The sequence below is a fragment of the Mustela lutreola genome, chromosome 11, assembly GCF_030435805.1.
Source record: "Mustela lutreola isolate mMusLut2 chromosome 11, mMusLut2.pri, whole genome shotgun sequence".
In the NCBI taxonomy this organism is placed as follows: domain Eukaryota; kingdom Metazoa; phylum Chordata; class Mammalia; order Carnivora; family Mustelidae; genus Mustela; species Mustela lutreola.
Window position 1 is genome coordinate 93,509,924 of NC_081300.1, and position 54,982 is coordinate 93,564,905.

At 46.9% G+C, this 54,982-nt stretch overlaps 1 protein-coding gene and 1 long non-coding RNA gene across 2 annotated transcripts; both read right to left on the reverse strand.

The window, feature by feature from the left end:
• Positions 1-7,672: 7,672 nt before the first annotated feature.
• LOC131811586 (uncharacterized) lies at positions 7,673-14,580 on the reverse strand. The gene is made up of 2 exons (XR_009346000.1): positions 13,695-14,580; positions 7,673-10,454 (listed from the first exon to the last, which is right to left on the reverse strand). It is a non-coding gene; the product is annotated as an uncharacterized LOC131811586 (long non-coding RNA).
• A 3,880-nt stretch (positions 14,581-18,460) lies between these two features.
• ALDH2 (aldehyde dehydrogenase 2 family member) lies at positions 18,461-50,083 on the reverse strand. The gene is made up of 13 exons (XM_059140235.1): positions 49,876-50,083; positions 38,430-38,534; positions 36,592-36,732; positions 35,431-35,510; positions 32,987-33,098; positions 32,353-32,481; positions 31,784-31,897; positions 30,006-30,108; positions 29,282-29,466; positions 25,639-25,803; positions 23,921-24,078; positions 22,068-22,182; positions 18,461-18,891 (listed from the first exon to the last, which is right to left on the reverse strand). Exons 1-13 carry the CDS (start codon positions 49,999-50,001, stop codon positions 18,859-18,861), a joined length of 1,566 nt encoding a protein of 521 aa, XP_058996218.1. The 5' UTR covers positions 50,002-50,083; the 3' UTR covers positions 18,461-18,858.
• Between the last annotated feature and the right edge of the window lie 4,899 nt (positions 50,084-54,982).

Consider the following 54,982-nt stretch of genomic DNA (forward strand, 5'->3'; position numbering starts at 1 on the left):
GCAGAGTGTGCCCAGCTGGTCCTCTGTGTGGTCGAAAAGGATGAGTCAGGAGAATGCTGGGAGAGAAGAAGAGGAGGGGCCATGGAGAGCAAAGAACAAGAGAAAAGGAAACCCCTGGGCTAGGGGAAAGGGAGAGGATGTGTATTGGGGTAGGAAAGGACTGGACTGATAGTTTGAACCCCGTGTGACGTGTCACTTCCCCTTGTTCCTCTAAAAAGCTTCAGTAAGTTTTGCTTTCAGGCATATATTTGCTTTGGAGCAGATGTACACAGTTCTGAGTCCTGTTTCAAGATTAACACTGGGTGATACCAGAAGCTGCCCAGCAGGGCCCAGTCACATCTGAGTTTGTTATGTGATTTTTTTTTCCCCCTACAAAAATGGAAGTCTAACCCAAGAGAAATGAAAATATGTCTACCCAAACACTTGTGCGTGAGTGTTCCCAGCAGCATGATTCACAATAGCCAAAAAGTGGAAACAGAAGATGAATGGACAGACAAAATGTGACCTGTCCCTATGCTGAAATATTGGGCCATACAAAGGCAAGAAGTGCTGATGCACGCTACACTGTGCATGAATCTTGAAAACATTCCACTACCTGAAGGAAGCCAGACAGAAGAGGCCACATACTGTACGACTCTATTTATATGAAATGTCCAGGCAGGCAGATCTCTAGACACAAGGTAAATTAGTGATTGCCAGGGAGGAGGGGAATTGGGGGAATGAGGAGGGGGCAGTTGGGAGATGAAAGCCAAAGAAAGCCAATGGGTTTCTTTTTTGGATGATGAAAATGTTCTACAGTTGGCTGTGAAGATATGAACATACTAAAAATTTGAATTATGTGCTTTAAATAGTTGAATTGTATGTATGACCTACAGCAATCAAATTGTTCAAGTAAGGGATGGAGGGAGGGAAGGAAAGATGGGAGGAAGGAAGGAACCAAAGGGGAGCCAACCTTCCGTTCTTGTGATGAACCAGTGTCTGTCCAACTTCAGTAGACATACCAACCACTAGGACCTTGTTAAAATGATTCCTAGGTGTGGGGGTGGAACCTGGGGTTTTGCATTGCTTCGAAGCTGCCTGGTGATGCAATTGCTTTCACGTGGTCCTAGGTGGCTCTGGTGAGCGAGTGTAGACACCTCCACGGTGCCTGTCACTCAACAGCCCCCGCCTAGGTGATGGGCCTAACTACAAGCGAGTGCCGTATGATCTCATCCTCCAGCCACAGTTGACTGGCTCAGGAATAGGCATCTGACCCAAGCCGGGCCAACAGGAAGCTCCTGGCAATTGAGACTTAAACATTAAGCCAGTCACAGGTTGTAGTGTCCAGGCTGAGGCGGTCATTGTCTGTCCCATGAATATTGAAGTGGTGAAAGCCCTTCTGCGGAGCAAGGAGAAGGCTGTGGAGAGAAGCAGAAAGGAACAGTATTCCCAGCTTACTGCACTTCTTGTCCCACAGCCTTCTCCAAACATCTCCCTTTTGCTTAGAGTGGCACCTCGTCCCTCCAAATGCCATCAAATGGCCACTGTTTGGGTTTTTTTTTTTTTTTAATGGACATTTAAGTTGTTTGATTTTTCTGCTGTAGAAATAGCAATGACATGCTTTTCATACTTGTCCAGTTGTTTTATTGGGTACATTTTTAGCAGTGGATTCCTACTGGAGAAGTCGTACTAGGTTATATTCTCCCATAGCAGGAGAGCACACGCTGGTGGTGGTGGTGTTTGTTATTTCACCTAAACTTCTGTTCTTCAAATATATCACAATAAGATCTTACAGTCTGTGAATGGAAAATTTAAGCATTTGCTGAACTTGACTTGGCTCCAGTCCTTCAGCTTCTCAGAGTTGGAAGGAACCCTAGCAATCCTGTCCTGCATTTCCTCAGCACCCCTGCTTTGGAACACTTCCCTTGACCCGGTCTGAACCATCTCACACACAGCCTTTTCTGCCACTGGCTTCCCTCACTGTTTGCTAGTGGCCCAGGTCTCTCCTTTGGGAGCCACAGAAACACCATCGCTTTCCTGGGACAGATTTTCATATGTCTCACTTGGTAGCCTTGTTACTTACTGTGATAAAAAAAACAAAAACAAAAACATGTAAGGTAAAATTTACCATCATAACCATTTCTAAGTGTATAGTTGAGGGGATCTAAGTATATTCGCATTGGTGTACAATCAGTCTCCACAGCTTTCTCATCCCACAAAACTGCAACTCTGTGCTTATTAAACAATAGCTTCACTTGGTAGCCTCTTGAAGCCCAAATGGAAAAGTGGATTTGGAAAAGGCACACTTACTAAAGAATTGTAATACCTCACTTGACAGTCGTGATTTCCACTTTCCAGCTGAGAAACAAGACACAGAGGTTACTCAAATATACAGGTATAGGACACTTCCATGTAGCCTAAAAATAAACTGTCAGACTCTCCATTTTTATCACCACCATCATCATCATCGTCATCATCTACCATCACCAGATAATGTACAGAAGTGACTTCCTTTCCGCCACCCTGGCAATGGGATTAAAGAGAGGAGTCTCCTCCCTTTCCCTCTCCCTCTGCTGCTCCCCGCTTGTTCTCTCCCTCTTTCTCTGTAAAATAAATAAGTAAAATCTTTTAAAAAAAAAAAAAAAAAAAAGGAAAGGAAAGAAAGTAAGGAAAAAAGAAAAAAGGAAGCAAACACCAATCTTTCTGAAGGAATTTCTGGTCCCTCTTTTATTACGTGCGGTCCCCAAACCAGCGGTAGCAGCAGCATCTGGCACTTAGTAGGTACCCCTTAAATATTTTTTCTTGGGGCCACAAGATTGGGAGCCGGATTTATATTTCACTGATTTTTTTCTTACCATGTGTATTTCCTTTTGAAAAAAGGTTCATAAAATCAGTATGAATCAATATTAATAAATATCAGTCCCCTTTTATCCTTCATAAAATTGCTGAATGAGAGCTGGAAGTGACCATAGGGGTTACGCAGCTTGCCGGAGTTACCCCAGACAGCTCTGTGACTCTGGCTGCTGCTTTATTTTTTTTATTCGAGGGGAAATTCATAACCTAACATTGGCCATTTAAGGTAAACAATTCTTTGTCATTTGTAACATTCACAGTGATATGCAACTAGGTTTTTAAACATTACAGTTCCAAAACATTTTCATCATCCCAAAAGGAAACCCCACACCCATTAAGTAGTCACTCCCCAACCTCCAGCCTCTGTAACCACCAGTCTACTCTCCATCTCTATGGACTTGTCTATTCTGGACTTTTCATATACACGGAATCCTACACTATGTGGCCTTCTGTGTCTGGCTTCTTTCTCTCAGCCTCATATCTTTGCGGTTCGTCCATGTTGCATCATGTGTCAGTGCTTCCACCTCTTTTCATGGTTGAATATATTCCATTATGTGAATAGACCACATTCTGTTTATCCCTTTATCTGGTGATGGACATTTGGATTGTTTTCCACCCTTTGGCTACTACCAGTAGTACTGCTATGAACATTCGTGTAAAAGTTTTTGCTGGAGTCTCTCTGTTCAGTCATTTGGGGTATGTGACCCTGGCCTCTTGAGTCCCTCATTGCATTGCCTGCCAGACGTAACTAATGGACACTGTGTCCTAACACGGTCTTTTTTTTTTTTTTTTTTAAGATTTTATTTACTTATTTGATAGAGATCACAAGTAGGCAAAGAGGCAGGCAGAGAGAGAGAAGGAAGCAGGCTCCCCGCCGAGCAGAGAGCCCAATGCGGGGCTCTATCCCAGCACCCTGGGATCATGACCTGAGCTGAAGGCAGAGGCTTTAACCCACTGAGCCACCCAGGCGCCTAACACGGTCTTTGAAAGACCCCCACCAAGTAGGTCTATCAGCTCTTGGAGAAGATGGCGCTGTAGTTGTACCTATTGCCCACGAGGTGGCGGTGACACTTAAAACAAATTTTTTAAAAACTTCCTGGCCAAGCCAGTTCTCCAGGCTACCAGGAAATTTCCTTGTGTCCTTTATTCAACCAGAAGCCAAACGTTTCCTCTTGGATACTCAGCAAGACCAAAGGCAGAAACAGCAGCTTTACACCCAATACTCCTGTGACTGACCCATATACAAATACCCAGAGAGATTAGGTTGTTCATAACCTGAGAACTTTGTTTTTCGTCAGACAGCTACTTAGGGGATCTAATTGGTTCCTGTCCCTGAAAACACGAGGAGATTAGTAAGTGTCTAGGATGTCTAAGTCTCAACATTATATAATTTAGTTTTGGAATCTAGGTAAGATTTGGCAGGATGAGGTCCAGAGACGACAATCAAGAAAGAATTCTTTGAAGCAAAATGGGGTTTTCTTAAAGCACCGGGACAGGACCCCTGGACCGAAAGTGCTGCTGCCCCAGGATTGTGAGGAGTGACTGATGCTTTACTTGGGATTTGAGGGAGGTGAGGAAAAGGGAGATTTTCAAAAGAACTTGCATATGCTTAAGAGGATTTACAAGACACTGGAGATGTCACCATTGTCAAGTTAAGGTGGTTTTTCCCTCCAGCAAGGCATTAACATTAAGACAATTATGAGCTTCCTGGAGGAATGTTATACTCTGCCTCCCTCAAGCATTTGTCAATGGACTGCAGATTATAAGGGCATTTAATTTTTTTAAAAGATTTTATTTATTGTCACCAAGAGAGGGTGGACAAGCAGGGAGAGCAGCAGGAGAGGGAGAAGCAAGCTCCCCACCAAGCACAGAGCTCAATCCCAGCACCCTGGGATCATAACCTGAGCCCAAGGCAGACCCTTAACCGACTAAGCTACCCAGGTGCCCCAAAGGCATTTAATCTTATCTACATTTCCTTCTGGAAGTTAAGTTATTGATAAGAAGGATTTTTTTGTTTTTATAACTTTTTTTATTTATTTGAGGCAGGCAGAGGGGGAGCGGGAAGCAGGCTCCCCACAGAGCGGAGAGCCCCATGCTTGGCTCTATTGTTGGGTCCCCAATGTTGTGTCCCCCAATAATGAGTCAGTGATTAAAGGAGTGAGACTGATCAAAGTGAAGGTCAAGCAAAGCTTTATTTCACACCAAGCATAGAGAATCAAACCAGCCGGCCAGGGCCACGCCTCTCACAGACTAACTTTTATAGAGCAAAGGCCATGTGGTTGAGCCTGGCCACACACAGGTGGCCAATGACATTGCAACACACAGAGAAAACTGCAGTCATGCTAGGTCACACACGGGTGGCCAATTGTACTACAGTTCACCCCATAGTAGCTATTTGAATTAGCCTATCTCCTTAGTCAGAATGGGTGCCCAAAAGGCACCCCAAGGGCGGGGCCATTCTCCTTGGTAGCTAGGGAGACAGTATGCGAGCTCTACGGATTGGATGTCTCCATCCCTGCATTCGGGCTGTTATCTCTACCTGACCTGACCCACCCTTGTATTTGGGCTTTTTTACCTGGGACTGGTTTCCGGGACTTGCTTTTAAATAAGTTCCCCTGGGGGGACAGGGTCAGGGTAAGTTTTACTGCATAAACAACAAAATGGCTGTTGAACCGAGGTGGGCCCCTCTGGCTGAATAGGCCCTTACACTATTCTAGGACCCCAAGATTATGACCGCAGCCGAAGGCAGAGGCTCAACCCACTGAGCCACCCAGGCGCCCCAAGAAGGCTTTTTTCTTATAAATCACTTAAGATCTTGTAAACCGAGGGAGACTCATGTCTTACGGACTATAATCTCTATAAATTAACCCTTTGTTTTTCCTTCCCTTAGCTTTAGAACAGCCAGGATTGCCTAAGAAATGTCAACTCATGTCCCACCCAAAGTGGGGGAGAGGGTTATGGGATTTTAGCTCGTGTTTTTCCTTAGCTTGCCTTTTGCTCCCTCGTCATTATAGACGTCTTCTTAGCTAGCATTTCCTTGTTTTTCATTGGTTTAAAGAGTAGATGTTCTTAAATTTACAGTTAAATTTGATTCACAGGACCCCAGGAGGAAGAAACCTTACAGTTCTCTTTTTTTTTTCAACACATTCCTAAACGGGTTCTGGGCAAAATTGTTTTTGCCACACATGTGGACTGGGAACAAAATCAAGGAGTATGAGTCAGAACTCAGTGAGAGACACCAAAATAGCTAAGTAAACATTAGCTTTCCTTTCATCATTCCTAATACATTATTCCTTCTAAGCACTAAAACCAAACATTAAGTATTTAGTCCATGGAGGGTGATGTAAGCCCCCCACAGTATAATCCCACAATCTGGGGTTGTCTGTCATCCCATTGTGATGCTTCACTTGATGCACTCACTTGTTTCATTATCGCCACGGCTGAATACACGGTGGGGACAGGTCATGTGCCCAGCTCCCTCACTGCAGAAGCAGAGCCTAGCACGGAACCTGGCCTAGGAGATGTGTTACTGAAGACTTACTAGAACGAGGAATAGATGAATGAATGGGAAAAAATAAACCCAGCATTCTTTGTGAAAATGTTGCTGTAAGGAGATCCCCAACTCAAGGCTCCTTGATGAGGTTCTAGAACATAGGTGAGGTTTGGTGGGGTGAGGTCTGGATCCGATGACCAAGAAAGAATTCTTGAGACATCTTTGGTGCAAAATGGTGGTTTATTAAAGCACGGGGACAGGACCGGTGGGCAGGAAGAGCTGCTGCTCCGGGGATGTGAGGAGTTGTCTATATATACTTGTAAATTGGGGAGGGGATTAGGGATGATGTAAGTCTCTAAGGAATTTTGGAAGCAAGGTTTCTAGGACCTTGAGGGGCTAGCTATTGTCTGGGGGAAAATTTTTTTTTTTTTTAGATTTCATTTATTTATTTGACAGAGAGAAATCACAAGTAGATGGAGAGGCAGGCTGAGAGAGAGAGAGGGAAGCAGGCTCTCTGCTGAGCAGAGAGCCCGATGCGGGACTCGATCCCAGGACTCTGAGATCATGACCCGAGCCGAAGGCAGTGGCCCAACCCACTGAGCCACCCAGGCGCCCCTGTCTGGGGGAAAATTTATTCATTAACAAAACCTTCTCGTGAGACCCTTTAGATGTATGTCAGTGGGCCATATGCTTGGGAATGGTTGTTGATACTATCTTGGAGGCTTAGACATAAAGTTTCCAAAGGAATTGTTCAATTAGACTTACAGGAGCCTGGTTGGGGGTAGGGGGTCAGTCAGGCTAGGATTGTCCTTTGCCCTTAGCAAAGCCTTAAGGTGGGGATAGTTGAGTCCCTAGAGGAGAGTAACTCTGCCTGTTTTAAGGGCTTGTGAGTAGGTAAGGAAATTTAATAATTTTTCTTCTGCCTCTGTTTTCCACATCACTCCTCATGTACCTCCACCCATACTGGCTTGGGCGGGTCTTAAATCTTATAGGTAGAAAAGAAGTAGTGAAACAAAGGTTAGGAATTGTTTAATCCGAACTGCTGGAGGGACTTTCTTGGAACCGTGAGAACAAGTAATCCTGCTTCCCAAAGTAAGCTTTACCCAACAGTGGTGCTATAGGGATGATTTCAGTTGGATGGTAGGCAAGCTTTTGTTTTGATGATTGTGTATTTGTAAATTATCTAAAAATTGCAAATGTGGCGCCCGACACTAGCAATGTATATCTCTTCCGCATCATGCTAAAACACAGTTTAACAGGCCTACACAGCGATCTCATTCTCTAGGACAGAAGTCAGCAAACTATGGCTGTTGGGTCCATGGTCAAAGGAGCAAGACTGATACAAAGTGAAGGTCAAGCAAAGCTTTATTTCGCACCAAGCATGGAGAATCAAACTGACCGGCCACGGCCGTCTCTTGCAAAGAGGCGACCCCTCCCAGCCTCACAGACTAACTTTTATAGAGTAAAGGCCATGTGGTCGAGCCTGGCCACACACCGGTGGCCAATTGAATTACAATTCACCCTATAGTAGTTATTTGAACTAGCCTATCACTTTGGTCAGAATTGGCACCCAAAAGGCAGGGCCCACATTCTTGGGAGGTTAGGGAGGTGCTTTCCTGATTGGATGTCTCCAGCTGGCTTGGCTCAGCCTTGTATTCTGGGCTCTGTTACCTCCCCCTGACCTGACATGTCCTGGTATATGGGCTTTGTTATCAGTGGCTGGTTAGTCATATTTTTCTGGTTTCCCAGACTTGTTTATAAGTAAGTTCCTCTTGGGGGGGCAGGGTCAATCTAAGTTTACTGCATAAACAACAAAATAGCTCGCTCTGGCTAAGCAGGGCCTTACATTCCCCCCTTTTCTTTGATTAGTCAAATCCTTGACTTTTAGCCTAGTTCTATGTTCTTCTGTTGTAAGGGGTTATATTGAGCATGTACGACTAACATTTTTATCGCTCTAATTTTCTTTTGTACAAATGACATTAGGGCGTTTATAATGCAGGGTCCAAAAAGTAACATTAGTAATTATAAAACCAGGAGGCCTGCAATTGCTGATTTTAGGGAAGTCGTCCACGGAGACCAGTTGAACAAACTTTTATAGCATCCCTGTTGTGCACAATAGTACTCTGGTGGGCCCCCAGGCCTTTCCCCCCACTGCATTGGGGAGGCCCAGTGTTAGGGCACATGTAAAACTGTAAGGCATCTAAACAGGGGTTAATGGGTACCAATTTGCATAAAGTTACATTAAATTGCACAGTCAGCTGATGAGTTAGCCATTTACCACTTTGTATAAACCTAATTCCGTTCGTTTAATTTCCCACCTATACTTTTCTGTCTTATGAGGTGACTTAGAAGCTCTTACAAAAACAGGTAACAATAGGAGCAACAATGAACTCATAGTCTTTGGAGTCTTAGCTTTAGTCCATGGTCAGCGGGGTCCATCAGCAGCAGCTTCCATCTGTAGGGGGTGTCCTCATCCTCAGCGCTTTGAGGTGACCCACATGAATCCAGGCCCGGATGCCTTCTACTTTCACTGCTGTGGGGGTGGTCAGGATGACAGTAAAGGTTCCTTCCAGCGAAGCTCCAGGTTTCCCACTTGGTGGTAGCGTATCCAAACCAAGTCCCCAGATTGATAAGGATGTGGTTCCAGCTCTGTCTCTGTCTCAGTGTGGGCAGTTCAGATCCCTGTGTGGGCTAGACAGACTGTAATGCCTGCAGTGACTGGAGTACAGACTGACCAATCATTTTTGCTAGGGCAACCTCTTGTAGCCGAGGGCAGAGCGGGGTAGGGGTGGGGGTCTCCCGAACATTATTTCAAATGGGGTCACCTTGTTTAAGCAGGGTGTACCTCATGCCCTGAGGAAGGCGAAAGGAAGGTGATCCACCCATCCACCACCAGTCTCCAGAATTAGCTTTGTCAGGGTCTCTTTAAGAGTCCAGTTCATCCTCTCTACTTGCCCAGAACTCTGGGGCTGGTAGGCACAATGTAGTTTTCAGTTAGTGCCCATGGCCTTGGCCAATGCCTATGAGATTGAACTCACAAATGCAGGGCCATTGTTTGACCCAGAGGTAACCAAACCTCTAGTAGTTTTTTGGCTACCACTTCTGCCGTTTCATGTTTGGCAGAAAAAGTCTCCACCCAGCCTTAAAAGGTATCCACAAAAACTAATATATACTTGTGTCCATATTTCCCCAGTTTCATCTCTGTAAAATCCATTTCCCAATAAATTCCTGGTTCCTTACCTCTTTTTCTCTTCCCTCTTCCCATTCTAGTTCTTCCCACATTTACCGCCTGACATTGAGCACATCTATCAACGACACCCTGAGCCATAGGCCATAATTTAGAAACCTGAAACTGCTTGCCCATAAGCTCCTTAAGCTTGCATGTCCCCAAATGAGTGCCCTGATGTATTTGGCTTACTAATTTCTTCCTAGTCTTCAAGGTAACTTTTGTGTTCTAGTCTCAGCCCAGTCCCCTTCATAGTCTAGTTTAACCCATTTTTGTAAATACTTTAAATCTTCTTCTGAAGTTTGCCTCAAGTTGTCTAGCTTAGGTAAACAAACATATAAAGACTACCAAATCTAGAATTTAACATCCATAAAGGCGTGTTATTAAAATAATTTTTCTCTCTAAAATAACCCTCATTTCCAGAGATAGCCAAATTAGGATTAATTTATTTGAAAAACAAGTCCGGTTTTAACCAACTTGGCCTAATTATTTACATAAGTTCAGCAAGAACAGTGAATAATCATATAGATCTTCTAGAATCTGCTTTACTGGAAATTCTTATAAGGAGACTCTAGGTTGAACTTTTAGTAGCCTCTCCAGGCCAGAAGCCAAGCCACATACTTGCCATCAGACATGCCTGCAATACCTGTCGATTTGGGTGAATTCCTCTTTCTGAGGTTCCCAAAGTATCCTGCCAGGAAGCGACATTCTTTACTCACCTGGTGAGGCTGCTGGGAACTCTGTAAGCAAGGTATCAGGCCAACAGTTCCAAAGGGCTTTACAGCTCCAGGTTTTATAAAGTCAACCTTAGTTCCTTTAAGTTGTCTGGTCATATCTGAGTCTTTTCAAATATGACATTCCAGTCAAAGCCTTGGTAAAATAGCTGGTGTTTCCAATGCTGTCCTGTTACAAGGAGAACAGATTCTTGTTGAACTTATGCAAATAATTGCCATGGAAGAAAGAATACTTACTGAGACCTTTTGGTTTCAGAAGGTTTAGATAGAGAGAAAAGTTGAATGCCTTGATTTGTTTGCAAATAAATATTTTTACATTTCTGTAAGTTATAGATAACTTTAGAAAAAGTTTTCCTAGTCTGGGAGAGCAAACATTACAGAACCAGTAATTGTTTAAAATAAGATGAAACATTAAGAGACACAACATTACAATCTTTCAGTTCATCTAGTCCCATGTTACTAATTCTGGTTTAGTCTGAATGCAGCTCTTACTTCTGTAAATTCTTACCCATTTCAGTTCCAGGGTTTTAATATATCAAAGACCTATATTTGTCCTGAAAGTCTCCCAAATGAAGTTCTTTTAAGGCAGAATTTATCTTACAAGAGAATTAAAACAATTACAAATGGCAAAAACTCAGGATAGATATGGTTAAATTACCAGGTGATGACCTTATCAAAACATTAAAACTTTAGGAAATGCATAGAATCTCTAGAATAGTTACAGGATTTACCCAAATGTAACCCAAGGTTTATTATTGGTTTAGCAGTACTTACTGAGTAACTTAGTATACCAAGGAAAAGTCTAATGAGTCAAAGAGTTCTCATTTATAACTCTGGGCAGGCAAAGAGAAAACCCTTTACATTTCAATTAACCAAAGAAAACTTTGCCCTTTTAAACAGAGAGAAAACCAGCTTTTCTATACCAGTGTCTTTCCCTTTTTTATTTTTAAGCGTGCAGTCTTAAGATATGAGTTTTCTGGATTTCCCTCCCATCGTGAATGACATCGCAAACAAAGGGAGGTGGATCTTTCAGATGCTGTCCTGCTCGCGTCCCTCGCAGGATCTTAGAAGCATCTTAGCTAAGGTCTGTCCGTATATACCCCGCACCAGGCTACTCTGTGGAGTAGATGCGTTATTCCATATAGACACATTCACAGTCAGGCATTCTTCAGATTCAAACAGGTTGGACACCTCACCTCTGGGTATCCCCGGCTAATGGGAGGTGGTCAGTCTCCCCTTCCATTCTTTTCGAATGGGTCTGGCTCAGACAGTGGCCCCTTGGCTTTCCTGGTTCAACGGGCGGATTGCGGACAATCTGAGGTGACCAAGGAAACCCAAACAGCACCCGGAGAGATGGGAGAACACAGCTTTATTAATGCTAGTGGGCTCAGTGGGATCTTTCCCAAAAACTGAGTACCGGACAGGGTTAAGAGTGAGTTTCTAGGGGCGCCTGGGTGGCTCAGTGGGTTAAAGCCTCTGCCTTCGGCTCAGGTCATGATCCCAGCGTCCTGGGATCGAGCCCCACATCGGGCTCTCTGCTCAGCAGGGAGCCTGCTTCCTCCTCTCTCTCTGCTTACTTGTAATCTCTGTCTGTCAAATAAATAAATAAATAATCTTAAAAAAAAAAAAAAGAGTGAGTTTCTATCATTACAGGCAATGGGGGATGGTAATGGGGTGTTTTTGCAGTCTCTCAAGGCCCCACTGCTTTCCCAATCTCTCAAGGCCAAGTGGCCCTTTCACTTGGAAGTATAATCTATGTGGAGGTATGTCAGGAGAGTGCTAAATCACCTTGGGGGCTGTTTTTCTTTCTTTTCTTATTGAAACAGGATCAGGCATCTGGTTTTCTCTCTCTCTCTTTTTTTTTTCCTTAGTCCGTCCTGACCATATCTAAAATTCCTTTTCTGAAGATTTCCCTTCACAAATATTTTACAGCTTTCCTTTGCATTCAGGTTTTGTCCCAAGCCATTTTTTTTTCAACATTTTATTTATTTATTTGACAGACAGAGATCACAAGTAGGCAGAGAGGCAGGCAGAAAGAGAGGGAAGCAGGCTCCCTGTTGAGCAGAGAGCCTAATGCGGGGCTCGATCCCAGGACCCTGGGACCATGACCCGGGCCAAAGGCAGAGGCTTGAACCTACTGATGTCGAGGGTGGATGCTCCAGGGGCCCAAAGATCCGTCAACTGCAGAGCTTTGCAAAATGGCACCTGGCGATTTGCCAGAAGGTGTGTCTAGAGTGACTGATCGTAAACAGGAAGTACTACCTATTGGCTGTTGAACTATTGCTATGCTGTGGGTACTTGGTAACAAGCTTAAGATTGGTGGATGCATATCGCTGTCTATGCTGATTGGCTTAGCTTCCCTATATAAGCGATGGCCATATGAAATAAACGCTTTCATTTTTTGAAACCCAACCAGACAGAGGGTCATTATTATCGCTGCTGGACAGCGATACACTGAGCCACCCAGGGGCCTTTTTTTTTTTTTTTTTTAAACCCAAGCCTTTTTTTTTTTTTTTTTTTTTTTAAATTTATTTGACAGATAAAGATCACAAGTAGGCAGAGAGGCAGGCAGAGAGAGAGGAGGAAGCAGGCTTCCTGCTGAGCAGAGAGCCCGATGTGGGGCTCGATCCCAGGACCCTGGGATCATGACCTGAGCCGAAGGCAGAGGCTTTAACCCACTGAGCCACCCAGGCGCCCCAAGCCATTTTTTTTTTTAGACAACCATTTCATTTAGGACAAAATTACCTTTTTTTACTTTCAACAAAGTGTACTCCCATTTCTTAAATCTTTCTTACATATCATCTACTTTCCTACATGCAGAGTTGTTTCCCTTATTTCCATCAGTCTTAGTTACACTTAGCAGAATTTTGTACTCTTAGAAACACCTTAATCAGTTATTAACCAATTGTGAATGGCCCCAGAATTCTTTAGAGGGCAAATTTATCAATCAATTAAGCACAAAGCATGCTTACCAATATTTAAATACTCTTAGTTTCTTTGCAGTAAGGAGTCAAAAGCATAAACCTACATCCAGTAATTAATGACTTAGCATTTTTTCCTGTTTGGTCAAGACCTAGATGTCCATAATTTAATTCCATTTGTCATTCAACCAAAACTTTAAAGTTTCAGGTTACCAAAGACTTTGAAAGTTACTTTAACAAATTACCCATTAAAACTTTGAGACAGACAATTAACCACCAGTTCAGTCATCTCTTTGCTAATAGATTTTAACACAGATTTTAACAGAAATAACATGAGCTTATTTGATCTTAAGTAAACTTTCATTGAAGTTTCACATTTACTGCTGTTAACTCAAAAGACATGTTCATCCTAATTAACCCAACAAACTCAACTTACTTCAAATAATGATTTACATTCCACCTGGGCCCACTCTACTTCGAATGTTTACCTGAGACCTGGTGGGAAGATCTGGAGTTGGGGGTGTTGGGTCTCGGGGCGGATTTCTTGTTTCCTGATAGTGAAGAACAGAAGTAAGTGCCGCCAGAAGGCAGAGGAAGGGTTCCTAGTTTTAGAGCTCATCAGCTCCAAGAGAGGAGCAGACACCATGCTTTCCTGCCAGCAATGGGGAGGGGTTAAGCAATCAGGGAATTTCCCCGAAACAAAGGGAGTTTCAGCAGCTGCTTGGGAATATTCCTTACGGTCTCTGTCTGGGGTTAGACTAACCCCAGTTGGCTCCAGTTATAGTGTAGTGAGTACGAACCTTTAATAAATAAAGTGTAATAAATAAATGAATAAATAAATAATATGTAGTAGGTGCGAACCCCTACTAAATGTAAACAGGCAAAAGGAACAAAATACAAACTAACCACATAGCAAATAAGCCTAGACCATATGCGTGTAGTGATAAGATAGCGCGGAGTAACAAGTTGTAAATATTTTGACTTGTGCGAAATATCGTAAACCAAGACATGTTTACGACGTGTTTATGTTTTTGGTGTGTAAGCATAAGAAAAACAAGTGATGTGATGTGTTTATGAAGGAGACTTAGCACAGTATATAAAGAGGCATCAGGTTGGACTGAGGTGAAGCGAGTTCCCTGTCGGGAGAACATCATCGCCGGTGCTACCGACGCCCCGACAGTTTCGTTGCCAACCACTCGTTGGTTCTCAGTCTCAACTTCTGTGGTGACCTCTCTGTCTAGATTGTGAGGCGACGTCTCCTTCTCCGTGACAACGTCAGCGGACCATGACCGGGCCACGATAGTGGTGCGGACCTCGTCCCAATAAAGATCAAGTGAGTTACATCATATCCATCTCTCTCTCTTCTTTACACGTCGCGACCTCCTGGCGGGACGCAGGGGTTTTGCTCATGACCTATAGCCATTAACACGGGAAATGAGTGAGGGAGAAGCCCCACATCTATTAGGAGGAACGGAGAGATGAAAGAGCCCCCTTACTCTCTGCCTGCCCCATTTCTTTAAACACAACAAACAACACAGCAGACAACCAAAGACAAGACAAAGACAGCCACAGACCCAGCGGCCCTTCGTCGACCAGATGTCAAGCCCAAAGGTGTGCAAGATATAATCCCAACTCAAAAACGCAACCTGCCGCTGGAGGGGATTTTCTTGGTCCCCTGACCACCTGGGAGGGCCTGTACCCCCTGCCGATCCCCGCCCCAGAGAGATGGGGCGTCTCCACATCCACTCCAGCCCTGGAGAGCAGTGCTGCGTCCAGCTTCTCCCTGGTGGGCTTTACCCAGGAGCTCTGCAACTAGACAGACAGACAGACAGGATCTCAAGGGATCTTGAGATCTTACCTCCAGAGGCTTTTCCCAGAAATTCTGATGCTGGCTCAGTTCTCGTTGTTTGATCGCGGATGAGCCCCCAGTGTTGGGTCCATGGTCAAAGGAGCGAGACTGATAGAAAGCGAAGGTCAAACAAAGTTTTATTTCGCGCCAAGCATCAATAAACCGACTGTCAAACAGACCCGTCGGGGCCGCCCCTTACAGAGAGGGCGACCTCTCTCTTTTTCGCAGACTAACTTTTAAAGAGCAAAGGCCATGTGGTTGGGCCTGGCCACACACAGGTGGCCAATGAAATTGTAACACACAGAGAAAGCTGCACAGTCATGCTAGGTGACCAATTGAATTACAATTTACCCTAGCAGACATTTGAACCAGCCTATCACCTTGGTCAGAATTGGTGCCCAAAAGGTGCCCAAAGGGCGGGGCCCATACTCCTTGGTAACTAGGGAGACAGTATGCGTCCTCCCACTGATCGGATGTCTCCACCTGGCCTGACCCACCCTTGTATTTGGGCTTTGTTACCTGGGACTGGTTTCCGGGACTTGTTTTTAAGTTCCCCTGGGGTGGGTGGGGGGCAGAGTCAATTTAAGTTTTACAACAAAATGGCAGTTCAACTGGGGTGGGGCTGCTCTGGCTGAATAGGCCCTTACAGTTCCCTCATTAATTAATAAGTAAAGGTTTGACCTGTCTTATATTCGTTCATGAGTCATGTTTTTAACTTGTGAAAATCAGACTTTTGACGTAGTTTTTAGAGTGTGTGGTTGGGGTCCAGAGCTGATGGCTAAGAAAGAATTCTTAAGAGGTCTCTGGTGCAAAAAAGGTGATTTTATTAAAGCACAGGGACAGGACCCTTGAGCAGAAAGAGCTGCCGCCCCAGGACAGTGAAGGGCAACTGATTATATACTTTGGGGCTGGGAAAAGTAAAGCTAAGGAATATTCCAGAAGGATTTCATATGCTGAAGAAGACTCACAGCATCCAGAAAGTCTTGCATTGTCAAGCTAAGGTGGAGCTTTCCTAAAGTAAAGCATTCACATTAAGACAGTTGGGAGTTTGCTGGAGGAACGTTATACTCTGCCTGCCTCCTCAAGTATTTGTCAGGCAGCATGTTAGGTGTTTAATTTTATCTACATTTCCTTCTGCCTTTGTGTCCTACATCACTTTCACATGCCTTTAGTATAGCTTAGGGTAAATACTAAGCAGATAGTAGTGGTACTCCTGCTTACATAACGGGCACACGTTGTAGGGCAATAACCCAGGCTCAAGCCTTCAGGAACTGAACCTGTGCCAAGAAACCTGGAAAATAAATAAAGACAGCGTGAGTGCCCTCTAGGGAGCTTTCTTCTGAGCCTGCAGTCAACAGGGGCCCTTCTTGGCTTTCCATGACAATATCTGATCACGGTCATTGCACCCGGCACCTGTATTCTGTTATAATCACCTCTTTTTTCTCTTCCAATATTTTATTTATTTATTTGACAGAGATAGAAGGTGAGCGAGCACAGGCAGGGGAAGCAGCAGAGGGAAAGGGAGAAGCAGGCTCCCCAGTGAGCAGGGAGCCCAACTCAGGGCTCGATCCCAGAACTGCAGGATCATGACCTGAGCTGAAAGCAGATAGTTAACTATAATCATCTCCTTGGAGAGTCTGACTGGGCTTACCAGATTCTGTGCTTCTGGAGGTGTAAGTGTGGCTGATTCATTCTTGCATTGCCAGTACCTAGCACTCAGTAACCTCTCAAAAAATGTTCACCGTGGATGAAGGTTAAGTGTGAAGGGAGTTTGTGATCTCTCCCTCCAGCTGGCCAGCTTGGGTCAAGCATCTCCCTTTCACACTCTCAGAATACCCTCTTCCTTTTATGTTCCTATGTTTACTGCCGCCCCCTGTGCTCCCCCACCCACCCACCGGGTGTGTGTGTGTACCCTGACGGGCTGTCCAGGTTCAGCTGACCACCCCACCCCAGCTACAGTGGGCCCCCCTCAGCCTGGGAGGCTCCTGCAGGTTGGGAGAACAGGGGCAGGTTCAAAGCTTTGCTAGCTTCATGTGTCCTGACACTGTTGTTGCTGGTTAGCATCAAAGCTAAAATACAGAATCATTTTCTTGGCAGTGAACCCCATCTCATACTGAAGTAAGAAGAAGAGGAATGTTTCTGCCCACTGGTCATCAAATCCTAGGCTCCTCATTGTGGCACACTGACTTCAGGTATGAACAACTGTGGAAGGAGTATATTTATGTGTGTGTGTGTATGAATATGTACATAATCCAAGTGATTAAGGTTATTTGTATTTTCTTATTTTAAATGTAGTCACATTGTTTTGCTTTCCTCTTTTTTGATGATGCCTTCTACTTATGGCAGTTGAATGCAGTTTTTTATGTATGGCAATAAGGTCCTTCATTTTTTTGTCTAAATAAGAGTCGATTTAAAGAAAAAAGTGATACAGGTATATGCATATGACAAAAATTAGGAAGCACTATTCAAATAAGTCAGATTAGTTTTTAGTGGAATAGGAATTGTTGACCAAGATGTGGCTTGGCCTGAGTGAAACCGGGAGTCAGGCAGCGTGCGCCACAACACCTGGACACTGTCGGCAAAATGATACAGAAGGCGGGTTTTCTTTAGGAGAAATGAGACTTGTCCTCACATTGTTAATCTGTGACCCACACATGATCACAACCTTGACAAACTACAGCTATACGGCTTTTTGCCGAGTCCATTACTCACCAAGGAATCTTCAGATTCCTCATTTACTAATAATCCTAATTACAGGTCCCTTAACTAAACAAGGGCAGTGTTCTGGACAGATTTGCGAGGTCTGGTTACAGGAATACAGGCCTCACTTAAGATGAATAAACAGACATCTGGCTTCCAAATTAATCTCGTGAACTTTATCAGCCCGAACCTGTCTCATTTTACTTTGACCCAAGTTTTTCAACTTAAAACAAGGACAACAGGGGCACCTGGGTGGCTCAGTGGGTTAAGCCTCTGCCTTCGGCTCAGGTCATGATCTCAGGGTCCTGGGATCGAGCCCCGCATCGGGCTCTCTGCTCAGTGGGGAGCCTGCTTCCTTCTCTCTCCGCCTGCCTCTCTGCCTACTTGTGATCTATCGAATAAATAAAAAAAATCTTAAAAAAAAAAAAAGACAACAGACATTGGATGTGAAATGTGTCTTTCCTGGTTGACCGCCCCCTCTCTGAGGGCAGGGCTTGGGGGTCCTGTTTTGGTGCTTTCCCTAGGGGCCTAGCACAGGGCCGGCCACAGGTAGACAGGATGGAGAGAGGAAACAAAAGCGATTTCCCCACAGGAGGGGAAGGGCAGTAGCATATATACGGTGTGACACACACACACAGAGGACAACATCCCTGTGTGGTGGTATTTCCATGGGTTACTGTGATGCACAAAGACTTAACCAAAAAGTTAACAGCAGCATTGTTTTTAATGAATTTTAGTCCAGAATACAGAGGAAGGTACTAGCTATTGCCCAACTTGTTAGTACAAGTATAAACAATGGCTTTTTGTTCCCCATTGACTCAAGTTACAGAAGTCTCTCCAATGGACAGGATAAGACACTTGAATCTAGTTTTGAAAACCCAGCCTGAAAACTAGCCGTACTGCTGGCAGGTAAAACACTTTCCAGTACTCTTTGCCCCACACCCACTCCCATCTAGCAATTCAAGTTCTGAGACTTTCTTGATCAAGAGATTTTGTGAGAAAATTTCTCTTTCGAGACTTGTAGTGTGCCAGGGTCATTCTTCTTGATTTTGCTGCTGACGTCCTTGACCTCCGCTGCTGGATGAGGGAGTCGGCACAGTTCTTCAGGAGTTCTTCTGAGGCACTTTGATCGTGACCTGTAAGAAGAATACAGAGCAGCTGTTCAGTCTTCATGCTTCCCTGCAATCTGTGGACACTCTCAGCTGGCGTGCTGCCTGAGAACGAGCACAACAGCTTCCTTTCCTTCTGATAACTTGACAGACAACTGGCCAATCCCAGGGACATCGCCAGGACCCTGTTCTGCATAACACTCTCTGCCTCCCCTTAACCCAGTCATTTTTTGATTGTCAGCGGGCAGAAGAGGGAAGGATCACTATGGCATCTAGTAGGTAGAAGTCAGGAATGCTGCTCATGGAATATCCCACAGTGCACAGGACAAACCCCACAAGAATTACACAACTCCTGAGGTGCCTGGGTGGCTCAGTGGGTTAAAGCGTCTGCCTTTGGCTCAGGTCATGATCCTAGGGTCCTGGGATCGAGCCCCGCATTGGGCTCTCTGCTCAGCAGGGAGCCTGCTTTCTCCTCTCTCTGACTGCCTCTCTGCCTACTTGTGATCTGTCAAATAAATAAATAAATAATCTTTTAAAAAAAGAATTACACAACTCCAAATGTCGATAGTGCTGAGCTTGAGTGACCCTGACCTACCTCTGTACTTTCCTCCAAAACAATCAAAGGAAAAAAAATAACACGCTGATAGTTCATGGATGTCTCAATGTGTTAAGTGGGAAGATTCCAGACTCAGGTGCAATTGGGGTTAAATCCCTGTTTTAACTCCCATGGGGCAAGGGCTTCACCTCTGTGTGCCTTGCTTCCTCATCTGTATGATGGGGTAATGACAGAATCTCCTTCCTGAGCCTGTTGTGAGCACTGACCCAGACGACCTGCATAAGGAAGTCTAGCAGATTCTGGACAAAGTAAGCTCTCTGTAAGGATGACTTCAAAAGAAGACATCTTCTCATCAGTCCCCCTTGCAAACTGGATTTCTCTTCTGAACAGTTTTTATTCCTATCTTTTTTTTTTTTTTTTAGATTTTATTTATTTATTTGACAGAGACACAGCGAGAGAGGGAACACAAGCAGGGGCAGAGGGAGTGGGAGAAGCAGGCTTCTCGCCGAGCATGGAGCCTGAGGCAGGGCTCAATCCCAGGATCCTGGAATCGTAACCTGAGCCGAAGGCAGACGCTTAACAACTGAGCCACCCAGGCGCCCCTTTAATCATGTTTTTGTCAGGATTATCACGCAAGGTCCCCAAACTCAAAATACAGGAATCTTTAGCATCACGCGCACAAAGCACAGTGCCTGGCATGGAGCTGAAGCAGCTGTGCCTCCTTCGCCTGCCTGCAGCCTCCACACTCCAGCCATCAAGTCCTGCCACTTCTTTTCTTCAAAAAGCTTCTTCCCATTCTCCAATATCCCAGTGCCCGAGCCCTCCAGCATCAGCAACTTAAATCTGGATTCCTGCACAAACCACCTCAACTCAAGCCTCCTCTTTTCGGGCTCTCCCTCCCACTGCCCTCAAGCAATCCTGCTGCTGTGACTCCTGGGGCTCAGTCCTAGCACCGCCCCCCTACACCGGTCCTAAATAATCTTATCATTGTTTTGATGAGCAGTTACAGGCCAGTGAGTGTCATGGTCAAATCTGGGTCTTGCCTCTTATATGGGACAATTTTATTTATTTTTTAAAAAGGATTTTTTTTATGTAAGAGAAAGTGTGTGAGCACATGAGCAGGGGCAGAGGGAGAGGGAGAAACGGACTCGCCTGCTGAGCAGGGAGCCGGACACAGGGCTTGATCCATCCTGGGACCATGACCCAAGCTGAAGGCAGAGGCTTAACCAACTGAGCCACCCAGGCGCCCCTGGGCAGTTTTAAATAAACAGGCAAACAGATTTATGTTAATCCAACGAGCTTCTTGAGAACACAGGTTGTGGCTTACCAGATGACCGAGGGAAGTGCCCGTCGGCCCTTCTCACCTTGCTCCTCCTGGCTGGGTTGCATGCCCTGAGCCTTCGCTTTCCCAATCCCGGGAAAGTCCAGCTCCGCTGTTACTCTTTTCTTTAAATATCACTTGTGCGTCTGTTGCCTAGTTAAACTGTAATTAGTGTCCCTTGTAGAAAAAACCATTTTCGCTTTGGTGCCTTTCTTTGCTATCTTCTCCATAATTTTAAATAAAGGTACCTAAGTGTATATGTATGTATATATAGTCTTTATATTGGGCTTACACTGCATGTATGGCTTTGTAGCCTATCTTTTCACTTTAAAGGATGATGATTTTCCATGTCAAATATCCTACAAAAGTATTTTTTAAAGGATTTATTTATTTATTTACTTATTTGAGAGCAGGAGAGAGCCGAGCCGGCCCACATGGGGGATGGGGCAGGGTAGAGGGAGAGAGAGAGAGAATCCTCAAGCCGACTCTGCACTGAGCAAGCAGCCCAACGTGGGGCTCGATCTCACGGCCCTGAGATCATGATCTGAGCCGAAACCAAGAGTCAGATGCCCAGCCAACTGTACCACCCCAGTTACCCCCTACAGAAAAGATTTTTAATGGCTACCTAGTAAATCATGATTTGGGTGTTCCATAATTTACTGGGCATTTATGTTACATCTGACTTTTCCATATTTGAGAGACCATGCTGTGATGAACAGTTAGGGAATGTCACTTTCTTTGTACTTCTGATTCATCCTTCAGGCTATATTCCTATCACCGACATTATGAAATCAAATGATATTGGTATATTTATGGCCCTTGGTCTCTAACATCTCACAGCTTGATTCTCTCTCTCTTTTTTTTTTTAAGATTATTTATTTGACAGACAGAGGTCACAAGTGGGCAGAGAGGCAGGCAGAGAGAGAGAGAGAGAAAGAGAGAGGAGGAAGCAGGCTCCCTGCTGAGCAGAGAGCCCGATGTGGGGTTCGATCCCAGGACCCTGGGATCATGACTCGAGCCAAAGGCAGAGGCTTTAATCCACTGAGCCACTCAGGTGCCCTTCACAGCTTGATTCTTATTAGAAGCTTTTCCCTTACTGCTTTGGCCCACTGGGATCTGTCCTTCTCTCAAGTATTATAAAACTTGGAGTGTAACAGCCTAGCAAAGGAGTGTGTAGGCGTAGTGATGGCCAGGTGCCAAGTACTTCCCATGAGACAGAGCAGAGACTGGGTCCTCACCCTTTTCTGTGGCTTAAAACAAGAAATAAGTAATAAGTGCTGATGGGAGTCAGGCACCAGAGAGAGCTGAGAAGGTGCCCATACTCACCGTTTTCACTTCAGTGTACGCCTGCAGCCCGTACTCGCCCAGCTCCCGGCCGCTCCCAGACATCTTGTAGCCACCAAACGGGGACTGGGCCCCAAACACATCATAGCAGTTGACCCTATAATTTGAAACAAGATTTCAGTAGTAACTTATAGGAGATAGGGTGTCATACCCCTCCGACATCCTGAATGGCTCTAAAATATTACTGAGGAAAAATAGATGGGTTGACCTGTAGTTATGAACAGCCACGTAGGAGCTAAAAGCAAACTACATGAAAAAAGCCGTTAAGTCATCACCCCTCATGGTGTGGTCAGAGATGAATGTTAGTAACAGGGTGCCCACATCAGAGCTTCCTGTTTGAATGAATCGTTTGTGCTAACCAGGTACTTTTTTTTTTTTGCCATTTAAAAAAATTACTAAATTAAAAAAATTTTTATTTCAGAGCACTAGCCACAAAGGGAGAGTGAGAGGGTGAAGGAGACTCCCTGTTGAGCAGAGAGCCTGATGCAGGACTTGATCATAGGTCCCTGAGATCATGACCTGAGCTGAAGGCAGAGGCTTTAACCCATTGAGCCACCTAGACGGCCTTAAAAATTATTAAACATTAATTGAATTTGAAATTCACCACTTACAGGTGCACAGTTGAGGGGATATAGCAGACTCAGCGTGGTGCAATCATCACTTCCATCTAATTCCAGAATGTTTCTATCACCGCACAAAGAACTCTACCCAATAAGCAGTTATTCCCCACTGCCCTCCTCTCCTAGTCCCTGGAAGCCTCTAATCTACTTTCTGTCTTTATGGATTTGTCTATTCTGGACATTTCATATAAATGGTATCACACAGCATGTAGCCTTTTGTGTCTGGCTTCTTTCACTTACTATCATGCTTTCAAGGTTCATCTCTGTTTACAGAATGTATCAGCACTTTATTCCTTTTTTGGCTGAATGATAGTCCAGTGACAGACCACGTTTTGTTTATCAATTCATCAACTGATGGACATTTAGGTCATCTTCACCTTTTGGATATTATCAATAACCTGGTATGAACATTCAGGTATACTTTTTTGTGTAGACAGATGTATGTTTTTATTTCTCTTGGGTATATATACCTAGCAGTAGAATTGCTGGGTCCTATGGTAATTCTACATTTAACTTGCTGAGGAGCTGCCAGACTGTTACCCATGACGGCTCCAACATTTTATATTCCCACCAGCAACATGTAAGGGTTCAAATTTCTCCACATCCCTCATCAATACCTGGTATTTTGTTTTGTTTTGTTTTTTAAAGATTTATTTATTTATTTATTTATTTCAGAGAGTGAGAGAGAGAGAGAGAGAGAGAGATCACAAGTAGGCAGAGAGCCAGGCAGGAGAAGAAGGGAAGCAGGCTCCCTACTGAGCAGAGAGCCCGATGTGGGGTTCTATCTCAGGACCCTGATATCATGACCTGAGCTGAAGGCAGAGGCTTAACCCACTGAGCCACCCAGGTGCCCCTTGTTTTAAAATTATAGCCATCCTAGGGTGTGTGAAGTAGGTGCTAAGCTCATAAGACCAGTATTACACATAGCTCTAGACCCTTAGCTCCGGTCTCCTGCCCTTGTTCACTTGGTAAGGAGCCCCCATCCCAGTCATCCATCTGTTTGCCCGAGAACAAACCTACATGGGCATATGTACTGGAGGGAAATTTAATCTCCTACAGGAGAGGGGACGGGAAATCTCTGTCTGCTATACCACGCCCTGACCCAGGAGGAACTGAGACCATGCCCCAAATTTTGGGGTGTGAGCACCAGATTCCAGAAGACCCTGGCTTGGGGATCCCTGCCTAGGTTGTGAGGGGTTGCCAGGAGGCTCTTACCACACAGTGCCTGCCTGGAGGGCTTGGGACAGATAATTGGCCTTGTCCAAGTCCTTGGTGAAGACAGCTGCAGCCAACCCATACTTGGAATTGTTGGCTCTCCCAATGACTTCCTCTATGGTCTTGAACTTCAGGATCTGCATCACTGGCCCAAAGATCTGCGGTGAGAGAGTGCACAGTTGGGAGGGTGTAGCAGACATGGAAACCACCTGCCATCTAGCTTTCACAATGCTGAGCAGATCATTCCAGACATAGCCCAAGAGTTCCACAGGAAGACAACAGCTCCTGAGCTCAATGAAACACAAAGGGAAGGAAGCTAATGGCGATCGGTTACATTCTATATGCTACGTATTTACATAGCTGGTCTTATTATGAAACAATCCTGCAAGGTAGGGGCTTCTGGCATGTTGTTACACATAGATTTCGTTTCAGAGAATTTACACCAGTTTTTCAGCACTAAAAGCTGAAGAAGTAACTGTGAAAGAAACAGGGTCTCGGCTCTCAAGACATCCAAGTTTATTTTGTATTTTCTCTGCCCTATTCCTGGCATGAGCTATTTCTTCAAGGAATCCCTGTTCTTTTTAGTGGAGAATGAGATTCAAAAAACGAAGTCACAGGGGCCAGATATGTGGGCTGCTGGGGGTGTGGGAATGCAGTGTGGGTGGTTCTAACATAGTCAGGGCCTTAGAAGGAACCGTTATAAGCAATGTAATGAGTGCTGGGAGCTCCTGGACAGGCCAAGTGGAGAGCAAGGGTGAGGCTTTGACGAAGTGACAACCAACCAGTGACACTGGCCAAACCAGAGTCCAGGTGGGGAGCAGGGAGGAGGGAACAGAGTTCCAAGCAGAAACACACCCAGCGCCCATCCTCAGGAAATCCCACTTTTCACTAAAAGGAGGTAGGACTTCTTGAAGAAATGGCTGATTACAGGCCTGCCTGGGGAGTGTCGAGGCAAGAGGTGGGAGAAGGGTGCCAGGAGCTCATCATGGTTGGAGCAGGACTATGGGATGGGGCGTCACGTGCTTCAGGTACTGGCCAAGCAGAAGCACCCCCCATCCTTCTGGAGAAGAGGTATTTGAGATTTCAGAAAAAGCCTCAAATCGTCATGATGGGGAAAGAGGCAGAACTCTGTTGGACTTCCTTCCCCTGATTTTGCATTTTCATATTATTTTATTTTGAATTATATACGAAGAGGAAATGCTGTCCCTGTATACATGAAGGGGAGCGTGTGTGGACCCTAGAAGGGCAGGGAACACGTCTTGGATACCTCTGCATCTCCAGTGTCTGTTGAGAGCCTGGCACATAGCAGGCACTGAGTATTTGTGAAATGAATGAATGAGTGAGCCAGAGCTGCTCTCCTATGTTCATAATGAGTGCTAAGGGGAAGAACATCGGGAACCTTGCCACATGGAAAAATCATAGCCCTTTGATCAAGTCCAATGTCCTGCTTATATAAAGAGCATAAAAGGGCTGAGCAAAACCACTCCTTGACCCATGGCTTGCAGGGCCCACAACACAAAGGGCCTGGAAACTGTGCAAGGGAATCTGGAAGTTTCCCCCAACAGCCATAAAGGGTGGAAGAGGGGGACAAGATTAGATAGAATTTAAATAATCTGTCTCAGAGAGCCAGGATTTGGCCCAAAGCCAGAGGATGGGTCATGGACTTAACCGTCCACTTCTCCTAAGAACATTCCCCGGAGTGCTGGCCCCATTCTAACCTCCTCCCTGGCGATAGTCATGCTGTCTTGCACGTCTCCGAACACGGTGGGCTGAATGAAGTAGCCACGGTCCGCAGCCGCCCCTCCACCACACAGCAGCTTCGCCCCCTCCTCCTTCCCAGATTTGATATAACCAAGGACCTTCTTAAACTGAGTTTCGTCCACCTGTGGGGAAAAGGAGTCCAAAGTTTCAGAGATGGCTAGAGCCAGACCTCTCCTAGCTTTAGGCTTAGAACTACACAGGCAATGAATGACACAACTGAGCCACCGGAGAAGCTTAAGAATAAGCAAGGCTCAGAAGAGGAACTCCCAGGGGCCAGTAAACGTTAAGAAAAGGGTCAACCAATCTCGTTAGCCCTGGAAGAAATGCATATCAAACCCACTGTTTTTATTTTCCAACTATGAATAATTAAGAATTTAAAACGGTGAAAAAAAATAAAAATAAAAAATAAATAAAATAGTGAAAAAATAAATCTGCTTGCTTCAGCAGCACTAAAATTGCAAGCATACAGAGATTAGCATGGCCCCTGCCCAAGGATAGCAGATTCGTAAAGCATTCCAGATCAAAAATAATAAGAAGAAAATACATTGATAGCAAGGGTATGATACATAATTCTCATATTCATATGTTCCCAGAAGGACTAATACAATGTCGTATGTCAGTTGTATCTCAGCTTAAAAAAAAGGCCTATAAAGTGGTACAGCCCTTTTGGCAGGTACTTTATTAATACTGGTCAAAGAATGAAATACTCAGGGCACCTGGGTGGCTCAGGGGGTTAAAGCCTCTGCCTTGGACTCAGATCATGATCCCAAGGTCCTGGGATCAAGCCCCACATTGGGCTCTCTGCTCAGCAGGGAGCCTGCTTCCTCCTCTCTCTCTGCCTGCCTCTCTGCCTACCTGTGATCTCTGTCTGTCAAATAAATAAATAAAAATTTTTTAAAAAGAAAAAAAAAAAAAGAAATACTCATTCCCTTTGACCCAACTATTTAACTTGGGAATTTATTCTACATTGTCACAAAGGGACCTAAAGAAGGATATTCACTGAGGAGCACTTTATAAAAGTAAGAAACAGAAACAGTTCTAAGTATATGTCAGTAGAGGGACTGGCTAAAATAATTACTGTATGTGTATGTAATGTATACTGTGTCCTTGGTAATAACAGATCTGTGTGAGGCACCTGGCTGGCTCAATTGGTAGAGCATGGGGGACCCTTGATCTCAGGGTCATGAGTTCAAGCCTCCCACTGGGCATGGAGCCCAGTTTAAAAAAAAACAACAACAAAAAAACACTGATCTGTGGACTGACACAGAAAGATACCTTAAGGTATTCTGTAAAGATGAGGGAAGCTTGTAGAATGTTATATAATCTTGTTTTTGTTCAAACAAATATACAGAAACGGAATTCTGTGTGTTTGTGCACCTGCGCACATATGTGGTTATCTATGGGGAACAGACAGAAGGGAGCCAAGAGGGTTTTATTTTTTCCTTTAAACACTTTTTATCAAAAATTTTATACAACTTTGTATCACCTTACTAATTAAATAGCCATAAACTACAAAGAAAAACAGGAGAGGGAAAAAAGGTGTTAGGATTCATGGTAGCACTAGTCCCAATGGCCAGAACGTGGAAAGAACCCAAATACCCATCAGCAGGTTAAGTAGGTAAGGAAAATGTGGTATGTCCATGCAATGGCAGACTCCTCAGCCATAAAAAGGAATCAGCTATCAAGTCACCAAAAAATATGAAGGAAATGTACATGTACATTGTTAACTGAAAGAAGCCAATCTGTAAAGGCTACATAGTGTACGATCCCAGCTATAGGATATTCTGGAAAAGGCAAAACTATGCAGACAGTAAACAGATCAGCGATTGCCTAGCATTGGTGTAGGGGAGGTTTGAATGGGTGGAGCACAGGGGAATTTCAAAAACTATTCTGTATACTACTGCAGTGGTGGATTCGTGTCTTCATATATCTGTCCACACCCAGAGAAAGCAACACCAAGAGTGAGCCCTGAAGTAAACTATGGACTTCAGTTAATAATAATGCAACACATTGGTTCATCAGTTATAGCAAATGTACCATACAAATGCAAGATGTCAGCAGTCGGGGAAACTGAAGGGGAAGGGTGGGGAGTGAAAGGAACTTCATACTTTCTGCTCTTTTTTTTATAAACCTAAACTGCTCTAAAAAGTAAGTCTATTAATTAGAGATGCCTGGGTGGCTCCCTCAGTTGAGTGTCTGCCTTCAGCTTGGATCATGATCCTGGGGTCCTGGGATCGAGTCCTGCATCGGGCTCCTTGCTCAGTGAGGAGCCTGCGGTCTGCCTCTACCTGCCTCTCTCCCCAGCGCTGACCAAAAAAAAAAAAAAAAAAAAAAAAGACTGGTTTTGACCAGCCCTGGAGCCTGAGGAGAGGATGGTCACTAGCAGCAGACACCCTCAGGAGGATGGGACCTGTACAGAGGCACCCGTGACCCCAGAAGTAGGTGTAGGGACCGGTGGGAGCTGGGAGCGCCCCTGGCCCTGTGGATTCCTTGCTTCTTGAGGGGGTAACGGGGGAAGGCCAGCACAGAGAGCCCAGGACAGGCGGGGTCTAAGAGCAATGCTGGAGTAAGGCTCAGGACGTGAGGAAATGGACAGAGACACTATATTTCTTCTTGTTGTAATTACTGTTGGCTGTAGCTTTGATTAAAATGAGTATGTCCTCAGGCACCTGGGTGGCTCAGTGGGTTAAAGCCTCTACCTTCAGCTCAGGTCATGATCCCAGGGTCTTGGGATCAAGCCCCACATCGGGCTCTCTGCATCCCGGGGAGCCTGCTTCCTCCTCTCTCTCTCTGCCTGCCTCTCCGCATACTTATGATCTGTCAAATACATAAATAAAATCTTTAAAATGAGTATGTCCTCATGGTAAAAAATTACATATATATATTTGATATATGTAAAAATATAAATATAAATATATATGTATATATACACATATATATAATTTTTTTAAAAATTCAAACATTTCAGAATAGTATAAAGTCAAGTCCAGGCCATGGCTCTCTGGCCCACTCCCCAAAGATAACCACAGTTAACAGATACACGTGTGTCCTTCTGGAAGATGCATTTTTTTTTCCCTAAAGATATTATTTATTTATTTGACAGGGAGAGACACAGCGAGAGAGGGAACACAAGCAGGGGGAGTGGGAGAGGGAGAAGCAGGCTTCCCACTGAGCAGGGAGCCTGATGTGGGGCTCAATCCCAGGACCCTGGGATCGTGACCTGAGCCAAAGGCCGCCGCTTAACAACTGAGCCACCCAGGCGCCCATGGAAGATACATTTTTATGGATGGCCAAGGTTCAGGAAGCAGGCATTCCTTTTTACACAGATCCTCCTGATATTTATTATGTGTATGAAGTTTATAAGCTGGTTTCTATTATTGATTTCCATTTTAAAGCTAGCCCGTGAGTTCCAGAAAGGTGATTATTACAGATGAGAGAATGGTGGCGCAGAGAGTGCATGTGGCTTCCCAGGGACACACAGCTGGCACATGGCATAGCTGAGACTTGAAGCCAAGCCTCCCTGCCTTTGAGTCTGAGACCCCTTCTGCTCTTCCGTGCTGGCTCTGGACACCCAGACCCTTCTGCAGCAGCCAGGCTTACCTGCGGCCCTTGCTCAGTCTGGCTGTCAAAGGGGTTCCCAACTACACGAGACTTGGCCCGGGCAACGCTCCGCTCCACAAACTCGGCATACACGTCTTCTTGCACAAAGGTCCGGGAGCCTGCACAGCAGCACTGGCCCTGGTTGAAGAACAGGGCGAAGTGGGCCTGCTCTACAGCCCAGTTCACTGGGGAGGCAAAAAAGCCACCATGAGAAGAAACCAAGGATGAGCCTGGCCCCAGGGTCTGCTTATCCTCTTAACCCGTCCATGCCACCAACAGCACCGACCAGCACAGACCTGATCTCTCCTTCCCTGGGGTCTGGACACCCAGTGAACAGACACAAAGAGAAAGGAGGTCACAGCCCTCTGTGGTAACAGGCATGAGGGTGGTGGCAGGACCCACCCAGCCAGCCCACAGCAGTCAGGGAAGGGCAAATCAGGGGCCGCCCCGGCGGCGCGGTCTGCTCCGAGGGCAAGCATGCGGTATGGCCGGGCGACTGAGCACTGCGGCCCAGCAGCAGTGGGGAGCAAAGAGGAGAGAAGCTGGGGAGGGACCGGGTCATGCAGGCTGGAGGGCCATGCTGCCGACTCTGACCTTCCTCCTCGGGCCTAGGGGGCAGACACTGAGTCCAGTGGTTGCCGAAGCTCAGTAAAGTGAGAGGAGCCACGGTATGGACAGCGCGTGGCCACCTTTGTCCCACACCTCCTCCCTGAAAAAACCTTACTGTCTGCATCTGACATGATGATGTTGGGGCTCTTTCCCCCCAGCTCCAGGGTCACTCTCTTGAGGTTACTGCTCCCTGCAGCAACTTGGATTAGGTGGCCAACCTGTGGGGAAGCAGAAATACAGAAAAGCTCTCAGGAGGAGGAAAGAAGAACCAAGTGCTCTTCTAGATGCAACAGAAGGGAGCAGCTGGACTACAAGAGACCCGGAGAATTTCACCCAGTCCAGCTATTCATGTACCACTGCTGCTTCACCCCTCTGAGGTCCCAGGACAATAGTGACTGGAAACTGTGGGAGCAATATGACTTCTCTATACCGAGCGCGCCTACATACCAGACACCATGCCAAGCGCTTCGTGTTCATTTAGTTCAATCCCTGCAATAACCTCAAAGGTAGGCACGACTCTTTGCCTTGCTTCAGAAATGTGGGAGCTGTGGCTCAGAGTGGTCAAGTCACTTGCCCAAAGTCACACAGCTGGTGAATGTGGAATCGGAATTCACACCTGGGCAGCGTGAGTCCATCACCAGGTCAAACCACTATCCCGCCCCCTTCCCACAGTGTAGTTGAGTGTGGTCCCCCAGCCCATGGCACACTCTGTGGGGGCAATGATGAGGGGCTCCTCACCTCCTTGGTCACAGAGCCTGGCACATCTGAACCTATCTGAATGAACAAATCTGTCTCTGTCAGAAAACCATCCCCTCGGTGAGAATCTCAGCAGCACCTCAAGGCATTCATCTGGGCAGTAGCAAAGCAAGGGAAGAGCTTGGACCATGCTCTCTTGGGCTCTGTCCCGGCCCTCCCAGAGCCACCGTCACTGCGCACAGATGGAATGCTGGGCCGTATCTACCTCTGGGGGAACAATCTGAGACCACATTCCTTATGGTATTCAGTGTGCCTTCTCTGGAGCCATGTGATGAAGTCTCGCAGAAATTCAAGGACAGGAAAGGCTACTCTTCAGAAGGAATTCCGTCCTTGCTTCGAAGGAGATGATCACCAGACCTCTTACCTATCCCTGTTTCTCCCGGGCCTGGCACAGAGCTGCACGACATTCCTTACTCATGCATTCCCTCCCTGAGCACTTACTCTGAGCTAGACCCCTGCTGATGGCGTCGCAAGCTTCATCGCCCTTACTCCAATCCTGTGAGCTGGATGCACTTATCATCCCCGTTTTACAGATGAGACAGAGGCTTCGGGAGCCTGAGTGACCTGCCCAAGATGGCGGAGCTAGTAAGTGCCACTGAAACAGTAAGACTCTGAGCCCCTGATCTTCCCCACTACACCACACGTATTGTCTCCACTGCCTCCACTGTCTCCAAATTGCCATCCTCATTTTAAAGAGAACAAATGAAGCCCCGAAGGCATTCAGTGAATCACCCCATGTCATATTGGCGAGGCTGGGATTTGAACTCATATCTTCCCGAAGTCCCTGCTCTGTAATTGTCAGGGCAGTGCTGGTTCAGGAGCCTGACACCGCCAAAGGGCTTTGAGCCCGGACAGGAGGTCCACTCTGGCCTTCATGAGGTATAGACCGCCTCGGCCTCTTTATTCCACGTGGTGTGCTGGCCCCTCAACTCAGCCAGAGTGTCAAGCAACCCACAGAGGGCTCCACCCCAACAGCCACTACTGGCCACGTGGGGCCCTCACTCAGGCTCCCCAGAGGCCATCTTGGGGAATCCTCCACGCAGTACCCAAAGGCGAATTTTCAACGCATCATCCTTGGAGGACAGTGGGAAATTGGGTCGAATATGCCACAAGCTTGAGGTCCTTGTAATGCCTTACCTCGGTGGAGCCCGTGAAGGCCACTTTGTCCACATCCTCATGAGAGGCAATGGCAGCCCCAGCTGTGGGGCCAAATCCAGGAATAATATTGACCACGCCAGGGGGAAAGCCAGCCTGTGGGCAAACAGACAGGGACACTGGGTGTCATTCTCCTGCTCCAAAGGCCTTGGACCAAAGAGCACACACCCCTCCCGGAGAGGCTAAAGTAGCCTGCCCAGTACCCAGACAAGCAGTTACCAGTCTGTGGGGCACTGCTCAGGAATTCCAAATGACATAGCAGAGACCCTACTTTTCAGGGTTCCTTGGGGCTGCCACCGCTCCCCTTTGGCATTCACCTAGAACAATGCTCATTCTTCAAAGGGGTCTGACAGTGAAACTCAGTGTAGAAAACAGGTAAGGGAGGGCCATTTCGGCTGGCCTGTATGAGGTACAGGGGGTGGGGGCAGGCTCAGTCCCTGCGCTGTGAACACCTGCCCCACTTTGGGGCCCCCAAAGCCCCTCTTAAGAACCCCCAAAGAGCAAGCCTGTACAAGGGCGTTCAGAGGTCAAGACTAACACAAACCACACACCTCCTTAATCAGGTTGGCCACATAGAGGGCGGTGAGCGGAGTCTGCTCGGCTACCTTCATCACAACCACGTTGCCAGTTGCCAGGGCTGGACCCAGTTTCCAGGCTTGCATCAGGAGCGGGAAGTTCCACTGCAATAAACAGTAACTCCTCTTGGAACCGAAGCTGAGATCTGCGCTGGCCAGGGCAGGGGGTAGCCCAGGGAGGAGAGGCTGCACCGACTTCTCTGAGCCCCTTGCGCTACCCCCACAACTTGGCTGTGAGCCGAAGACAGATGGACAAGGCAGGAGGATGGGAGCAAGAGCGACTCAAGCTCATTAGAGCTTTTTCCGTACTAGGCTCCATGCTGCGCTGTTGCATTTTATACCCCCACCCCCGAGACAATGCTGTGTTCCCTTCCACTTTTCAGATAAGAAAACTGAGTCTTAGGGAGATCAGTGATTTGCCCAAAGTCAGAGTCCACACACGGCAGCACCAGTTGGCTTTCTTAAAGCCTGTGTTCTCACCCACCACCCAGGCTGCCTTCGGACAGCATCCACAGACCCCACCACCTGTACAATCAGCCTGTCTGAGATCGCTGCATCTCAAGGCACTCCTGATAAGCTTTCCTGTGTTTATTAGGAGCCCAACACTCACCGGAATGATCTGCCCACACACTCCGACCGGTTCATGGCGGGTATAGCTGAAGAAGTCCCCATCGATGGGAATGGTTTTCCCGTGGTACTTATCAGCCCAGCCAGCGTAATAACTTAAAAAAAAAAAAAAATCCAAGCTTAATCAATGACTGGCAGGGACCCCTGTACACCCTGGCAGGAAGAGAAGACTCAAACAGGCCCAATTAAGTCCTTCTGATCATTGTTCTTGCTCTTGGCTTAATCCGAGAAAGACTTCCTGGGTAACTGCTAGGGTCACAGTAACCCGCTCCAGATAACTAACATCTAAGCCTCAGAGTCACGTTTCAGGTGCCCACTTCCAACCTACTTAATCTGGAGCTCTGAGGCTGATCCCCAGGAATCAGTATTTTTCATAAACATTCAGATTTATGAAAAACTGTGACTGCTGAACCAGCCCTGCACCACAGATTAGCATTTGAGAACCATGGGTCAGATCTGGTAAGGAAGTGAAAACCTCTCTAACAGCCAGCACTTCCTGTATGCAGACAAGGAAAGACTGAGGGAACAGCCACCAGAAACAAATCTTCAGCTGGCCTCACCCCTCGTAAAGCCTTCTGTCTAGACTCACGGACGGAAGGAACAGTAAAGCCCAGCACCCTGGAGAGAGGGAGAAAAGAGCAGCGTGGGTTTCCAGCATGTAAAGGTGTTTTCAGGGAAGTGGGAAAAAGCGAGAGAAGGGGAAAGATGAAATGTCGGGGAAAAGGAAGCGTTCTGAAATGAGTGGGATGGCCACGGGAGTTGGAGCTCCACGCTGACCAGGCTTCGAACACAGGTCTGTGAACCTGGGGAGAAAAACAGCCAGGGAGTTGCCAATCTCTACAAGGGAAAGCAGTACCTCTCTCTCCCTTTCTCCCAGTCTGTGCGACGTGTGTCTTGTGAGCCCTGGAATGGTTACCTAATCAGCACAAAGGCATATTCCTAAAACTCAGAAGGGCACAGAACTTAGCCCGAGCTTCCCCAGGCTGCTCTCTCTGGGGCATCCTCACAGAGTGTTCTAATCTTGGCACTAAGATCATGTGGGGCTGGAAAATTCTTTGCTATGCTGGCCGTGCTGTGCACTGTAGACTTTCTAGCAACCTCGCTGGCCTCTATGCAAACCGCCCCCCCACACGCGCCATGCTGTGATAACCAAAAATGTCTCCAGACATTGCCACCATCGCTTGGGAGACATGACCAATACCCTGGCTGAGAACCCATTATGTTGTCCAACCCCTACCTTCCCAGCACGGCTTCTTCTCTATCTCTGTCCACAGGGTCACAGGGAAGTACTCATTATTTGCACATTGATCTGTCCACCTGGACCACAGCTGGTCAGACTCAAGGCCAGCCAATCAGGGCGGCATCTGGCCTCTGAATCTGGCATTAAGACTCTGGCATTTGGCACTCAGAGAAGGACTGCAGTGTACTCGGTAGGATCACACATACAGAAGCGAGCCCACATTCCAGCATGCACACGGGCCCTGACAGTGGCCAGGGGGTCACTGAGAGAAGATGAGGCAAGAGGGTTGACATAAACCATAGTGGGGCTCAGCAGCCTTCTGGATTTAAGGCCCCCGACCCTCCACAGTGCCCAAGTCAGGCCGAGGTTTTGTTACCTGCATCCCTAAAGACCCCAGCAGAGCTCTTTTTCCTCATCCTGTATTTCTGGGGCAAACTAATTCCAAAGCTAGCAAGAAGACTACGGCAGCAGGGGCACCTGGGTGGCCCAGTGGGTTAAGCCTCTGCCTTCGGCCCAGGTCATGATCTCAGGGTCCTGGGATCAAGCCCTGAATCAGGCTCTCTGCTCAGCAGAGAGCCTGCTTCCCAAGCCCCCGCCCCCGGCCTGCCTCTCAGCCTACTTGTGATCTCTCTCTCTGTGTCAAATAAATAAGTAAATAAAATAAATAAATAAATAAAAATCTAAAAAAAAAAAAAGAAGAAGAAGAAGACTACAGCAGAGACAGATGAAATAGAGAACAGGAAAACAACAGAGGAAATCAACAAAACCAAAAGTGAGTTCTCTGTAAACTCACTAGATTGACAAACCCTTCACTAGACTAAGAAAAAAAAAAAGACACAAACTACTGAAAAACGAAATGAAAGCAGGGACATTACCACTACCTTATAGAGATAGAAAGGCTTATAAAGAGAATTTATGAACAACTATAGCCCACAAATGAGAAAACCTACATGAAATGGACAAATTCCATCTAACATAGAAATTACCGTAACTGCCCTGAGAAGAAAGAGAAAATGCTTACAAGTTATAACTTTGGTACTGAGGGATTTTCTCCTAAGATGGAGTCTCACAGAACATGTTTCTCCAACTCCTGTGATCCTGTTAAATTTATCTAATTTCTGGCCCCCGCAAAACCTGCTCCCCTGGGGCACGGCCAGAATATAAGAGCAGGAAGCCTGAGCCCATACCGGATGCATTTGAGGACCATGTCCAGATCCACCAGGTAGGAGATGACATAGGGCTTGCCGTTATCCAGGGTCTCCAAGGCCTGAGAAAAGAAAACGGTCAGCACGGATGTGCAGGCACAAGACTGAATCACAGCAGTCAGTGGCGACCAGTGCGGAACCTCAGCACAGACCAAGAAGGGCAGATGGGCCACTTTGTGCCACTGAATGCTGTGGCATTTCTGGCCCATCGCCCCTCCCTCTCCAAAGGCAGGAGAGCGAGGGGTGGGGAGAGGAATGGTGCCACCACTTTCATGCAGTCACTTCACAGGCAGGTTCTGCTCTAAGCCAAATCCAGAGGCTGGGATAAGATACAAACATAGGGGCTGAATGAGCAAAGCGCCAGTGACTCATGACCTGAAGCCTCAATTGTGAGTGTTAAAGAGTGCTAGAAAGGAGAAACCAGGCTGCCCAGCCCAGTCTGAGAAACCCTCTAGCCTAAACCTGAAGGATATATAGCAGGTAACTAAGCAAAAGGGAAAGTACAAATGATGACAAAGCAAAAGCACCCCAAGCAGAGGGAACAGCATGTACAAAGGCCCTGGGGGCTCAAAGAAGCCAGGTAGTCAAGACGCTGAGGGAAGGCTGCTGAGCTGAGCTGTATGTGTGTGAGGGCCACAGTCCAGCATGAGTTGGGAGATGGAGTCAGATGAGACAGGGCCTTGTAGACCATGTTGAGGGAACAGGACTTTATCCTAAGAATATGTGGGATACCGTGGAAGGCTTCAGAGGGGAACACCATGGTATAATTTGCCTTCTAGAAGATTCACTCTGGCTGCTATTTGCAGATTGGACTGGGGAGAGGAGAGGGTATTGCCTCTTGGTTTCTTCAGCTTCTAGCAGCCACCCCACAGAGGGGCTCCAAGGGAGATGTCCGTCCCTGGAGGTCTCAGTAACGGCTCTCCACTGTGGCTCCCCTCCCCATCCCCAGTCTCCTCCTTTTTTAGCCATCGTAGGAGACAAGGAGAAGTTCCTCTGGTTGGTACAGGGGCATACCCCCAAAAGCCCAGCCTATGCCATTCTGACCAGCGACATGTCAGCAAAGCAGCCCCCTCCTGGCTGGCTGTGGGATGCTCGGAGCCTATTCACCAGGTGAGATGAGAGGGGAGAGGGGTGAGAACTCACTGCTAGGTAGGTCCGGTCCCGCTCAATCAGATCGGCCAGGCGGTTCAGGAGGCGGCCCCTGTCCGACGCATTCATGCGGCGCCAGGGGGAGCCCAGCTGGAAGGCGGCCCGCGCAGCCTTTACTGCCCTGTCCACGTCTTCCTGGAAAACACCCACCGAGGAAGCTCAGGCCTTCTCAGCACTGTCTCCACCCTGAGGCGAACACACCTATGGGACTTCAGTCCATGCTTTGTGGCAACCTGACCCAAACAGCCCATCCCCACCAGGAAGGGCTCTCCTGTGGAGTTTCAGACTCTCCCTTACAGGACTCACGGAGGGAGTGAGGATCCTGACTGTTAACGTTTCTGGATTTTCACCTCTGTGTTTAGAGGGTGACCATTTCCCCCCCTTCCTAAGAAAGCAAGCCCAGAGAACTTAGACATTCCTTCTCCGATGACTGGTAGTCTCCACCAAATGCAGGTTTAACCAGCTTCTCTCTCCTTGGAGAAGCAGTAAAATCGACACAGCTAGCATTTTTCATATAGGGAGATGTGTATCAGGAGGTTGGAAGCATGGTTTCCATTAATATTAAACATATTTACCGTCAGACTACCGTAAAAGTAGACTACCAAGAAAGTACTATATTCACATTTGCTTTTAGGAGAGGAAGCAGGGCTTTATACATGAATACGGAAAACTGTCTTAAAGCAGAGGGCAAGAGGCCTTAAAATATTTTCAATGCTTCTTCTTTTTTAAGATTTATTTTTGAGATCAAGCGAGCATGAGTCGGGGAGGAGCAGAGGGAGAAAGAGAAAACCCCCCACTGAGCAGAGACCCCCCCCCCCACCGGCTGTGGCACTCACTCTCACAACCCTGAGGGGCACCTGGGTGACTCAGTCGTTACACGTCTGCTTTCAGCTCAGGTCATGATCCCAGGGTCCTGGGATCGAGCCCCACATCCGGCTTCCTGCTTGGCGGAAAGCCTGCTTCTCCCTCTCTCACTCCCTCCGCTTTTGTTCCCTCTCTCGCTGCCTCTCACTGTCAAATGAATAAAATCTTAAAAAACAAAAACAAAAGCAAAAAATCTCACAACCCTGAGATCATGACCTGAGCCAAAACCAAGAGTCAGATGCTCAACTGACTGAGCCCCCAGGCACCTCTCAATGTTTTTTTTTTTTTTTTTTTAAGAAAATAAGGAAGGAATAGATATTTACTGAAAGTCTAATTTTTTTTTTAAGATTTTATTTATTTATTTGACAGACAGAGACCACAAGTAAGCAGAGAGGCAGGCAGAGAGAGAGGAGGAAGCAGGCTCCCTGTTGAGCAGAGAGCCCGATGTGGGGCTCGATCCCAGGATGCTGGGATCATGACCTGAGCCGAAGGCAGAGGCTTTAACCCACTGAGCCACCCAGGCGCCCCGAAAGTCTAATTTTTAAGTTGTAAAATTATTACTACTATTTTTCATTGCAAGTATATATAATTCCAACAAAGTACACTACCAACACTAGACTAGATCTCAGGAGACCCAAATTCTAGTCCACAAGATGCCTCTATCTAGATGTGTACCTCCCTTCTCTGACCTTCAACTTTCAGGTCTAGAAAAGAGAGACTGGATTAGATGTTCCCAAATTTAGTTCCAAGTCTACAATTCTACTGCTGTGTGTATTGAACCTGGGTATAATCTAGCACCATTGTCTGAAGGAAGAGTTCCTGTTGATTCATTTACTCAAAAGATATTCATTGAGATTTTTGAATTATGAAAATAATACACTCCTGGTAAAGTTTCAACCCCATAAAAACATAAAAAGTAAACAATGAAACCATCCTTGCCTGCTCCCGGCCCAAGGTAGGTCACTTACCTTGTCTCCTTCAGCTACCTGACATATGACTTCTCCGGTGGATGGATTGATGGTGGGGAATGTCTTCTTGCTTACAGCATCATGCCACTCGTTGTTTATGAAGATCTACGAGAAGGAAGAAAGTTCTCAGGACCGGCTCTCAACCCAACACCGACAACCAGCGATGTGGGAAGGAAAAAAAAACCAGAACACATATGAATTAGCCTTAGAATGATGTGGCAGGAGATTTAAAGCCCCAGCCCTGGAGACAACCAAGTCGGAATGCCTTCTCTGCCAAGCAACCTTGGGTAAGTCATTTGCCCTTGGTTTCTTTTACCTGAGAAATGAAAAGAATGTGGGACAACAGTATGGACTCGGTAGCTTAAATGATCCATCTTTCTCTCACAATCATGTCCACTGATTGAGCTCAGCTGCACAGGGCTTCCCTGGGCTGGCTCATGGGGTTGCAGAGCAAGAGTGCGTGGGGCTGGATGTGCACGAGGGGTTCTGCATCACAAACATGTCTGCTTAGGCCTCCTGACCGTATGGCAGACCCAGGTGCGTCAGCCTTCTCCCATGACAGCTGGCTTCCCCAGAGAGTGTTTCGAGAGACCCACGCAGAAGCTGAAAGGCTTCCTAAAATCCAGCTTCTGAAGATACACAGCCTCATTTCCACCACCAAACTCCACAGGTCATTGTGAGTCACAGGCCCGGTCCAGATCTCAGGGAGGGGAGAGATCTGCCACTTACTCCTTGGAAGGAGCGGCCAAGAATTTGGAGCCATCTCTCCTCTAGCACACTACTGCACAGGGTTGTCATGAGAATGGGGTCAGAATATTCTTTAATGATTCCGTAAACGTGCAGTGAACCCCTGCAATGGGCCAGGCACTGTTCTAAGGCTGAGGACACAGTGGAAACCAAACCCAATAAGGACCTTTCTCTCTCATGGAGCTGGTGCTCTGATGGGTACAGACAGTAGAGAAGCAAGTAGAGAAGAAATACACAAGACAACCTCAGATTGCAGGGGTAGATACAGAGGAGGAAAACAGGATCCACAAAGAAAGTGGGGGAAGACAGACAACTTTACATGGGATGGTTGGTAGGGTCTCTGTGACAAGCAGATACTTCACTCAAGCCCTGACTGGTGAAAAGGAGCCTGCCACAGGAAGAGTAGGAGGATAAGCAGGCCAGGCAGCAGGGATAGCAAGTGCAAAGGCCCTGGGGTGGGAATTAAGACTAATGCATTTGAGAAAGAATGAAAGTGGCCAGCGTTAACTGGCTAACCAAGAAGGAAATGCTAGGAGATGGGATCAGAGAGGAGGGGGGGCGTCCTGTGAAGCCCTCCGTTCAGCACCTGTCACCAGTCATTGCTGTTGCTGTTGTGAGGTTTAACAGCAATCAAGTCTGGAGAGGGACTGTATGCTGGTTTAATGAGGCCAAAGTAGTGGCGGCGGGGCAGGAACGGACGGAAGCCTCTTCATTCAAAGAAAAGGTCCTTATCCAAAGCTGCTTAGTCAAGTGCCAAAATTCACTCTCTGCTTCTAAGAGCCAGGCGATGGCCTCAAGGGAGAATAGGGAAGAACTCTCCCAGCAAGCTGTTCCCCTTCAGGATGGGGAAGCTGGTCCGGGGCTCAGGGACACTTGGTCATTTTAGCCGGGCTGCACAAATGTCATAGTCAGGGTGAACATCAGTTCAAGGCTACTCCCACTTCCTTCCTCAAGGGTTCCCCTTGGCCCCACCATCCCAACATGGCCTGGCTCTGGCTTAGGACCCTGGGGAGCCATCCCCAGTTACTCTGGGCCAGAGTCTAGGACCACAAACAAGACCAAGCCACAAAGCAAAGTCTGGAGCTTGGCCAGGGCCAAAGAGTTTGGGGCCAGCAGGGCTCAGGGAGGACTGGCCCGGCTCCACGGTCAAGAGCAGCGTGAGGAAGAACACCTGGATAAACCCGGGCTCCTCTGATCCTAGTTGTTTCACACGGGGCAAGGAACTTCACCTCACTCCGTAGTAAGAATCATCACAGTACCCCTCATGGCGTGGCATGTGAGGGCCCCAGGTATATGCACAAAGTTCGGGAGGAGCAAGGCTGTGTCGGGGCCCATGGGACCGGGTGGTGCACGAAGGAGCTCATTAGGAAAGGGTCTACCAGGGGTCACTTTCCCAGGCTCAAATTTGGTATTTTGGCACCATCCCCACCCACCATCAGGGCAGAATCCGCAGCTACACACCTACAGTGAAAGGCTTTCGGCATCTAGCAGGAGCACATAGGTAAACATCATCTGGAGTCTTTGGAAGTGTGCAGTGTGGATTCACATTAGCCGGCTGATCGTGAATCTTGAGGGACACAGACACCTTTGTTGCTGGGGCGTGGCAGAAAGAGGTCTGGCTCGGAGCCCAGGGGCCCTGAGTTCCAGTGGGCCCAGCCCTGCACACGTGGCTCCCTGAGAATCGGCTTCCCCCTCCTGGTGAGCTCTTTACCTGGTTCTCCTCCCGCTCTGGCCTCCAGTCAGAGCCCAAGTATGTGCCTTTAAGGAGGTGAGAACTCTTGTTTCCTAATCTCCATCTCCATGGTTTACATACTGCCCAAGTGCAGGTCTGATTTGGGGTTTTATTCTGGAGGGTAAAAAAGCACCAACCTCTAAGCCACACAGACCTGGGTTGGAAGCTCACCTCTATCCCTCACCAGCTGTGGCTAATCCCTGCACTTCCAGATGCTTCACCAGTCCCTGGGGGAGAATCTGTCTGGGGCTGATGTGAAGATTAAATGTAACAACGGGTATAAAGCTCCCGAGCCAGGACTCTGCACACAGTGGCTCTTACCACAGCAGTCACTACACGTACGACAAAACTCTGGACCCTGTGGCTCTCTCAGGCCAAAGATTTTTCGAAGCAAAAGCCAGGCAGATCCGTATACCTCTGCCTGTGTTATTCCCTGTACCACAGCATACGGAATTAGTTTGTCCTGAAAAAGTTTTGATTGTTATTTTTGCAAAGATCAGAAGTATGAAGCAAGCAAGTAGGCCAGTCAGCCGAACCCCCAGGCCTCACCCCTTCCTCCCTGGGCCAGGCCCACACCATTGCCCTGTTTTTACACTAGGACCGGGGTTCCCCGGCACTATTTGCCTTTCAAAGCCTTGAACTTGCTGGGTCGTCTCCAGTGTTGAATTTTCAACAATCTACCCTTCTTTCTCGCTGATAAAATAAGCCTGAATGTGCCTGGTAGGAACCCAGAATCTTCCTTGTTTTGAGTTCCCATTTCCCTGCTCCTAGAGCCAGCGTTCAGTGGTCTCCCCGACCAACCCTCAGTCAGGGATGGGCAGCAGTGTAGGAACTGTTCTCACTCTGAACCTTGGCCAAAGTTCTCCTTCAAGCGAGCAGAGTTTCACTTAAGTAAACAACTGCTGGTATCAAGTCAAAAGCTTCGTAACCTCTTCGCCCGAAACCCAAAGCTTCACTCCCTAAACAGGCTTAAGTCAGTCACTGTGGGCGGTAGTTTTCCCAGCTCACGCTTCCAAACTCAAGTTTCCAGAGGCAGAGCAACATGCAGAGGGCTATCCTAGAGACATCCTAGCAACATCAGGAGCTAACGCTCAGAATCTGGACTGTGGGTAAAACTCCTAGGGCTCTTCCATCGACATATTTTAATAAACATGTCTCCCTTCATGTTGGACAAGTTGGACTCACTCATCCACGCAGTCCATCAGTTTTAACAGAGTGCCATGTCCATGCTGGGCACTGAGTGAAAAAGCAAAGTCCTGGCTCCCTGGGCTAAAGTCCTGAGGAGGAGAGAGGCAATCAGTACGCAGACCAACAAAGCGAGAGACACAAACAAATAGGCAACAGTGAGGAACAGGCCAGGGAGTCAGATGACACCAGACACGGGACCTGAAGGAAGAGCTTGGGGACAGGAGGAACCCAAAGGGCTCCATGGCTGCAGAGTAAGGGTGAGGGACAGGAGAAGGGGGCGCTGGATCCCACACCTGCTGTGTGCGGGGAGCTGTGCTGGTGCTGGGGTGCGCAGGGAACGGAACAGAGGCGGGAGTGTCTGCTCTGAGTGGGATCATCAACTTTCTGATTTCTTCACTTGCTTTTCTCAGTAACGGTTTTTCTTGGACATTATTCCACAAGCAGATCACCCCATTATTTCAAGCAACACAGCAGTTCTCAGTATGAACAGACCACATTTTATGTTAGCACTTCCCACACGTGTGCTTTCAGGATGAATTTCACTATTCCTGACGGTGCTGCTGTAGCAAACAGCCTTGGACGTGCGTCTTTACAAACCTGGGACCGATGACCCTATAAAAATTAGAACTGCTGGGCGCCTGGATGGCTCAGTGGGTTAGGCCGCTGCCTTCGGCTCAGGTCATGATCTCAGGGTCCTAGGATCGAGGCCCGCATCGGGCTCTCTGCTCAGCAGGGAGCCTGCTTCCCTCTCTCTCTCTCTGCCTGCCTCTCTGTCTACTTGTGATCTCTCTCTGTCAAATAAATAAATAAAATCTTTAAAAAATAAAAATAAAAAAGAGAACTGCTGAGTTAGAGTAAAACAAGATCCTTGGGCTGCCTCCAGAAACCTGGGTGGTGTGGTCGGTGCCCAGAAACTGGGGACCCCAGGGAGAAGGCCTAACCAAGGCGAGGACAGAGTGACATTCCAGTGCCACCCCCAACCCCAAGACACTGGACAGTCGTCATCTGTGCAGGGTCTCCAAGAACAGGTTTGGTGGTGTTCAGCAGCCCCAATGTAACAGGATGCATTTTGGAAGGTTTTAATTCGGGCTTTGATGCATGAAAGAATTGGGGGTCTGTTACCGAGGAAATATATGTCCCTAGAGTATGTTCCTTTCCGCAAGGGTGAGGGAGGAAATGGGGCAGACTCTTGCTGGCATTTGCTTTTTCAACAGCAGTTAGATAACTTGTGTCCAATAGAAAATCGATGTCATCTTTCGTATTATAAGATTCTGAGGAGCTAAGTTCAAGAGAAACACGGAATGCCACAGCGTTCACATTTCTGAAACCTCGGGGTTAGTTTGGTGACAAGGCCAAGGGCAGCCAAGGGCAGCCACCTCCCCCAGGCTTGCTGGCAACAGTCTGGCACCTGACCCAAGCCCCTGCCTCCTCTCCTCAGCTCCCAGGGCATTCTATACTGCATTCCTGGATTTTTTGGGGTTCTACTGCGGACTGTCTGCCAAGCAGTCACGCCTTCAGTCTGTTGATGTCCTCTGGGCTCATGACACAGCAACCTCTATCTTGCTGCAATCACTTCCCTTGGATAATTTTAGCCCTCCCTGCATGTTTTCACATTCTTTTCTTTCTTTTTTTTTTTTTTTTTTTAAGATTTTATTTATTTGACAGACAGAGATTACAAGTAGGCAGAGAGGCAGGCAGAGAGAGGGGGAAGCAGGCTCCCCATTGAGCAGAGAGCCCAATGTGGGGCTGGATCCCAGGACCCTGGGATCATGACCTGAGCCAAGGCAGAGGCTTTAACCCACTGAGCCACCCAGGCACCCCATGTTTCACATTCTTATTCACACTCCCCTTCTGAGTGGAAATACTGTGCTCCTATTCCTTGCTACTAGAACAGAAAATTATAAACATAGTTTCCATTCACTGCCTTCAATAAATATTTACTGAGCAGCAGTCCTATTTCTGATCTCGGTGCCTAGGGGCTACGAATACACATGTGAACACAAACACGGCTCCTTCCTTCTGATTGCAAATGTGTAAGATCAGTAATCCAAATATTCAGTAATCTAAATATTAACATCCTTCGGGTGCCTGGGTGGCTCTGTTGAGCTCTGACTCTTGACCTCGGTTCAGGTCATGATCTCAGGGTTATTAAGTTGGACTCTGCGCTCAGCGGGGAGTCTGTTAACTCTCTGCCCTTCCCCCATGTCTCTCTCAAGTAAATACATCTTTTTTTTTTTTTTAAGATTTTTATTTATTTATTTGTCAGAAAGCACATGCACAAGCAGGGAGAGGGAGAAGCAGGCTCCTCTCTTCTGATGTGGGGCTCCATCCCAGAACCCCGGGATCATAACCAGAGCCGAAGGCAGATGCGTAACTAACTGAGCCACCCAACTGTCCCAATAAATACATCTTTTTTTTTTTTTTTTTTTAATTTATTTGTCAGAGAGAGAGGAGCGAGAGTGAGCACAGGCAGACAGAGTGGCAGGTAGAGGCAGAGGGAGAAGCAGGCTCCCTGCCAAGCAAAGAGCCCGATGTGGGACTCGATCCCAGGACGCTGGGATTATGACCTGGGCTGAAGGCAGCTGCTTAACCAACTGAGCCACCCAGGCGTCCCAATAAATACATCTTTAAAACAAAAAACACTGACATCCTTTTTTGACCATAGGGCCTGGTCATGAGGTACCACAGAATGTGGCTAAGGACATGCACATCACAGCTGAACCCCGGTTTCAAACTTACTACTTAATGTTAATGTGCCCTGCCTGAGCCTTAGTTCCCCATATCTGTAACAGCTACAATACCTGCTTCATACAGTTGCTGGAGGGATAAAAGGTAAAAATGTAGTTATACATCCTCAGCATGGGGACTGACAGAACTTAAGTGATCAGTAATTACAATTTATTCGATCAGGGGATCTGTACACATGTCCACAGCACACACAACTCTCCTCGCCACCTGAGCTCAACATCACAAACCTTAGAGCCTGTCGCTTGTAACTCTGTGTTTCCACAGATGCACAGATTCTGAAGAGGCGGGAGGTAATGAAAGGCATTTGTGTTCATTTATAATATAATTATTATTAGAAGCAGAGGTTCCCGGGGTGCCTGGGTGGCTCAGTGGGTTAAGCCTCTGCCTTTGGCTCAGGTCAAGATCTCAGTCAGGGTCCTGGGATCGAGCCCCTGTGTCGGGCTCTCTGCTCAGCAGGGAGCCTGCTTTCCCCCTCTCTCTCTGCCTGCCTCTCTGCCTCCTAGTGATCTCTCTCTCTGTGTCAAATAAATAAATAAAATCTTTAAATTAAAAAAGAAGAAGAATCAGAGGTACCAAGGAAGGCCTGGTGAACTCTTCTGATTAGCTAGGTTACCTGAATCTATTATTTCACAAGCCATAAAACCAGTATGGTCAGTGTGGAGGGAGATATTTCACTTGACTCATTCAACCCAAAGAGTTCAAACCACTGCTTTACCCAACATAAGCTGTGGCTCATTATGTAAGAATCTCCCAAGGAAAGCAAGGAACATAAAATTTCTCTTCTGTATATACTAACTGTTAGCAGTGATTATCTGCAGGTGTGGGCTATCAGAGGCCTGTCACTTTCTTTTTTCTTTTTATATCTGCTTACAGGTTACTTACCTTTAATGAGGTAAAACATTTTAACTAAAGCCAAAGTTCCCTTTAACCACTACCTACAAAGAGATTCTCCATGTAGCTCCCCTCCCTCAACCCTCACACCAATGTGCATATCCCTTACAAGTCTACTCACATTCAGTGTAAAAGTCTGTTTGGGTAGTTCAGTAAGTTTTATATTTGCAGAATCCCAGACCCTTTCCTGCCGTGACACATTGTTTTTTGAGACCCACGACTCATACACCTCCAGTGAATTCCTATAACCACTGCTGGAACTGAATTATTCCTTCCTATAACCACAGCACCCGTTCTATTTCCCTATGGACGGCAAGCTGGCTTCCTGGGTCTTTGCTAATGTAAACTACTCAGCAATGAACATCTGTGCATGCCTACATGTATTTCCAGTGAGTTTCCACCTCACAGACTTCCATAATACTTGTCTTTTCATACTGAGGACGTATTAATATTGTAACCACAAAATTCTATACAGGGAGATCCTTTCCTGATTTCCTTTTTGTCAGTTCTGTCTTTCGTTCCTGAGTGCTGTGGTCAAAAAACTAAGAACAGAGACACAAATTTAACTCACCCCAAATTAAAGTTTACCAGGACCTAGCTCACCCCCTTCAGGAAACAAATTACAACTATAATATCTGTGGAATGAATGAACCTGCCCACGTGAACTCCAGTGAGTGGCAGGCGGTCTGAGTCCGGAGGGCAACATGGTATCTAACAATATTCCGGTCTTCATAATTATTATCAACCAACATGGGGAGTCTGGAAGATGGCAGAGTGGGAGAATCCTGAGCTCACCCTGTCCCACAGACATTCCAAGATAACAGCTACATCTATGCAACTGCCTCTGAAAACACATGAGGACTGCTAGAACAGACCTTCCACAGTTCATCTTAGACAGGAGGCCATACTGGAAGGGTATTAGGATAGAGACAGAGTTGGAAATCAAACGTCTGGCAAGACAAAGGGAAAGGACACCACAAACACGGAGAAGCAAATGCAAGAGATCAGACCCTACACTAGGCAAACCAGGCACTGGCAATCACATCGGGAAGACAGTCCCCATAATACCTGGCTTTGAAAAACCAGTGGGGCTTAACTTCAGGAGCTTCTAAAATCAGCAGGGCTTCACCTGGGGTACTTATTATCAACCAACATGAATTGGTGATGTCAAAGATGAAAGTAACTGTCACACTCCAGCCAGGGAGGTTATTTGCTGAAGCCACAGTCCCTTGGGTTTTCCTGTTAGTTGTCCTTCCAGATCTTGGTTACTCTCCAAATCAGGAAAGAGAAACAGAATGAAAAATGAAAATCTGGGATGCCTGGGTGGCTCAGTTGGTTAAGCGGCTGCCTTCAGCTCAGGTCATGATCCCAGCGTCCTGGGATCGAGTCCCACATTGGGCTCCTTGCTCGGCAGGGAGCCTGCTTCTCCCTCTGCCTCTCCAGGCGTCTCTGCCTGTGCTCGCTTGCTCTCTCTCTTCCTCTATCCCTGACAAATAAATAAAATCTTAAAAAAAAAAAAAAAAAAAAGAAAGAAAGAAAAATGAAAATCAGTTTGTTGACAGAGGTGTGTCTCTGAAATCGCCAAGGATAAGAAGTGTTCATCTTCAAGAAGCTTGGCCCTCCCCCTACAGGTCCATGTTTGTGAGCGGGGGAAGAAGAACGTGTTCTGAAATCTTCCCAACCCAACCAGTAAGTTTACCCTACCCTATAGCCTCACCCAAGACAAGTAGAGGCAAGAGGACCCCAGGAAGGTGGACCAAACCACCCTCCTCAAACTCTTTTGGATTGAGAGGAGGCAGGAAGGAGAACTGTTGCCTGTACCCCTCCCACCCATCCAGGTGAGAGAGCCAACAAGCCTGAAGTGGGACATTCCCTCAAAAGCCCACACGCCCCTGCAAAGGCCCTTGGCAAGAAAACCTAGCCTGCAGAATTGCAACTTCAAAGCCTACTGGACAAGCTCCTTTTTGGGAAGCTTAACTCAAGACCAGTTCATTGAAATTCAAGGACTCAGTAACACCCTGGGAAATGTGCAGGAATATGATCTGATTTGTACCGGAGCTCCTGGCTCTTAGAGACTCCAAATACTCAGATTAGACTTTGTCATGCTTGCCAGCCGAGTTAGCAACAATGCCACACTGAGAACAGCCCAAGGAACTTTAAGAGCCAGCCAGTTCCAACATGGTGGGATGCACTGCAACCTTGGGAAGAATAAAAAAGATATGAATGTGCTGAGCAGGATAACTCAGATAACATTGTTCAATGAGACAGGGCTTCGGAACAGTAAGTGCTAGTATCTCATTTATGAAAAAAAAAAATCTGATGCATGCCTGCTCACATGCACACAAAGAAAATGCAAGACCACAGACCTCCCTGTTAACAGTGCTCTTTGGAGGTGTGCAGTGGGAGATGGGGAAATGTTATTGTACTCTGTAATTTTACAGTGAACAACTGTTACTTTTATGATCTCAAATGTGATAAAGGAAAGGTGCTGCAGGGAGACTGCACTCCTTTCCAACTTACACTAAGTCTGGAGAGCAGGACTCCAGCCATCTACAAGACCCATGTGCATGTGCATTTGGATGACATTTCCTCACCTCCATGTGACCACAAAGGAGGAAGATCTTAATTAGATCTTGTGTCCACAAAGGCCCGGAATGCTGGCACCTTTCCCTTAAGGATAATTCTGTGTGATCTTTCTGATGTTCAGTTTTCCGACCATGAACTCCTCATTAAGCAACCTACCAAAAGAACAAGAGCTGCTGCCTTTGGGGCTTGTGTTAAGCAAAGGGCATTTTATCCTGTTTTTATTCCCTCGCAAGTGACCATTTGTAACACTCCTTACAATCACAGAGATGTGCCTTTTCCCACCACCTGTGTGCAGATTTGCAGCCCAGCTCTGGGCCAGAGAAGCAGGTCCACTGCTAAAAGTAGTCAGCCAGGGATCAGCTCTATGGCGTCCTAAATCGGCAGTGACCCCTCTGTTCCAACCCTGAGTCGCATCAATAGTAGCACGGAACGTTCTAGTGACAGGCTTTCCCTTGGGAGTCTAGATGTGAACCCCAACTTTGCCAGTGGCTGCAATCTTCGGGCAACTCGCGAAATCTCTCTGTAACTCAGGCTGTTCATCTATAAAATGGAGATGATCACAGTGCCCGCCTCACTGGGCTGTTGTAAGGATGAAACTGACAAAACAGAATGGTGGCAGGTGCACAGAGGACAGCTGTTATTGCTTTAAGAGTTCACCAAAAGTAAGAGGCCGGGTGCTCACCCTCTCACCCACTTCCCTCTTTACAGAAAGAGAAATCTGAAGCTCACAGAAGGGCGGTTTGTTGCACATACAAAACGAACCCTTTTCACAACGGCTTCCTGCTCTGAGAATTCCAGCCCTTTACCCAAACTCAAAGATCTAAAGAGGGAGTATTCCGAGCAAGAAATTGGCCTCTGGTAATCGGTATTATCCCGGAAAGCCCCTTCTTGGTTTGCTGGAAGAAAACCAGCTCCTTGGAGGGCTGACACCATTTGGATGGCACCCGGGAGGGCCGACACCATTTGGATGGCACCCGGGAGGCGAAGGTCCCGTAACCCTTTCCGCATTCCCCGGAGTGGACGTGAGCGCTTCAGGTCGAGGGGCCTTGGCCTTTTCCTTAGCGAATGGGTGAACTTCAGCTGAGAAGGCCCCCTCCTTTTCTCGTTTTTCCTTGGGGACTTCCTTGGACGTGGGCAAGAATGAAGGGGTAAGAAATGGCCAAGAAAAAGACAGAAAAGCTCCCGCTAAGACGGATTTTGATGGAAACGTCGTCTGGGTGGGCGATGAGGAAAGCCCAGTGCAGACACTGCAGCGACGAAGAGACCGAGGGGCGGAGACTGGAACCCCGAGTGGGCGCAGGGAAACGGACAGCGGGGGGACAAGAACAAATAAGCAGCCCAAGTCACAGCCGGAGGATGGAACGGGGGCCGTCAAAGTTGGTGAAGGGGCCACAATGCTAAGGAAGGAAGGCTAAGGGGTGCGTAAAGCCCAAACGCAGCAAACCTCTCAAGCCCCAACTGGGTAAAATGGGGCCCCAAAAAAACCCCAGGGCCTTCCCACTCGGCGGGCTCCTTCTCCCTGAGAGAACAAAGCCCCGGGGCCGGCGGCCTTACCTGGTTGTAGAAGACTTCAGGCTGCTGATTGGGGGCCGGCACCACTTCGGTGGCGGCGGCCGACAGGAGACGGCGGCCCAGGCGGGGCCCGAGGCCGGCGGCGGCGAGCGCAGCGGCGCGCAACATGCTGCGGACGGAGCCGGCGCGCAGAACGGTGTGTACCCTGCAGCCGGCTGGCGCAGCGGGGGCAGGAGTACTGGGTTGGGGGGGTCACTGCGACCGCGACCTCTCCCCGCCCCTGGCGCGGCCGCCAATGGGCGAGCGCGGGGCGGGGCACGGGGGGGCGTGCCTGCCACTTCCCCACCACCACCCCCCCGCCGGGTCCGCGGCGAGACTGCCCGGCGGCGCCCCCTCCGGCTTTCGGCCCTGGGCTGATTCCCCTCGGCTCCCTTTTGTGCCTCGCTACCGACCCCCGCGCGGCGCACCGGGTGTCAGCAATAACCCGACCTCGCAGATTCAGCGTGCATCGGACCCCTAATGTGTGCGTGAACCCTACGTGAACAGGCCTGACCCGGAGCAACCCCAGCCTTGACTTACGCAGGCTTACACTCTCGTCAGAGAGGCCGACCTTAAACTAAACGCGAGGTCATTTCGGAAAGTGGTAAGGAATGTGAAGACACCGAATGGAGTGAAGACAGGGTTGGAGCAGAGCACTGCTTTTAAATCCTTTGATCAGGAAGTGACAAGTGAGACCTGAATTGTCTTCAGAAGATGTTACGGTGGTGAGGAGTTCGCAGAAGGATGGAGTGCTTGATTTGCATCTTAAACTCACTGGTTTCTCATTCTGTGCAGAATGCACTAAAGAGAGCAGGGGTGGGGGCAAGGATCTTGCAGATCGTTTGATTCCAAGAACATCCTGGAGCAGGGGACTGGGGAGCCGGGGAGGAATCGGAGCAGCTTAGCTAGGAAGGGGGATGGATATAAGGTCAGCCGTGTGCATTGCAAACAGGATCAGCCAAAGTCCGAGAGGAGTTGAAGAAATCTGGCAGGAAGACCTGGGCTGTGTTTTGCCAGCAGAGAAGCAGAGGGAAGGGGCGGATGTAGGCAGCAAGGGTATGGGTTGCTACTGAGACTCCAGTCACTGGAGCTAAGGCTGAAGAGGCTGACGAATGCCAGGTATTAAGTGCCAGGCAAAGGTGTTCTAAGGTCTGATGGAGATTCACATGGTCTATGTAGTGTGTGCGTGTGTGTTTCCTTTTGCGTTAAAGAGCTAATGTGATATCAAAAGGATAACAGGGGCCTGGGTGGCTCAGTGGGTTAGGGCCTCTGCCTTCCAGCTGGGGTCATGATTCCAGGGTCCCGGATCCAGCCCCGCATCAGGCTCTCTGCTCAGCAGGGAGCCTGCATCTCCCCCTCCCCTCTCTCTGCCTGCCTGTCTGCCTACCTGTGATCTCTGTCAAATAAATAAAAATATTTAATAAAAACAAAAAACCACAAAAGGATAACACATGAATTAACAGAGCTCCTGTAACAGATACGCCAGGAAATTCCAGTGACTACCTACAATAAAGTCCCTGCTCGCACTGTGACTCACACAGATGTTCCCCTCCAGGCAGGAGCCCAGGGACCCAGTCTCTTTTCCATGTATGACTCTGAGGTTAATAGCTGATTCCCAAAGTTACCGTGGAGCTCGGAGTCATTTCAGACAACCAGAGGCAAAAAGAGCATTAAAGATGGCACAGAGGAAGTTTTTATGACTGAGCCTGTTTCACTGGCTCTTCAGTCACTTGGCCATTCCTCCGCATAAGGGAGTGTGGGAAATGAGCGGTGTGCCCAGGAAGAAGGGGCAATAGGTTTGGAGATCAGCTTTATCAGCTGAGACAAACTGAAAAGTGAATCTCCCTTTTTTCGGAATGCGGCTCTCAGCTCCCACTTCCCCTTCCCCAGACATCGTGTGTTAGGAGATGGTTCTGTATTGCAAACAGAGGATTTAATCGTGTGTTAGGAGATGGTTCTGTACCAGCACACAGTAAGTGTCCCCATTCTCTTTAACAGTTACGTAGAATTCCATTGGGTTGATGTACCATTTTTATTTAAGGAATTTCCGGTAGATGGGCTTTTAGATTGTTTCCAAACTTTTGTCATTATAAACAGTGCCAAAATGTATATATCCTTGACTGACGTGGGAAATTCATAGAAGCAGAGCTGCTAAATCAAAGGATATTTGCACCTTTAATTTTGTGTTGGATCTTGAACAATATGGGTTTGAGCTGTGCAGGTCCACTTCCACAAAAATGTTTTGCAGTACAGTAAATCTATTTTCTTTTCCTTATTTTCTTAACATTTTCATTTGTCTAGCCTACTTTACTGTACGAATGCAGTACATAATACATAGAACATACAAAATGTGTGTTAACTGACTGTTTATGCAATCAGTAAGTCTTGTTAACAATAGGCTATTAGTTAAGTTTTGGGGAGTCAAAAGTTACATGTGGATTTTCGACTGCGTGGGGGTAGGGGGGTCAGTGCTCCTAACCCCTGCATTGTTCAAAAGTTAACTGTAGGGTACCTGGGTGGCTCAGTTGATTGAGTGACTGTCTTCGGCTCAGGTCATGATCCTGGAGTCCCAGGATCCAGTCCTACATCGGGCTCCCTGCTCCGCAGGGAGTCTGCTTCTCCCTCTGACCCTCCCCTTTCTCATGAGCTCTCTCTCTCAAATAAATTTAAAAAAAAAATCTTAAAAAAAAAGTTAACTGTAGATAATGCTGAATTATCCTCCATTGAGGTTTGACTAATATACAATGCCTTCCTCCCTGCCACTGTCATAGAGGAGTTTCCTCACACCCTCACCAATACAATTTATCAAGTTTTTTTTAAGCCACGTTAATCAGATAGGTGAAAAATAGCATTTCACTATCACATTAATTTGCATTTCCCTTTTCAGGAATGAGTAGGAACATCTTTGTCTACATGAAGTCATGTGTCCTTCCTCTGCTACAAACTGTACCTTGCTCATTTTTGCATTGAGTTGTTGTTGGTTTCTTTAAAATTGATTTGTAGGTGCTTTACATATATCAATGCAATTAACATTTGGTCATTTCATGTATGGTGCACATATTTTCTGCCAATCATCACTGATCTTTTCACTTAGTTGATGCCTTTTCTGGTTTTGTTTTTGTCTTAAGGGTTTGGGGTTTTTTGTTGGTGGTGACTGTGGTGTTGTTTTGGGAGGGGGGTGCCCAGTGTTTTCTTTTCTCTAATTTATTTATATATTTAAGTAATCTCCACACCCATCACGGGGCTGGAACCCATGACACAAGATCAAAAGTCATGTGGTCTTCTGATTGAGCCAGCTAGGCACCCCTGTCCAGTGTTTCATGTCGCTGGCTTTTATGCTATGCCTAGAAAGCCTCTTCCACTCAGATTATTTTTTTTTTTCTGCCTTATATATATATATTTTTTTTTTTTTAAAGATTTTATTTATTTATTTGACAGACAGAGATCACAAGTAGGCAGAAAGAGAGGAGGAAGCAGGCTCCCTGCTGAGCAGAGAGCCCTATTCAAGGCTCTATCCCAGGACCCTGAGATCATGACCTGAGCCTAAGGCAGAGGCCTTAAGCCACAGAGCCACCCATGCACCCCAACTGCTTTATATTTTTTTAAAGTTTTATTATTTATTTGAGAGGGAGAGCGAGAGAACACAAGCTGGCAGAGGGGCAGAGGGAGAGGGAAAAGCAGGCTCTCTGCTGAGCAGGAAGCCTGACGTGGGGCTAGATGCCAGGACCCTGGGATCATGGCCTGGGCCGAAACGTCCTAACCAACTGAGCCACCCAGGTGCACCTCAGATTATTTTTTAAATGTCTCCTGGGGTTCCTGGGTGGCTCAGTCATTAAGCATCTGCCTTCGGCTCAAGTCATGATCCCAGAATCCTGGGATCGAGCCCCACATCAATCCCCACTTGGGCTTCCTGCTCTGCGGAAAGCGTGCTGCTCCCTCTTACACTCTCCCTGCTTGTGTTCCTTCTCTCACTGTCTCTCTCTGTCAAATAAACAAAATCTTTAAAAATAAATAGGGATGCCTGGGTGGCTCAGTTGGTTAAGCCGCTGCCTTCAGCTCAGGTCATGATCCTGGGGTCCTGGGATCAAATCCCGTATCGGGCTCCTTGCTTGGCAGGGAGCCTGCTTCCTCCTCTCTCTCTCTCTGCCTGCCTCTCTGCCTGCTTGTGTGTATTCTCTCTCTCTGACAAATAAATAAAATCTTTAAAAAATAAAATAAAATAAAAATAAATAAATAAATGTCTCCTCTATTTTTTCTGTTATTTTTCAACTTTATGGAGATGGACTTGATATATAACACTATGTAAAGTTCACAGTTGGCTCCCCTTACGTATTGCAAAATGATGGCTGCCATTGCATTATCTGATTCCTCCATCATGTTACATAATCACCATTTCTCCTTGTGTGTGGTAAGAACATTTCAGATGTACTCTCTTAGCAACTTTCAGGTATATAAATATAAAATGTAGTACTGTAATCATCGTGCTGGACCAGTTCCCCAGAACATACTAATTTCACAAATAGAAGGTTGTACGCTTTGACCAACATCACCTAGCCCCAGGTAACATCGTTCTGTGAGTCTGGCTTTTTTAGATTCCAAATATAATAGAGATCATACAGCCTTTATCTTTCTATCTGACTTACTTCACTTAGCATAACACCCTTCATCCACATTGCTGGAAACGGTAGGGTTTCTTTCCTTCTCACAGCAAATCGTATTCCATTCTATGTATATGAATTTTCTTTATCCATTCATCGGTTGATGGACGCTTGGGTTGTTTCTGTATCTCAGCTATTGAGAATAAAGCTACACTGAATATGGAAGTGTAGCAATCTCTTCAAAATCCTCTTTTCATTTCCTTTGGATATATATTCGGAAGTAGGATTCCTGGACCATATGGTAGTTCTTTCAAGAACTAGCTTACTTTTTTCCTTCCCTCCTCTCCCTTTCTTTCTCTTTCTTTTTCTTTCTTTTTTTCTTTTTTCCTTCCTTCCTTCCCTTCTTTCTTTCTTTTGATTTATTTATATATTTTAGAGAGAGAGGACCCTGGGATCATGACCTAAGCCAAAGGCATAGGTCATGATAACCGACTGAGCCACCCAGGCATCCC

What these genes read in the sequence shown, in the direction of transcription:
- ALDH2 (XM_059140235.1), bottom strand. Translation starts at nt 50,001, where the DNA reads ATGTTGCGCGCCGCTGCGCTCGCCGCCGCCGGCCTCGGGCCCCGCCTG. An exon ending in CATCATGTCAGATGCAGACA is followed by an intron (nt 29,467 to 30,005) that starts GTAAGGTTTTTT and finishes TTGCCTCCCCAG; the next exon opens with TGAACTGGGCTGTAGAGCAG. An exon ending in TGACTATCGCCAGGGAGGAG is followed by an intron (nt 24,079 to 25,638) that starts GTTAGAATGGGG and finishes CTCTCACCGCAG; the next exon opens with ATCTTTGGGCCAGTGATGCA.